General features: G+C 40.5%; 1 protein-coding gene across 1 annotated transcript; it reads left to right on the top strand.

The window, feature by feature from the left end:
- The first annotated feature begins 31,050 nt into the window (after positions 1-31,050).
- On the top strand, positions 31,051-46,381 carry LOC132768380 (keratin, type II cytoskeletal 4-like). Its single transcript, XM_060764197.2, has 9 exons — positions 31,051-31,897; positions 35,671-35,882; positions 36,639-36,699; positions 38,130-38,225; positions 40,846-41,010; positions 41,724-41,849; positions 43,287-43,507; positions 44,491-44,519; positions 44,652-46,381. The coding sequence occupies exons 1-9, from the start codon at positions 31,169-31,171 to the stop codon at positions 45,206-45,208; spliced, it is 2,196 nt and encodes a 731-aa protein (XP_060620180.2). The 5' UTR covers positions 31,051-31,168; the 3' UTR covers positions 45,209-46,381.
- The last annotated feature ends 13,073 nt before the right edge of the window (positions 46,382-59,454 follow it).

Raw genomic sequence — 59,454 nt, 5'->3', positions numbered from 1 at the left:
CTCCTGCTTTTTAAATGTCCTGGCTTTTGTCTCCTCTAACTTTTTCTCCTTGCTGTCAGCTTCCTTTGATTGGTACAAATTATTTCCAAAATGAAAACATCATGCATACTCAATTGATCCAGCATAGGGAACAGAGGGAATTGAATCTTGTCCTTTTCAATACGCCCAGGCCAAAGCAAACTGCTGCAGCCAGTCCTAGCTTATGTGTACTTTTTATAACTTTCCCCAATTTGACCTACTGTGATGTTGTTTGACCAGGTGTCCATGATTTTTGAACAACAAGACTCTACTCACTGGAAAAGTCTAGAAAATGGGTTCTTAAAAATTGCTTCTTTAAAACAGGAGATATTAATAGCTACATTATTATCTTACCAGATAGACACCTGAAATACTTGACAGTTTTTGTCTACAATTTTAGATGTCCCAGCTCTACTTAGAAATACTGTGGATTGAAACTGACATTCGAAACACGTATCGCATGTGTGCTCCTATGGAGGTACAATTCATCCCCAATCATAGGGCTGGGTTCTGTTTCTGTCATGCTTACAGAAAAACCCATTGAAAATAGTTTTTTCTATGGATCTGAGATACATGCAAGTTTGGATTCTATCTATTTTTTGTAAAAACAAAAACCCAAAACATCCAGGGATATGTGCCTTATTCTCAAAAACTCAATGCAGGAATATTTTCTCTAACAGAAACCAGCACAGAGTAGGCCAGGCCAGGAATAAGAAAGCAAGGAAATCTGCAGAAGGTTCTCATTTCCCTTCTACATATTCCAGTCAGCCATGGATCTGAGTTGAAAGTGCTGCCTAGCAGTTTGAAATGATATTAGAGGGTGGAATTTCCCCTTCTCAAGCCCCAACAGTCGACACCTAAGAGAAATTCTGAATACAAAAAATGTGAATTTGAAAATGACATGAGTGTGCTTCATTCACACTTGAACTTTGCTCTAGTTGTGGGTTTCAAAGTAGGTCCCAGATTGAAGCCTGCTCTATATTTTTGTATATATGTTGATTTAATGGTTAAGTCAAGGGCACATTTGTGGATCAAAATTATGGATTTTGATATGATCCATGGATAAGTTGGGGCTCATTCCAAGGAGAGGAGAAAGCACCAGTTTCACTTCAGAGGGCCAGCTGCCTCTGGCCACTATCACCACTGTCATTTGTCTACTCAGGCATTCAAAAAGGGAAGAAATAGCACCACCATGGAGAGAGTAGAGTACTTCATTTAGGTTCTCCTGGGATTGACTAATTTCTTGTCCTTTGCAGTTCTACTCAGAGAAGGAGTGGTTTCTTTTTATTTATAAGAGTTACAGTACTCAAATTGACCCATAGATAAGTTGACCAAGTTTATTTTGGTTATGTATTTGACTATTTCTTCTGACTTATTCATAAGTATGGGCAGTAATTATTTTTATAGAAAGAAACTGTATTGATGAGCATACTTTGGAAACTACAGTGGTGCAGCACAAAACAGTTTGCGGTTCACTTCCCAGGATCAGCAGTTGAAAGGAGTGAAATACTCAGGTGAACAGAAGTGTAGTTTGTCTTTCAGCCACTTTCACTAGCTTTCCCAACAGTCTTTAGACAGTCTTTCTGCCACTATCAGTTGTAAAATGGGAGACATATTAAAATGCACATTTCATGAATATCAACTAAGCCTGTTCCAAGACATCTTGATACTGAAAATCTGACAAATATTCTCCACTGCATCTTATGATTCCAAGCTAGCTTAGGATGCAGCAAGATATACCACTGTGGAAGATACACCACAGTTTTCAAACAGTACCACAGGCTATGCCCCATTTCTCCCCATACTTTTTGAAAGTGGTAGCCACCTTACTGCCTGATGGTAGGGTTGCCCCAATGACAACAACAGTATTAACCAAGCACACCCAACTTGAAAATTTAGGGTCCCTTTCACATTTCATAGTTATAATGCTATGGCTCTACTTTAACTGCCATGGCAACATCTCAAGGAATCATGGGATTGGCAGTTGAGGGAGGAGCACTAGTGTCTCTGAGCAAACTACCAATCCTATGTGATAACAGAATCCTGCAGTTAACACGGAATCATGACACTATGACTAGGTACTGGGAAAGGGTTAGGGTTAGGTGCCTACAGGTAGGCCCGTAGCCAGGATTTCAATTCGGGGGGGGGGGGGGGGGCTGAGTTTTTTTCAGGGGAGTTTTGGGGGGGGGGTTGAGTTTCGGAGGGGGGGTTGAGTCTGAGTGAAAGAGGGTCTATCCTAGGGAACCTTTTGTATCATTACCCCAATACCCCCATGCATATGGGATATATTGAGCATGGTGATCAGATCATGATATGAATAAACATAACAGTTTAAATAATGCACCAGTAAGCCCTTTTCGTGAACCACCAAGAGAATTTTTTGGGGGGGGGGGGCTGAAGCCCCTCAAGCCCCCCCCCCCCCCCCAGCTACATGCCTGCCTACAGGTAAGGAAGATGGGAGCTGATCAAGAAAACTGGCACCAGTTCAACATGGACTAGTTATCCCGTAACCAGTCTCCCCTCCTCTTCTCCCATGGCAACTTTTGACACTAACATCAGCATAACAGTGAGTCTGCTCCAGGGTTTAGTCTGATGTTATACAAGGTGGTAATTTTATTTTGGGGAAAAGATTCACCACTTTAGATAATAACATTACATTCTGAATGAAAACACTGAGAGGATTCACTGTTCCATTTTCCTTGCAGCAATGTTACTATTTAGGAAAGACAGCTGGAAACTGGGATCATCCTCTTCTTGGAGTGAGTCATACAAAAGAGGTCATACAATTTTTAAGTAAGCCTCTAATAATAACAAAAGCCTGCTGGCAAGATGAAGCAGTTATTATGCATAAGGATGCTCAATGATTGGGTCCATCCCAGAAGCAACACTGTTGCAGGACGAGCACATCACGGTCTAGGTTGGAAAATAACATGCTTCCACACTGTTCAGTTGCTCAGGGCAGAAAGCAGGAAGAGCTGGATTTATCTGGACCATAAACTACTAATCTGCAGTACTTGCTGACTGGTAGGTTGGAGGTTCAAATCTGTGGGATGAGGCGAGCTCCTGTTGCTAGCCCCAGCTTCTCACAAACTAGCAGTTCAAAATCATGCAAATGCAAGTAGATCAATAGGTACCACTTCGCTGGGAAGGGAATGGCACTCCATGCAGTCATATTGGCTACATGACGTAGGAGGTGTCTAAGGACAACGGTGGCTTTTCGACTTAGAAATGGAAATGCGCACCACCCCCAGAGTCAGACTCGACTAGACTTAGTTTCAAAGGGAAACCTTTACCTTTACCATTTCAATTGGTAGGTACATTTCTAATGGTTCACATGGTTTTTTTCTTCCAAAAATGGAACTGAAGCATGCTGCCCTCTCAACTTTCATAGGATGTATGAAAGAGGTATGGAAGTAAACAACTCTATCTCTGACTGCTCAATGCTATCCAAGCTTGCTAATTGCAACATTCACACTTGCTATAAACAGACAAAGTTTCTTCCTCCCACTCTGGACATTGTACATACAGATATACACTCCACTAACCTCACTGCCAACAGAACTTCTGAATTTGCCAACCACAGACACAGGTGAAAGATTAGGAGAGACTGCTGCTGGGACATGGCCATACAGCTTGAAAAGCTCACAGCAACCCAACTCTACCTCTCTTTTTCACTTGCTGAAAAGTAAACAACTGTGAAATTAGCCAGTCTACGTTTATGAGGTGGATTGAAATTACTGTTTCCCCAAACTATCTATGAAGTTCCACCTTTTCTGCATTAATAAGGTGTGTATACTGCTCATTGGATAGCTGTAAGGGCATGGCTTTACTGGTTTAATCACAGCTTTGGGCTAGATGAGCATCCTTGATGAGCACCCTGGGGCATCACAATGGTAAAAGAATATTTACCAAAATCACTCTTTCACACTTCAAAGTAAATAGGGACTGGAATACTGCCGCCAGGTTTTTTTTTTAAGTAATAAGGAGCAGCCAAACTTAATGGCATGCTCTTCTATCTAAATGCCATATAAAAGTATGTATTTCTCTCTCCACATTCATAATGTATACATTCCTGTCTTAATGGAGTGCCTATAATATGGGATATTTTGGTATCCTGTTCAGACTCTATGTAAATACAAAATTAGAGACAGTTGCAAGTGCTATAAAGGACAAGCTAACTGGGCCTCCAATAAGTACAGATGTGCCTTCAAGTCATCTGTCAACATATGACAACTCCATTATTTAATAGAGTTGTCTTAGAAAATAGTTACTTAGAGGTGGTTTTGCCAGTTCCTTTCTCTGGAATGACTGTCTACAGCACCTGGTATTCATTGGCAGTACCATCCAAGTACTAACCAGGGCTGAAGCTGCTTAACTTCCAAGAGAGGGTCTTGTGCTTTTAGAGTGTTTATGCACTAATGTTCAAATATGGAAGATCTCATAATAAGGGACACTTGTCAACCGTAGACAGGAGAAAGGGGTGGCCCAGAGGCTTCCATTTCTGGGATATGCTGAATCTGTTCAGCATATCTATAGACCTGTCCACAGCATGAACCTAAATGGGAGCCATCAATTGCACTGTTGAGGTAGATGTAGATGCCCACATTGAGTTGACTTTCAAAGCCCCTACTGATTTCATGGGTCTAAGAGAGCCAACATATTGTAGTTGCTTGAGGGCTGGGTTATGACTTTGGAGATCAGAGAGCAATGTGAATTCCATTGGTGCTGTATCTAGACCAACACTGACACACATACCCATCATGACCAACTTACAATTCAGACAAGGTTTTTGAGGATGATAGAGAATGATGAGAATTGCTGCCCACCCACATCAATAGATACATGTTAACCCTACTGATGATGGATCTCGGCCAAATATGACACACGTACTCATCATGGCTAAATGAAAATACTGGTTGGGTGAGGAGTGGATTGAAATAGGATGATGGCAGTGTAATGCCCTCACTACCCACAACCAAAGGAGTCCCTATCTTCCTAACCAATCAAATGGCTCAACCTGCGTCTTCCGACATCCTTACTCCTTCACTACACAGTCTGGGGAGGGTGCACTCCAGCAAAAGGGCTGACCCATCTCACCAGTTAAGAGATGGGCTGACCTAACTTCCACCCAGAAAGATCTAGTGCTAATAGAGCTGGATACTGGACAGTTCTGGGATGATGGGAATTGCAGCCCACCAGATCTGGGGGTAATGGGAGTTACAGCTGGCTAGACCTGGTCCTGATGAGAGATGCAACCTGATCAGGTCTTGGAATGATGAGAGTTGCACCCCATACAAGTTTATAAATGGCCCAATGATATGGTTATGTATTTTCTAATGGGACTATTCATAAAATCAAAAGTGAAAAAGTGACTGTTTGTAATAAATAGCATTACAAAATACCTAATCCAGGCAATGCTGGGTACATAAGCTAGTTAATTTATAAAGCAAAGATTCTAAGATTATACCAAGAACTCCCAAGTAAGTGGAAATGGCGTTCTGTCTGTCCCATATCTTCTCACTATGGCTTACACAAGGAAGTCATTTACATGGGTAGTTGTAGCACAAACAAGCTGCTCACCGATGGGGACATTTCTGCAGCCACTACATAAAAATTGACATGAGCAGTCAGCTGTGGTTTCTCAACTGAAAGAGAAATGCCATAAACTTGTGTACAGAAACTCCTGATATTGTTACTCATGTGTTCTTAAGCTGAGCACAGCCAAACAAAACAGATGGAAGGCACTCTCCCATGAATCAAAAGTCGGGTTTCAGGTGGCCTGCTTTTGAATGAAAACGTATGAAGTAAGAATCCACTGGTTAAACTTCCACCTCATGGGCTAGCAGCAATTGATGAGCATGTCTGCCATATTCACCCACAAAAAATGAACTCAGGGTCTGCTGGAGGGAAAGGAAATTCCTTGAGTATGCCTTACTTTACCTTCCTGCAGTATATTGCCCTCCTATCCAACTAATGTCCAATATCAGAATTGGACTGAGGAAAAAGTGTTGTCAACAAATAAGTGTTGCCAACAACAAAGATGTAAAAGTGGCCCAAAAGATTTTGCTGCGTAGAGAGCCTGGCATAATGGTGATACACCTTCTCATTCAACAATCAAGATGGGTTGACACTTAGGCGCCCGCCTCGATGCCAGACTGCACCAGCACTTACGCCCCCTTCCCCCGACCCTCTATGCCGCACTTTACTATCATTAGGAGAGCACTTTAGACCTAGCACCTTGCTGAGATCTGCACTTTATTAATGCGACTTTAGACCTTGCACTTTATTAAGATGACTCTGTGAATGTGTGCGGCTGCTAGCTAATTACGATCATTACGCTAACTGACGAACTGCTCCCAATTCTAAGCACTTTATTGAACTGTTCTATTGTAGCAATCCGAACATCAATTACCATCAATTACCATCTGTATTGCTGCTACCCATGTGGTCCCCTGCCCCCATTTGTGTATTGTTCTTGCTGCTTTTTTGTAACGGAGGGGGCAGAAGAGGTGGTGTGTGGGAGCCTATGAGTGAAGATGTGGTGGGGAGGGGGGAGAAGGGAGAGAGAGGATGTTGGCAAGAACCTCTAAGCCTAACAACAAGTGTAGAAGAACGGGATCGTATGGCTCGGAACTGCGGCATGGAGGGGGGGAGGTGTTCCACTAGCCGTGGGGCCCCCATAGAGGTCGTGGTGGGAAGGAGGAGATGCGGGAGACGGAGACCTCGAATTCGGCTTAATTCGGACCGCTTATCCAAATTAACTATTCCCAATCGGTCTCCGAAGGTAAATTGGTGTAACCAGGTGAGCGGGCCCTCTGGCTTGAAGGTGGTGTTGTTGAACGCCAGGTCTGTCAACGGAAAGACATCTTGGATCCAGGATTTAATCCTGGAGGAGCGGGCAGACCTGGCGTGCATCACGGAGACCTGGTTGGATGAAGCGGGGGGCGTAAACCTCTCCCAGCTCTGTCCCCCAGGTTTCTCCGTGCAACACCAACCAAGAGCCGGAGGACGGGGAGGCGGTGTCGCAGTGGTCTATAGAGATTCCATCCATCTAATCAGGACCCCCATCCCGCAGACCACAAATTTCGAATGCGTCCACCTGAGGGTGGGTGACCGGGACAGAATAGGGATTCTGCTAGTGTACCGTCCACCTCGCTGCACTACAGTCTCCCTACCTGAGCTAGCGGGGGTGGTCTCGAGCCTGGCGGTGGAGTCCCAACGGCTCCTTGTGCTGGGGGACTTCAACATCCACACCGAGGCAACCCTCACAGGTGCGGCTCAGGACTTCATGTCCGCCATGGCAACCATGGGGCTGTCCCAACAAATAACTGGCCCCACCCACTGTGCTGGACACACATTGGACTTGGTTTTCTGTCAGGGATGGGAGCAAGGTGGCGGGGTGGAGGAGTTGTCTAGCTCTCCGTTGCCATGGTCCGACCACTTCCTGATTAGATTTAGACTCACTGCGCCCCCTAACCTCCGCAAGGGTGGAGGACCCATTAGGATGGTCCGCCCCAGGAGGCTAATGGATCCAAATGGATTCCTGACGGCTCTTGGGGAGTTTCCCGCCGCCGCGGTAGGTGATCATGTCGAGGCCTTGGTCGCTCTCTGGAATGGGGAGATGACCAGGGCTATTGACAAGATCGCTCCGGAACGTCCCCTCTCGAGTAACCGAGCTAAACCAGCCCCTTGGTTTACTGAGGAGCTGGCAGCGATGAAGCGAAAGAAGAGGGTTCTAGAGAGCGTGTGGCGCTCAGACCCAAGCGAGCCAAACCGAACACGGTTTGTGTCCTTTTTAAGGGCATATGCCGCGGCAATAAAAGCCGCAAAGAAAACTTTCTTTGCGGCCACTATTGCGTCTGCAAAAAACCGTCCGGCGGAGCTGTTTCGGGTTGTCAGAGGTCTTTTAACTCCCCCAACTTCAGGTGGGAGCCCTGACAACTCGGCAGCACGCTGTGAAGCATTTGCTCGGTTCTTTGCAGACAAAGTCGCTTTGATCCGCGCTGGGCTGGACGCCGCATTAGATGCAGTCTCTGTGAATGTGACACAAGCACCTGCTTGTCCGGTTTTGTTGGATTCTTTTCAGTTTGTGAAACCCGAGGATGTGGACAAGATACTTGGAGGAATGAGACCCACCACGTCCATCCTAGACCCCTGCCCATCCTGGCTTCTGAAAGAGGCCAGAGGGGGATTGGCCGAGTGGGTAACGGTGGTGGTTAATGCCTCCCTCCGGGAAGGCAAGATTCCAGCGAGCCTAAAACAGGCTATTGTAAAGCCGCTGTTGAAGAAACCATCACTCGACCCCACTAAATTGGACAACTTTCGGCCTGTTTCCAATCTTCCCTTCTTGGGCAAAGTCATGGAAAGCGTGGTGGCCTCACAACTCCAGGTATTCTTGAGAGACACGGATATTCTGGATCCGGCACAGTCTGGTTTCAGACCGGGACATGGTACCGAGACGGTCTTGGTCGCCTTAGTGGATGATCTGCGCCGGGAGCTAGACAGGGGGAGTGTGTCCCTGTTGGTGCTCCTGGACCTCTCAGCGGCCTTCGATACCGTCGACCACGGTATTCTTCTGGGGCGCCTTGCAGGGATGGGTCTTGGGGGCACTGCTCTGCAGTGGCTCCAGTCATTTCTGGAGGGTCGTACTCAGAAGGTGTTGCTGGGGGACTCCTGTTCAGCGCCACAGCCATTGATCTGTGGCGTTCCTCAGGGTTCCATCCTGTCCCCCTTGCTGTTTAACATCTACATGAAGCCGCTGGGTGAGATCATCCGGAGTTTCGGGGTGAGGTGTCACCTGTACGCAGATGATGTCCAACTCTGTCACTCCTTTCCACCTGCTACTAAGGAGGCCGTCAAAGTCCTGAACCGGTGCCTGGCCGCTGTAATGGTCTGGATGAGGGCGAACAAACTGAAATTAAATCCAGACAAGACAGAGGTACTCCTGGTCAGTCGCAAGGCCGAACAGGGTATAGGGTTACAGCCTGTGCTGGATGGGGTCGCACTCCCCTTGAAGGCGCAGGTTCGCAGCTTGGGTGTGACCCTGGACTCATCGTTGAGCCTGGAGCCCCAGGTTTCAGCGGTGACCAGGGGAGCATTTGCACAGCTCCGGCTCGTGCGCCAGCTGCGCCCGTATCTTGGGAAGTCTGACTTGGCCACGGTGGTACACGCTTTGGTCACATCCCGCCTCGACTACTGCAACGCTCTCTACGTGGGGCTGCCCTTGAAGACGGCCCGGAAGCTTCAGCTAGTCCAACGCGCGGCAGCCATGGTGTTAACGGGAGCGGGACGCAGAGAGCATACAACGCCCCTGCTGGCCCAGCTCCACTGGCTGCCGATTCGCTACCGGGCCCAATTTAAGGTGCTGGTATTATCCTACAAAGCCCTAAACGGTTCCGGCCCAAAATACCTTGCAGACCGCATCTCGGCCTATGAGCCCACGAGGGCCTTGAGATCATCCGGGGAGGCCCTTCTCTCGGTCCCGCCTGCCTCACAGGCACGTCTGGCGGGAACGAGAGAGCGGGCCTTCTCGGTGGTGGCCCCCCGGCTGTGGAACGCCCTCCCTGTTGAAGTTAGACAGGCGCCCTCCTTGTTGGCCTTTCGTGGAGGCCTGAAGACATGGCTCTTCGAGCAGGCCTTCAATTGAGACTATCTTGAATGACACTGGAATGGACTAGGATTACGAAATTGGCTATGACCCCAGGACTTGACGAAGCGGATTTTTAGTATAAGTATGTGTTCCGTTGTATTGTCTGGTTTGTACTGTCTAAATCTTTTGTATGCTGTGCTTTTTGTTGCTGTTCACCGCCCCGAGTCGCCCTCGGGCTGAGAGGGGCGGTCAATAAATGCAAAAAATAAATAAATAAATAAATAAATAAATAAATAAATTTATGCACATACATTCCAACACTTTACAGGTGTAAACAAAGGCTCGTCTACCATATCACCCACAATCAGTCCAGATAAGCAATATTCCAGACTGCCTAGAGGTGGCCACACACTCTGTATTTGTCCTGTAGTGGCGGCAGGGGGAAGTCCAGACAGTCCAGCTAGGCCAAGAGTTTATCTTTCCTATTGCCATTGCTGCTGCTGGATAGCCCCAAAGCCCCAGGCGGGCTTGTCCTGGCACTCTGTGGGTAGATAATAATAATAATAATAATAATAATAATAATAATAATAATAATAATCTTTATTTATACCCTGCCTCCATCTCCCTGAAGGGGACTCGGGGTGGCTAACATTAGGCCAAGCCCAAAATTACAACAAAATACAATATAAGTACAACAAAATAAAATGCAAAAAGCAAAAATACCATCAAAATAAATACATAACATAACAAAATAAAATAAACAGTTCCAAAATGACATGATAAAGAAATGGGACACAGTGAGTGGGTCAAATGTACTAGAGGTAAAATTGACAGATCATGTGACCTGAATCAGTCTTTTTTCATCTTTAGAATAAAGTATGTACAGTGTGAGAATCACACTGGAAATACAAAATCCTCCAAAATATAGATTTGTCCACATGGCTGGCTGAAGGTGCATCTACATTGTAGAATTAATGCAATTTGATATCACTGCTATGGAACCATGGGTCATCAAGTATGGTGAGGCACCAGTACTCTTTGGCAGAGAGCCTGAAGAACTTATAGAACTAGAATTCCCATGATTCTGTAGCATTGAGCCATGGCAGTTAAATTAGTTCCAAACTTCATTGATTCTACAGTGTAGATACACACTAAGATTTTACTTTATGATGGTTCAGTGTGCATAAACTTTGTTTCATGAACAAACATATTTAAATATTAAATATAAAATTACCTTCAGGCTATGTGTATAAGGTGTATATGAAATATAAATGGACTTCATGTTTAGGCTTGACTCTTATCTCCAAGGTATATCATTATGTACATAAAAGCAAAATTCAGCATCCAAAACATTTCTCATTCCAGAGAATGTATACTCAATCTGTATTTTCCTTAGTATTTACAGATGTACATGTACATTAAATGTCTATGGCACCATTCCTAGAAACTGTCTTATTTTGGAACCGCTCCAGTACTCAAAACATTTTAATCTAGTCAAGTTCAAGAGTAGTGAAATGACAGGGAAGTAAGGTAGAAAAGAGGAGAGGAAGCAAACTGATTGAATGAAATACATTGAAAACCTGGCTATGGAACCAAGCATTTGGAGAGTAGTACAGGACAACATGCAGCTATGAAGCGAATGGAATATAATGTAATTGGAACGGCTTCTGGATTATAATTTTGGGTCTACGTGCAATGTTTAAAAGCTTATTTAATGTATTTATTTACTATTGTTTTTATGATTTTTAAAATGATTTTAATGCATAATGTATTTGCATGTTTTATGTTTAATGAAGCACTGAATATTGCCAATTTGGAAGCCGCTCTGAGTCACCACTAGAATGAGATTCAGCGGGGTAAAAATCAATCAATCAATAAATAATAAATACATTTAAAAACAATTTATCAGTATCTAAAACACTTTTGGTATAAAATACTTCTTCTTCATAAGGTTGCCAAGTTTGAGGACCACTGGAGCTGAAGTCTCGGATAACTATGCACCTTCAGGTTTGCAGGAAGGGAGAGACTTTTGAAGTAGGATGATAGTTTCATTTCTGTATATTAGCACCTTGGCCTAAAGCATTGTTGACTGTCTGCATCTTGGGCTCATCTCCATCTTGGACCAAGGAGTTATCATGCTTCAATTCATTGGTCTTTTGATTGTACAACAGCAATCTGGGGCCAGGATGAAAAAATAAAATCCCCAGTGGCTATTGAAGAGTCCTGCTTGAGTCTCAGCAACAGTATAAGATGTTACCTATCTCCCTGTGTGTTGTGTGGGCTCTAGGGAAGGCAACTCCTTGTAGGCATACTGGCAACCGCTTTAGAAAACTACATGCATTTTGTGGTCTCCTGGGCTGTCACAACACTCCATCCTCCTAGCCCAATCTTTAATGTTAATCTTTTTCTCTCCTTTCCTCATTGATATTTTTCCTGTTCCTTGTTATTTGATAGACTGCTCATGTTAAATATATATATGCTGTAAATACCCAAATGGACTAGGCCATCTTTGTACAAGTTAACAAAATGCTCAATAAAAAGTAAAGAAAAAAAGAAAAAATGTTTATTTTTTCCTGGCTTTGCATTGTGGTACTACCTTAGTAGCTACACCGCACTCTAATTTGTGGCTCTTTACCCACAATTTAGGCTATTTCTACAATCTATGCACAACAGGAGCTGTTGCATACAACTCTTGTGTAGGGTAGGCCTGTCCTCCAATAGATGGGAAATGATATGAAGCCTCAGAAGGAATGGTTGGGAGAGGTCCAGATTGACCCCCTCCCCTGCCCCATAATGTGCTGATCTACCCAATGTCTGATCTACCCAATGTTTGGCTTTCCCTGTGCCACACTTACCTATACGCTCCTTTTTATGAAAAATTGGGCCACCCTCTGACCCAATTTTCTCTTGTCAGCCCCAAAGAGAGAGCATAAAGATAAAAAACACAACAACACCCCCCCCCTTTTACATCTAGTTTAGCCTTCAATTACCCACAAAAATTCTGAAGGCAAGTTTAAGTAAACCTTTGTTCTGTGTTATCTTGTCATATTGAGCTAATAATCTTGGTCTACCATACAGGGAAGTGGCAAAAATGGCAGCTAATTTATGGGAAGGGCTTTGGATACCAGTTAGTAGGCACAACATTGGTGTTGGTTGTGTTATCAAGCGGCCCTTGAAACATTTTCTGCCCTCCACATTAAGAAGCACAAAGTATCAAAGGATTGCTCTGGGTAGGGAGTCACACTCTTTGTGCACCATGGTTTTTAATTTAAAGTCAGGTTGAAACCACATGAGGTTGTCCCATGAATCTCTTTCCCACAATCTCCCTAATACTCCGGTAGGAATCTGGAAATGTTTGTTAGCTTGGCAAGCAGGAAACAAATGCTGAGCCTGGAGTGAAAAATGCTGACAAAACCTTTGATATTATATGAGATATGTATAACAGTCATCTGAATGAGTCTCTAGCTGGCTGGATTTAAGGAGTGCCTTTCTAAAATTTGAGTGAATATCTGGTACCATGATAAAAAAGATGACTAGACATTATAACCGGAATTGTATATTTTGTCCCTAACAAGGGTAGTTCTGTTTGTTCATCACATTCTTAATTCCATTTTGATTAACACCAGAGGCTCCCAACATTATTTTAAAACCTTTTTGTGCCAAATATCCACTACATGCTCTCTAAAAGCTGGAATATTTGTCAAATATTTGCTGCATATTTTTGTTTCTGATGATGTTGGGCTTTATAACTCAATATTTTAAATGTTTTTTCAATATATTATCTTTTGATTCATTGACTTGTTGTAGTATTTGGTATTTCATGGTGTTTGCAGTAGTGCTTCATATTTTATATTTTGCAGCTAGGGTGCCCCAAGAGACCCCTATCAAAATGAAAATAACCAAATGTGATAACAATTCTAGGACATCAATGCCAGTCCCATCTTTCTAAAAATAGCCACACTGAGATCAGCGGCACTGAAAATCAATGTGCACATGTGTAAGAAGGGGTAGTAAATCTTTCTTGATTTGAAGAATGTATTCAAAAGTTTATACCCAGAGGCCTAGATCTAGACATAAGCTGCAAGAAAGGATTGGAAAGCTGGTGACTTTCCTATTCAACTCTCCTGTTAAATGTCCCTTATATTTGAGAAGCAGAGCCTGGCAACTTTGGCATGCAGGAAATCTATTCAGGATTAACCCATGTTGGCAATGTAGCAAATTTCAAGATTCACAAAGCAGTATGAGTATCCTTATTTAAAATGCTTGGAATCAGGAGTGTTTGGGATTTTGGTTTGTTTCAGATTCTGAAACACCAGTTTTTATCTGCACAATGGGATATCTTGGAGATGGGGCCTAAGTCTAAACATGAAATAAAATGATGATACAGTTACATCGTATAGCTGGAAGTACATTTTATACATAGTATTTTAATAGTATTGTGCATGAAACAAAGTGTGCGTGCTTTCAACAATAAGAAAGAAAAGGTGTTACTATCTCTTTTTTTTAAATAATTTTTATTAAGTTTGCAGTATAAAATAGACAACAGAGACATGGTACAAAACATTACACGTGTGACATACAAACATATGACATATGAACATAGAAACCCGGGTGGATAGATACATATAGTGCCGTATATGCCTAACAAATTAGGCCCTAACTAGTATAATTTATATTTTATATACGCTAGTTTCTACATATCCATCCCCCTCCCCCCCTCTTCTCCTCCCCCCTCCTTTCCCCCTTTTTAAAACCGACTTCCCCTCATTTTCATTCATTTAATATCCTTCCATAGTACAATATTTCCATTACATCTTATTCTTCCTCCCTTCATTGAGCACTAACTTAATAACTTATTTCTGTAATTCTTTTTCCATGTAATTCTTGAACAAGCTCCAGTTTGTCATCGCCGATCCTTTTCCGTTGTTCGGTCTCAGCCAAAAAGTCAACTCATCCATTTCTTGAATGTCTCTAACTTTGTCCCTCCACTGTGCTATCGATGGGGTCAAGTCCTGTTTCCATAGTCTGGCGAAAGTTATTCTAGCTGCAGTTGCAAAGAAATTAAACAGCTTTTCTGAGTTGGTGTCAGGAAAAACAGATTCATTATACATTCCTAATAAGTACAATTCTGGATGCATCGGGAGGTTTAAGTTAAGAATTTTCCTACATTCTTTGTGGATACTCTTCCAGAACCCTCTTGTCTTGTGACATTGCCACCATAAATGGAAAAAGGACCCCTCGGACATTTTACATTTCCAACACCTATTGTCGGCATTCTCGTACATTTTCACTATTTTTTGTGGTGTTAGAAACCAACGGTGTAACATTTTTAACCAGTTCTCCCTTAAGTCTGAGGCGTATGTGTATTTAAGTCTTTTTTTCCAAATGATCTCCCATTCCCTTAGGTGTATTGTACGCCCTATGTTTTTTGCCCAGAGAACCATCGAGTTTGTGATTGTCTCTGTTTCGGTGGCCCATCCCAATAGGATCCGATATAGGGCTGTTATTACTTTTCTTCCCTTTTTTTGAATTTTGTCCCATGGGTCTGTTTCCTCTCCGAAGCCAATTTTTTTATCCTCCTTGTAACACTCTCTAATCTGGGCATACTGCAACCATGAGATGTTATTAAAGTCTTTGGTTATTTCCTGTTGGGTTTTTAATTCCCAGGAGCCATTCTTTTTATGGAGGATATTTTTATAGGTGGGCCATGATCTCCACCCTAATAGTCTTCGGTGTTTTGCCTCAAGAGGGGAAACCCATTGCGGGGTTTTCTGGAAAAAAAATTTTTTGTGCCTCGTCCAGACCTTTAGTAGGGCCGATCTTATAAAATGGTTGCCAAAATTTCCTTCCTTTTTGGCCCCTTCATACCATAGGTATTCATGCCAACCCTTTCTAAGATTGAACCCTTCAATAGTAAGTATCTTAATATTTGTTAAATTGGTCCAATCTCGGATCCACGTTAAGGCACAAGAGTCGTAATATACTTGTAGATCCGGCAGGCCAAATCCGCCCTTATGTGTTGGCATTGTCATAATTGTTTGTTTTATCCTAGGTTTTTTGTTCTTCCAGATAAACTTTGTGAGTTCTTTATTCCAGTCCTTGAAGATTCTAAAATTTCTAACAATGGGGAGATTCTGGAAGATGTATAGGAGCTTAGGGAGGAGATTCATCTTTATAATTGCTACTCTACCTAATAGTGATAGATTTAGCGTCTTCCATACCCCTATCTCTTTCTTAATTTTTTTCCATTGCTCTATATAGTTATTCTCTAATAAATTTAAATTCCTCCGCGTGACCCAGATTCCTAGGTATTTGATCTTATTTACTGTTTTTATTCCTGAGAGATCTTCCAGTTTTTTTTGGTTCATTTTTGAAATATTTTTAGTTAATATCATAGTTTTCTTCTTATTTAGTTTGAAACCTGCAACCTCTCCATATTTTTCGATTTTTTCAATCCAGAGATGTATTTTTTCCCTCGGTTCCTCTATAACGCATATGATGTCATCTGCGAAGGCTCGCGTTTTTAGTTCTTGCTTATCTATTTTTAGGCCTTTTAAAGTTTCGTCCCTTCTTATCTCTTTAAGTAGAACTTCTAGGGCAAAAATAAAGATTAACGGGGATAGGGGGCAGCCCTGTCTTGTGCCTTTTTCGATTTGGAAGTCCTCTGAGGCAATTCCATTTATGATCAACTTTGCTTTCTGATCCTTATATATGGCCTCTATGGCATTTCTAAATTGATACCCAAAATCCATTTCCTGAAATAATGTTTTAAAAAATTCCCAATAGATGTTATCAAACGCCTTTTCGGCGTCAATGGCCAGGAGTCCTACTTCTTTCTGGTGGTGGGTTTCATAGTACTCGATTGAATCGAGAATGGATCTTACGTTGTCTTTGATGTTTCTTTGAGGCAGAAAGCCGTTTTGATCTTCCCCTATCCAACCTGTTAAGAAGGTTTTGAATCTATTAGCCAAAATGGTTGTGAAAATTTTGTAGTCGTTGTTAAGTAAGGATATGGGGCGATAGTTTTTAATATCCTCCTTGTCAGAGCCCTCTTTGTGAATTAAAATAATTTCCGCAGATCTCCACGAGTCGGGGATAACTCCATCCTGCAGTGCTTTGTTCATTACTTCTTTAAGGGGAGTCCCAATTTCTTCCTGTAATGTTTTGTAAAAACTGGCTGAGAAGCCGTCGGGGCCGGGAGCTTTGTTGTTGCGAAGATCTCTAATCGCATTCTTAATTTCCTCTATCGATATTTCACGGTTTAGATCTTTTCTTTGTTCTTCCGTTAGTTTTTCCAATTTTTGCTTACTGATATATTTTACTATTCCTTCCATTTTTACTTCTTTCTTACTATAAAGTTCTCTAAAGTAGGTATAGAATTCTTTTATTATCTCACTATCTTTTATCAATAGGCAGTTTCCTTTCTTTATTCTGGTGATTTGTTGTTGTTGTGTTTTTTTTCTCACTTTCCAGGCTAGCAGTCTTCCAATCTTATTCACATTCTCAAATTCCCTTTGGCGAATATATTTTATTTGCTTTGCCATTCTTTCCAATTCAGTCCTATGTTTTTCTTTTTTTAGTACTTCCAGTTTTTCATTTAGAGTAGGGTTATCTGGGTTGGTTTTCAGACTTTTTTCTATCTCCTCGATCTTCTTCTCCACCTGTACTCTTTGACTATTCTTAATTCTGTTTCTGATTGTCGCATGTTGAATTAGATGACCTCTTAGGACCGCTTTATAGGCATCCCATACGCTTTGGATCTTAGTTTCCTCTTTAATATTCAACTGAAAGTATTCCAGCGTTTTCTCTTTATATCTTTTTATATCTTCTTCTGTCTTGAGAAGATTGTCGTCCAATCTCCATTTTCTTCTTTGACTATGGTTTAGTGTCATGACTATAGGATTATGATCCGAGTGGTCCTGTGGTAAAATTTTAATTTCTGTAACTTTGGGGGTGATTGATGTCGTTGTCCAGATCATATCGATTCTGGTCCATACACGGTGCCTGTTGGAGTAATGTGTGTAGTCCTTCACCCCAATGTTGTGGAACCTCCAAGTATCTTCTAAGCCGTATTCTTCAAGACAGGATAAGAGGGTTTTTGGTAGTGTATTGCTCTTGTCAGTTTTCTTCTTCTTCTGGGCTTTAGTTCTATCTAGTTTTGGGTTTATTATCCCATTGAAGTCACCCAGTATTACCATATGTGGGAAGTTTTCTGCTATGATTTTATCCTTCAGGGTCCTTACAAATTTGCCTTTGGGGCCGTTGGGGGCATATATGTTACAGATAAGGATATTTTCCAAACCTATGGTTATTATTACTGCTAAGATTCTAAGGTCCTTATAGAAGAGTTCTGATGGAATGTTCTCGTCTACGTAGAGGGCAACCCCTCTTTTTTTTTCCGGGGCAGAGGATTGGTACAGTTTACCTAACTTTTTGTTTACCAGGTGGGCCATATGTCGTTGGGATATATGGGTTTCTTGTAGTGCAATTATATTATATTTCCCTCGTTTTAGATGGTTAAACAACATTTTCCTTTTGTTTGGGGAGTTTAACCCGTTAACATTGTTAGAAAAAAAATTTACCTGTTGTGCGATGTCTCCCATATTATTCCTTTGCTTCGTCCTGGTCCATTTCGTCAGAATCCTCTTCATCATCCTGCTCCTCGTTGTTGGTACTCGGGCCTAAGGTCGGTGTTCCGGAATCGGGGGATTTGCTTCTTTTACGCTTGGATTTTTTCCTTTTCTCTTCTGGTCTTTGTGGAGTTCTGATTTTGAGCTCTTTTTCTAGCCTCTTATAAAAGTCTTTGGCTTTGTCCTCCGAGGTGAGCCAGAATCTTTCCCCTTTGTAAGTGGTCATGATTCCCTCCTGCTTTTCCCATCGAAACCTGATGTTTAGTCTTTTAAGCTCATCTGTTAAGAAGAAGTACTTCTTTCTTTTACTTAAGGTGTCTGGTGGGAATTCTTTTAATATTAATATTTTGGACTCCATATGGTGTATTGGATTTAAATGGCCTGCTCTCAATACTTCATCTCTGGTCTTTTTCCGAATAAAGTTTACCAAAACGTCTCTTGGGGTCTTATTCTTTTTCGCATAATTGGTGTTTACCCTGTGAACCCTGTCCAGACCAATATCAATTTCCTGGATTGGTGTATCTAAGAGTTTAGCCAGAAGGGTAGTCATGGTCTCCCTGATATTTTCGTTCTCAGTTTCCATTATATTTCTAAAGCGTAGTTGGTATTCAGTGTCATTTTGTATTATCTTCTCTTGTATTTTTTCTACTTTTAAATTTTGTTTTTCTAGTTTTTCCATTTTTTTTCTAGTTTCGTTTGGGTTTTCTCTATTTTTATATTACAAGCTTTAGTTTCCTTAATCTCTTGTATTGCTTTTGATAGCTCTCCTTTCATTTGTTCCATGTCTACCTTGAGTTCTTTTTTGATTTGTGATACCTCTAGTTGTAAGGCTTTTTGCTGGGCCTCTTGTTTTACTGCCCTATCTTGAAGGTCCACTTGTAATTTATCTTGTTTTTTCGATAGGCTTTGTATTTCGTTTTGAATTCCTACCAGTATTTCTCTTAGCCCTGGTTCTTCTGTTGGTGGGGGGGCTATTGTTGTTGGTGGGCCAGCCATTGAGTGCCTTCTATTTACACCTTTTATGTCTTTTATCTCTTTTGGGTCCTGTTTTGTTTTAGAATTTGCCATCTCCGATTATCAGGTAACTGTTGGTCTATTTCAAACTTTTAATTACAGTTGGGGGGGGGGGTGTTTTGGGTGTGTATCGTTTTTTATATTAGATTAAAGGATACCCCCCTTTTCTAGCTGGTCCCCTTATTTCCTCTCCGTCTCTTTTAAAATTAGGGGATTTTCTTCTTCACCCCCAGTATGGCCTATTTTCTTGTCTTATCTCACCTTCACTATTTTTTATTATTATTATTATTTATTTTCCTGCCTTACCTCTCGCCCCCTCCTTCCTGTTCTTTGTAATTGTCCCGTTATTCTTTCCCCTTAGGTTCCTCTGACCTTGTGTTCTCTATCTTTTTACTCCGTTGTCTCCTCTGTCTCTTCGTCTCTCCTGGTGCCTCTCGTCGGGTTTTCCGATGGGCTCAGGCGCTAAGGCGTCTCAGCCTCTCAGCGGCAACCGTCCTGGTTGCTACCTAGCCCGGATTCCCCTAATCTCTCCACGGACATTGGGGTGTCCCAGCTCGAGTTCCACTTTTGGGCCTCCTACTAAGTCCCAGAAAGGGAGCTCAGGGGGCTCACCGCTGCAGCTTCGTGAGCATTCCCTGCCTGGTTCACTCCTCCGCGTCTTCCGGGGTCCTCCGCTGCTTTCCCGGATCCTTCAGCGTTTGTTGTCCGGCTTCGAGCCTCCGGATCCCTCCCCCGCTGCTTCTCAGGATCCCTCCGCGGCGAAGTCTCACCCTTGTTGCCGCCGCTCTTGCTCTGGGTCTCCTCCCGCAGCTGCTCGGGAAGTCTCCCCCTCACTGCCTCAGCCCTGGGCCTCTCTCTCCGCTCCTCGGAGTTCCTCCCCCGCAGTATCTCACCCTCGCCGCCGCTGCTCCCCCCGGGACGCCGGGCTCTCCTCCCTCGCACCCCGGTCTCTCCGCGGTCGAAGCACGCCGCCTCTTCTATCTCCGCGTGTCTCTCCTCCTCCCTCAGGGGGGGAAGGGAAAGGAGACGCCGCGGCGGAATCCCGGAGGGCCCGGCGGAGGCGCGGAGTGGGGGCCTTGCCTTCTCCTTGACTCCTCCGGAGAAACGACGCGGAGGGCCCAGCAACGCCTGGATCTGCGGCCTCCTCAATCCTTTCCCCTGTTGTCTTCCGCGTCTTCCATGCTGGCCTGGGTAAGTTTCTCGATCTCTCGCTTTCTCTTTATCAAGTTTCTTTTCTTACCAAATATTCCAAAGTAGCGTAGGTTGCTTTATTTTAAACTTCTTAGGTTTTAAAGTTTTCTTACTTTCTTGCTTGCTGTTTACCCTCTCTGCCACATGACCATGCTGTTTACTCTCTCTGCTTACAGCCAGATTGGAAAATGTAAATAGGGGCTTGTAGCTTATAGCGTATAGCGTATAGCTTAGAGTGTTCTTGGAGTAGTCTACTTGGTGCAAGCAGCTCAAGGCTTACTACTCACAAAAGCCGATTGTAACTTGGTTAGGCTGGGGTATCAACCTCCATACCCCCTCAGTTCTTGCCCGCAGTAGTAGGGTTCTGTAGACTTCAGTCCTTTTTTTTATATATATATCTCTTTCTCTTTATCTTTATATCCTCTTGTTAATTCTTATTTAAGGGAGGGTGTGAATGAATGAAAAAGAGTCATAACTTGCTGCTCACACCTCTACGGCGTCTTCATTTCATTCTTCATACTCATTTTGGGTGGTTGCGAAGGCAGTTAGTGCGGAGCACCCCGCTTCCCGATACTTGGCTCGCACACTGCGACTACGACCCTGTTCCCCAGGGGAGTCAAGCAGCTTAGCGACTCTCTGCCCCCTCACTCCAGAGCAGAGAGGGGGGTTACAAACCCCCAAAGCCCAGAAAATCGGTTGATTTGGTGAGAGAGCTCACCAAACCCTGCCTGCCTCCATGAGCGTCCACCGGAGCGTCTTCCGGTGGACTATCTCATTCACTCATGTATACAGGGTTTTTAAAAAACATTTGGAGCACTTTGGATTCCGGATATGGGATGCTCAGCCTGTACTTCTATTCGGTCAAGTTCAAAGTATAAAATACATTGGGTGGCTGTGAGTGTTTCAGGCTGTATGGCCATGTTCCTGTAGATTCCTCTCCTGGCGTTTTGCCTGCATCTGTGGCCGGCATCTTCAGAGGTCTGTTGGAGGTGAGGAGAATGCTATTGGAACATGGTCATACAGCTGAAAAATTCACTGCAACCCAGTGATTCCAGTCATGAAAACCTTCGACAACACATGTAAAATACATTATGCAAGCTTTTGATGCTTCTCTGGCTTCTTCATGAAGCCCACATGTTAAACATCATACAGGAGAAAGAAGGTCACAGGTCTATATATGTCTGTGTTATTCTGCTGTCACCTAAGATGGTCTGGAGGGATTGCAATGCAAACTGCTCTCATTTTTGCCCATTTGGGGACTAGAGGACAAAAGGTAATAAAAGAGAGGTAATGAAATTTCAAATCCATTAACAACATAAATATAACTTCCAGTTAGATTCAGCTGTTGCTGTTGCGTCAAGTGACCTGCTCCTTTCTCAATTAGAAAACACTGAATTTCCTCAAAGAGTCACTGTACTATTATATGTACAAAATGTTTTAGTACTGATGTGAAATTCTGAAAGATTCCTTCATGACTTTGTCAACACCAAACTCCAGAAATACTTTTTTCATGTTTTTGGCTCTATTTGCCTTAAAAAAAAAACGGGTTGTACTTTGCACACTTTCCTAGGAAAAAAGCCACATTGAACACAACTGGATTTATATCACAATAAGCATTTATGGATTTGCAATACTCCAAGTTAACCCCTCTACTAAATTCCTCAAAAGAGGATAGAGAGAATTTGTTTTCTTGCTGACTTTCTCACACAGACACACACCCATCAAGAAGCAGATTTAATAACTAACGTGTTTCTAAAACTTGCTCCTTCTAAATTACAGGCAAGATCTCTGTTTGTTTAGTAATTATTTTGGCCACCCAATGGATGATGGTCCAGATATTTGGGTGGTTCCTTCATGCCAATTAACATTATCTTACAAGACTGGAAAATAACCATCACCGCTTCCTTGCTGCAGAGCATAAGACCCCACCAAATTAATACTTCTGTTCTGGCTTAAGTATCTGAGAGCTGTTTTACCCATTATGTGTTCATGTTTTCTTCAAAGAGCAGGTCTAGTGTACACCCAGAAATCACTGCTGTGGCAAAAAGCTTAAATGTGGAGAGTGTGCTATGAATGTGCCATAGGCTACATTACACTGCAGGAATGAGTATGTATTGCAGAAGAAACTTGTGAGGAACTTTGCATTGCCATAGAAGAACAGTACTGAGAGTTTTTCAGAAATAAAATGGAAATCTGTTATACTTGCTGGGGATGTAAAACTTCGTTAATTTACTTCTTAGAGGAAGAAATGAATAATTTTAGCACTGATCTTCCTATATTGAGAATGTATTTGAAAGTGGACCAGTTTTGAATGCTACAGGAGGGGTTTATTCTATGCAAAATATGGATGCGGCATTGTTGAACAGAAAACAGCATTTTTTGCACAGAAAATAATATTTCTGCCCAGAATTCAATTTTTCTGCACAGAACTCTGCTGTGCTCTATTATAGTTGGTAGAGAGAACAAAAAAAACCCCTGATACATCCACTCAATTAACAAACGTTTGCTGTACAGATCTTATCTCAATATACATTGTTTCAAAAGTCACTTTATCTTAATTAATGCTTTATATATCCCTTGAATGTGTATCACCCGTATCCTATGCCCTCCCCCACCTCCCCCCTCCCTTCTGGAACAACAATTATTTGCATAGATTTAACCATGTGGAAATCCTGGTTCAAAATCCTATATTTATCATCTCCATCTGTTTTGTTGGTTAGACCATTTCCTATACCAGTCTTGTTTTGTATAACTATTCATATACTTGTTTTTCCTTTGATTAATAAAATCATTAATTATGTATTCTGAGAGATAAGACCACCAAGTTTCCACATCCCATCTTGTATTGTCTCTCCATCTTTGGGCCTGTATTACAACTATCAAAATTTTTAGGAATTCTGTTCATTTATTGTTATTTTCCTTAGTGAGAGACATGAAACACTATGATTGGGAACTTAACTTGGTCCCTCTAACTTCCAGATCTGAAATCATTAAACATGGACAGTGAAAGGCAGTCCATCCATAAATCTGTGATATGTAACATACGTAGCACTGAGGAGAAAAATGGATTTAAATTACACAAAGAATCAAAAGACACAAACACTCTTAATGAGATTGGTTTGCTGTTGTATGTAAAAAAATGGCACTTATAGATGGTCACCTGATTCTAAGTAAAATGATTCATTAAATGCCAACCTTTGATATCACCTCTGTATAAAAGCATAATACCAAATGTTTAGTCAAAACTACAGTAGATAATATTAGGTGATTCAATAACTTTTCTTTAGCATAGTAATTTCACCTATGCCTTAGAACCCAGTTCATTCATAGATGCTTGAATTCTGAATAACTGCTGTTTTCTATTATATAATATCTTCCTTTATTGCATAATGGATCTTGCTTATTTGTTGAAGCAAAGCTTGGACTCAGGATCTGCATTAGCTCCTCTCCACATAATCCTATATATCTATCGATATCTATATCTCTACTATTACTGCTGCTGCTGCAATGCGTTCTACGTGGGGTTGCCTTTGAAGACAGCCTGGAAGCTTCAATTAGTCCAATGAGTGGCAGCCAGCTTCCTAACTGGGGCAGTGTATAGGGATCATACTTCTTTGTTACATCAGCTCCACTTGCTTCCAGTCTGCTACCAAGCCCAATTCAATGTGTTAATCTTGGCCTATAAAGCCCTATACTTCCTGGTCCAACTTACCTGTCTGGATACATCTCCCTTTATGAGCCTACAAGAGCGTTAAGATTGACTGGGGAGGCTGTGCTCTCCATCCCAACCTATTCGCAAGCACAACTGATTGGGATGAGAGGCAGCGCCTTCTCAGTCATGGCAGCTGTGGAACTCCCTCCCCAGTGACATCAGATAGGCTTCTGATGGCTTTTTACATAGGCATTTGGTGAATAGGAAACTACAGAATGATACTTCAACATCTGAATAATGAACTATGGATTTGGAAAACAATTTGGACATGAGATTATGGCTCAGTATTTTATATTATTTTAATCTGTTTGATTGATTGATTGATATGTGATTTAATTGTTTTTATATTTAGATTGTTTATATTTTGATAAGATGGGTTTTATTATTTACCAATGCAGCATCGAGTTTTTGCTGGATTTGTAAGCTGCCTTGAGTCCCTTTCAGGGTCAAGAAAGGTGGGGTAGAAATGAAGTAAATAAATATATAAATAAAATCTATATCTATATCTATATACAGGCATTACCCGGGTTACAAACATTTCACTTGCAAATGACTCAAAGTTAAGAATAAGAGTGAGACAACAGGAAGTGCGAGAAATATATCCCTTGGAAGGGAAATTCACTCCTGAAAGAGTTATTGTGTGGGAAAGATGCCTCCACTGAAGCTTTCTCGTCAATTCTTGTTTCCACAATAAGACTTTTTCTTTTCAAAATCCAGTTATCATAGGGCCAGAAAGTGAGGCAAAATCTTCTCACAGGGGCAGAGACAGTAAAACAAACACCACAGGGGTGTTAATCCTTTCCTATGCTATCCAAAGCTAGAGAATATATAGTTTTGTCTGGAGTTTCACTTAAAAATGTATTTGTTTTTATTTACATACAAATGCAACTTAAGAATAAACCCACAGAATCTATCTTGTTCTTAACTTGGGGATTGCCTATATATATATATACACACACACACACCCCTCTCCACCCATGGAGCCTATAAGGGACATTTTCTAACCACATAAAGTGAGCATGAAGTGTTTTTTTTTCTTTTTTTAAAAAAACCCCTTTCCTGCAGCTAAATTGGCCCAAGGATTCAGAAATGTGCAGGAATGCCCTAGATCCTAGAGGGCATTTGAGGTATTTGGAGTAAAAAAAGGTGTTTTTTTAATGACTCCTACCAATCTCTTGGGGTTTCTGGAAGGCACAAAATGGTCTTCATGTGGTCCACAGGCTACACTTTGACCATCTTTTGGTTATGCCGTGAAACAATTGGTCTATCGTTCTTTATTTCTTTCCAAAAAGGGTAAACTTGCTAGAAATCAAAACAAACATATGTGAAAATTAATTTAGAAACCTCTTTGTCCACTTCTGGTGTGCAGTATACAGTGACCTTCTCTTTTTAAATGGTAGAGGTGAACATTCAGCCCTGGTAGCTACTGTTTTGTGTGTTGAGAATGTTTTGCATTTCCTTGCTCCATGTCCATGGGAGTGTGCAGTACCTCTTACCCTCTCCCCCCCACTTTCTTCAGCACAGGCATAGCCTTATCTAGAATAAATTCACAGTTAACTCAAAGTTCCCAAACTTGCTGGTTGACTAGAGAAGTGGCAATGGCTCCAGGATGGTGAGGCTTCCTGAGCTGTGATGAGCTTTCTTGTGGTTGAGTGTAACATTCACAGATGAAAGCTCTTCAGAAAACTGATACATTGCATAAATGGGCGACTTCTGAACAATTAGATGGCAAGAACGGGACAGGTTTCAGTCAAGCGTAAAGCAGTCTATTTACTCAAATAAGGGTGTGTGAACAAGTTTCACTCAAATCCAGGATTATTTTATTTACCACAAAGGCAACTATTTCATGGACACTAAAGTGCACTTGAAAAGAAATGACACATTAAGCTAAAACTTGAGTATCTTGGGAATCTGTCACCTTACACTGATATTCATCACTTTGGAATCTTTTCCCCATCCCAAATGCAAGGCAAGCATACTTTCCTTGAGTTATATCCGTTTCCTGCAAGCATCACTTATGACCTTATCCCACACCAATTCCTCCCAATTTTCTTACCATTTTTGTATGCTGGCCTAACGAGGGCTATCCCATCATGCACAGACAATTCCAGTGGCTATGCATGGAAAAATTGTCTCACCAGCTTGTGAAGGTAGAGAGAGAAGTCCATTTTCAGGAGTCGGGTTTTCCCCTGACTCCTGATTGAAGACAGTGGCAGGAAGAGGAGGAAAGCTCGAAGGGGATGGGGAAACATTGTGGGATGGCTGACCATCCCCTAAGACAGACCTTGCTGGAGTAGGTCATGTCTTCACTGTTAAGGACACTTTCCCCCCTTCCCTCCTATGGATAAGGTCCATAGAATGAGAGAATTGGAAGAGACCCTAAGGGCTCTCCAGTCCAACTCTCTGCAGTGCCAGAACACATACATAAAAGCATTCCTGACAGAGATCTATGCAGTCATTGTTTAAAAACCTCCAAAAACATCCTTGACATGTTTAAGATCTAAAAAGCACAATTGTTTTGTATTAAAAATAAAATATTGAAGTGGTCACCAGTCTTCTCTAAACCAATACAGCAATTTGCCACAGGGAAGTGTTTCTTGTACACACACATTTCTGAACGCCCTTTCCCTAGATATGTGGAATATGCATGAAATATTATCCTGAATTAACAGAAGTGTATTTTATTAGTCTGATTCAAAATTCAGTATCCAAGGCCCATTTACACTGATTATTTAATGCAGTTCGAAGCTACTTTCAAACTCTGGCAGCCAGACAACAAACTCCCATAAAAATGCATAGAAGAAAGCCCATAATGTGTGCATCAGTGCTCCGAGGTTGTATAAGCACCAACCAGGTCTCAAACCAGTCTGCACAGTGAAATCACTTTCTGCATATTGGTTTGAAACTGAATTAAATAGTCAATAAATGTAGTCGGGGTCCAAATTAAAGCTATTTAGACTAGAGTTTGTTTGTAAATCTTTTGGTATAGTGTTCCCTATTTTAATTATGCATATGTGATGGGGGTATTTTGCTGTTCAAAATTGCAGTATTTATTTATTGTCTATATTTATATACCATCCCTCTCAGCCCGCAGGTGACTCGGGGCGGTTTACAGTTGGTGCCAAGACCATAAAATAAAATTTCAATACAATAAAAACGATCGGATAATAAAACCATAACAAAATCAATAAAATACAAGCACCATTAGCTACTTGTATTATGTGACTGAGTTCTGGTCTGGATGAGGGAGGGAAAAAACATTTTCCACTTTTTCCATCTCATCCATTATTTTATAAACTGCTGTAAACACTCTTGCCCATGCACATATGAATTCTTATCACACAATATGGTTGTAGCATTGTGTTTCCACTTTAACTACCATGGCTTCATGCTATGGGTTCTGGGATTTGTAGTTTATGTTGGGACATCTACAATTCCCAGACAGAGAACTCATCTCATTCTTCAGACCAAAATGCCAACTAAGGATAAGAAATATTATTTATTTATTTAAAGTGTTTCTGAACTACTACTACTACTACCCAATTCTCAAGGGTTCCCATTAAAACAATAAAGAGTTAAAATAATTAAAAAACCTATTTAAATACTATGTGTTGTGCCTTGCTTTGACCTGAAAGGAGAAGCAGGTAAATACGTTGTTGTTGTTGTTGTTGTTGTTGTTGTTGTTGTCATTATCTCCTTAAAAGCCATTTAGAAGTAACTGTAGATCTTACAAAATAGATCATTGAAGCATAGAGTGGAAATAGACCATAAAGGCCATCCCATCTAACCCCATGCCACAAAAAGTCAAAGCACTCTTGAGAGATTGTCATCAGCCTCTGTTCAAAAACCTCTACAGAAGAGGACCCAATCACACTTTGAGACAGCATATTCTATTGTTGAATAGTTCATGAAGCAGTTCCTTTTTTGTAGTTTGAATTAATTGCTGCATGTCTTAAATCCTGGAGCAGCAGGGGAAAAAAGGCTTACTCCCTTCTCAATCTAAACATCTTTCAAATATTTAAATGTGGCTATCATGTCCCCTCTCACCTTTTCTCCAAGCTAAACAAACATAGACCCCTCAGCTGCTCCTCATAGTGCTTGCTTTCCAAACATTTGACCATTTGGTCATCCTTCTCTGGACACCTTCCAGCTTGGCACTCTTCTTGAATTGAAATGCTCAGAACCGGATACAATTTTCTTGACCAAAGCAGAATAGAGTGGTGCTGTTACTTCCCTTGATCTCAACACTATACTATTATTTATGCAGCCTACAATTGCATTGCCTTTTTAGGTGCTACATCACGCTATTTACTCATGTCAATTGTGGTTTACTAAGACGTCTAGATCCCTTTAATGTGGACTGTTTTCAAGTCAAGTGTTACCTATTTTCTATATGTGCCTTTCATTTTCTGCCAACATACCTTACATTTCTTCCTGTTGAAATTCATTTTGTTAGTTTTAGTGCAGCTCTCTAGACAAGATCAAGGCAAAGAAGTTGTTGAGTACTTCTGCTTTTTCTCTATCCCCTGTTAGCATTTTGCCATCATATCTACACAGCAGACCTACCACACATTTCTTTGTGCTTCTTTTTGATACAGAAATAATGAAAAAAAATCCATTTAACCTCTCTAGCAAGCCTTAATTATTCCGTGTTTCTTTGACTTTCTTCCTACACATGAGAAAATTTGATTTTCTCTTTGATGATTTCTCCCTTTTTTCAATTTCTTCTTTGTCCCTTTTAAATCTTAGGTAAAGGTAAAGGTAAAGCTTTTCCCGTGACATTAAGTCCAGTCATGTCCAACTCTGGGGGTTCGTCCTCATGTCCATTTCTAAGCTGAAGAGCCAGCATTGTCCATAGACACCTTCAAGGTCATGTGGCCGGCATGACTGCATGGAGCGCCATTACCAAATTCATTACACATCTATGTTAAATCATCTGTGGGCAATTTTAAATGAAATTTCAGAACACGTCTACTGCACCCTGCACCATTAACATCAATATCACCACATGAATGTATGAGAATAGATCAATAAAGAGTATAGGTTGAAGCTGTGTGTGTGTGAAGAACCTGACTATAGAGTTGAAACATTTTTGAAAATTGCTTTTCAACTATCCTTTGTCTGGGCCATTTACTGAATCCTCTAATAAGGGAGTAGTAGTAGTAGTAGTAGTAGTAGTACTAGTAAGGGCCATCCAAACTCTGTTTCAAACTTCCAATGAAGAAAAGTTCACAATCTTTCAAGATAGTTAGTTATAGTGTTGGACAGTATTTATAATAAAATATAACTTGCTTCTCAATTCATTCAATTACTTGGGTTCCAACATGAAACAAACTTACTCCGTCATCCACGTTGCAGTTCTGTGGCCATATTAATGTGGCTATCATCTCCCCTCTCAGGCCCCTTCTACACTGCTATATAATCTTGATTATCAAAACAGATAATCCACATTATCTGTCTTAAACTAAATTATCTGAGTCTACACTGCCATATAATCCAGATAGACAGGACAGAGGATTCCTAATGTTATTGTGTGCCCTTTTTATTTATGGCAACATTCATGGGAATCAAAAGTTTCCTTTGCCTTCTTCTGAGACTCGAGAGAGTATGATTTGCTCAAGGTCACACAGTGGGTTCTTATGGCTGAGTGGAGATTCAAACTCTGGCCTCCAAATGCATAGTACAACACCTACACCATTTCACCACACTGTACTATATGTGTTAATGGGATTATCTAGTGCCATGTTGTTTGCATCACCAGTGACATTTGGTCACTATCAGACCTTTCTGAATTTTAACTTCCCATTTAACTCCAGTTTATAAATGATTCCAGCAATTTCAGTTAATGCCTGTGGTCTCTGACAAAATGCCTGCTATCTATCTGTCTATCTATCTATCTATCTATCTATCTATCTATCTATCTATCTATCTCCTTGCCTCATGCTTACCTGAGTTAGCATCCCCTCTTCAGCTCTGGCAATTTGTAATAGCCAGTGGTATAAGTTTGAGACACATTAACAATTTACTTAATTTTTTAACTATTTAAAGAGACCAGCAATTACAAAAGCTTTCCTCAGCAAGACAGTCCTGCCCTCCCGCTTTTTCCACTTCTGGAATATCCCTTGAGATGGTTGAATGAATGAGTAGACATACAAGTAGATAAGAGAGAGAAGAAGACATATACAAAGCAGTTTTGTGAAATTTTATTATTCTCTTAACAGGGTTTGAGCCCAAAAATTGTTTGCTTTAAGAGAAACTTCAAAATGCATTTAAACATTTCCTCTGGGCAAAGTCTGGCAGCAATTTAGAATTCTGCGGAGTTCCTCTGGCATTATTTTTTGGAGATTTTCCTTTCCATGATGCTTTTTGCTTGTGGAGCTGCTAAAAATGCTAAACTTGCTCCAAAAGGTATTTAGAACAAAAATGTAGTGGCAATGCCAAATGCAGCCTCTCTTATGTCCATGTCCAAATGTCAAGACAGCAAATAAATAAATAAATAAATAAATAAATAAATAAATAAATAAATAAATCCATGCCATCTTGCTCTTCAAAAATAATGGTACCTTCCCTCACATAATTAAAATTAAAAGGGATGAATCTGCAAGTGAAACTCACCCATAACCAAGCCACTTGAAGTATTTGGATGACTGATAATTACATACTGTGAGGAAGCAGATTAATTAAAGTAAAACATAAAAGCTTCTTAGAGGGAAGCTTGCAAGCATAGCAAGTTTTTTTTAATTTCACGCTATCCCATGTATGATAAGTATTTGCTCTGGAGCATAGGTTGTACTAAAGAAACCATTTCTAGCTGCTAGGCAAACCAAACCCAAGCTGCTTGATTTGATGGGTTTTTTTTGCACCCGATGCAGCTCTTGAGCCATATATAAGAGAGATGCTCTTGGTTTCAAATCAAAGGATTTCCCCGCTCTTTTCTTTCTCCTTTGCTGTTCCCTCATTCCCTTGCTTCATTCATATAGCCTGCTTAACTTCCCCACCCCCTAAAAAGCTACCATGAACATATGTGGTGGTCCCCAGTGCTTTCCTGGACGAAGGAACTTCTCCTCTGCTTCTGTCATTGGTGGTCTGGGTGGTAGTCAAGGCAGATACATCCCTGTGTGCCAGCCAGTTGGAGCTGGTGGCTACTCCAGCAGAAGTCTTAATAACATTGGAAGCAGAAGCCAACGGATAGCTTGTGGCCAGGGATATGGAGGGCAAACCTATGGTGGTATGGTTGGTCAAGGTATGGGAGGTATTGGTGGCCAAGGTATGGTCTTGGGTGGTCAATGCATAGGGAATCAAGGTGTAAGTATGGGTGGGCCAGGTAGAAGTCTGCCAGGTCAAACAATGGGTATGGGTGGGCACATTATGGCCATGCCTGGTCAAGGGGGCATAGGTATGGGAGGACAAGGCATGGGGATCAGTGGTCAAGGCAGAGGTGCACATGGTCAAGGGGTGCCTGTTCAAGTTATTAATGTTGGAAGCCAAGGTACTGGTGGCATGAGCTATGGTGGAGGCTTTGTTGGAGGTTATGGTGGGCCTCAGTCCCAGGGGGCTTTTACAGGTCGAATTGGAAGTGTGGCAGGTGGTGGGAGGGGTGAGGGGATACGAGGGGTCTCCATTGATGAGCGCCTCTTGAAGCCACTTTCCGTTGGAGTGGATCCAGAAGAGCAGAAAGCACGGACCCATGAGAAAGAGGAGATGAAGACTTTGAACAACCAGTTTGCTTGCTTCATTGACAAGGTAAGAGCATTGCTATCTATTTTCCTCTCTCTATCCTCAGTTTAAAAATTAAGTGCTGACCAACTTTACTCCTTTCTTTTAGCATCTTTTTTATACCATTCCCTCATTCTGAAGGAAAACTTCCTTTGATCACTTGTGTTTCTTTGCTTAACATCTTCCTTTTGAATTTACTTCTCAAAATACTTTCTTTCAACATAGAAATATTTCCACATCTAAGATGCATACACACAATCTGCATATGCACATACAATCTTCCATTAAGAAGAAACATCATGCATAAAACATGATACTGTTAGTTAGTATGTTTATGTCACACTGCAAACATGACACAGCTTTAGAAAGAGAAAGTCAGTTGGTTTCTTGTTGCTCTTGTTATATTATTACTATTAATTTAACCACCTCAAATAAAACAGCTGCATGTACGGATAAATTACTATATGTAACAAAATGTGTTTTGCATCTGCCTTTTATAAGATTTTTGAGATGGAGAATTACTCGAATCATAAATCTGTACTCCATTTTGTTCCTCCACATGAAAACAAAAAAAGTTCAAAAACTTTTCTCCCTGGATGATATCACTCTCTATGTAACATAATTTTTGTTCCTGGGTTAGAAGTGTCATTTCCTAATTGGTTCTATCATAAAAACATATAAAAGGTGTAAAAAATGTTTTTGAGGGACATCCCTGTAGCATATTTTGCTATAGGTTTTCAGTGGATATCTCATAGAGTCTCAACCAATTCAACATAGTTTGTGACAACCACAAAACAAAGTTTCTGGAATATAACAATTACTTTCAAAGTTAAGTACCACACAATTAAACACTTTCAAACCAGGAACAATCCCCCCCCCAAATTTTGTTACTTAGTGTATTCTAAAGCTGGATCTACAACCTCTTCCATAGTGTCCCTATATGCCAGGATCTGATCCCAGATTATCTACTTTGAACTGGATTATATGAGTCTCTACTGCCATATAATCTGGCATAAGCAGGTAATCTGCGATCAGATCCTGAAATATAAAGTAGTGTAGAAGGGGCCTTAGAGGTTTTGAATATTTCAATTTTTATACACACACAAGCACACGCATTTGACAAGTGTTTTGATTGAATTTTGAAAACTGAAACATAGGCATAGAACCAAGGAATTGTATATTATACTCTTGCTCCTACTGAGGTTAGAAAGTACTTTTAGGGTGATGGAGGGTACGTTTTGTTTCGTTCTTGGGATTCAGTAAACAGTTTGTCTTGAAACTAACAAAACCTCTCACCTTAAAATTTGGACACTTGCAATTATTCATTATATCACTGTTTATGGCCATTTTTAGCGCCAGCTTTTTTTGAGGGGGGAGATGGAATATACTGTACATACAATAGAACAATAAAATACCTTGTATCATTGCAGCTAACTGAAAAATTAAATTAACTCATGGAACAAATTAGAAACAAGGCAACTTCATTTTTTTCTTGGCTGTTCTCTTTAATGATAGTTTGATAAGGAATCATCACTCTTTGGCAGAGAAACCTTGAAAGTGTTGGGAATGTGTATTTTATTTTAATTATATTCACCTTTCTTCTGGCATTGGATGCAGGACATTTTTAAAATGCTGAAACAAGAAAAAAATACTAAAAATGTGATAATAAAAAATAAAAGTTTTAAAAATAATGTTAAAGTATTCTTTATAATATCCACTATAACTGAACAACATTAATATAGGTCATTTTCCATAACTTCTCTTTTGGATCTATGCTTGGATTGTTTATTCATTTCTAGCATGAAATAGACACAAATGCATAACCCTGCACTTAAGTCAATGAGCACGAAAAATGTGCTTGCATTTGGTTTCAGGACATTAAGTGCAATTTGAAGATTATGACTAAATTATACACTGAGGCATTTGTTTTATGAACTTTTTTTTACCCCTAATACAACATGAGATGGTAGATCAAAATGACAGAATGATGACTCGTACCACTTCAGATTGTATGTTATTATGGAGATTCTGGGTGTGTGTCATTTGTTTCATACTTGCCTGATATGCCAAGCTCTTTATATATGAGAAATAACCACAGTAAATAGAAGAAAAACGTGTAGCCCTCTGTATTGTCGAAGGCTTTCATGGCTGGAATCACTAGGTTCTTGTGGGTTTTTTTCGGGCTATATGGCCATGTTCTAGAGGCATTTTCTCCTGACGTTTCGCCTGCATCTGTGGCAAGCATCTTCAGAGGTAGTGACCTCACTACCTCTGAGGATGCTTGCCATAGATGCAGGCGAAACCCACAAGAACCTAATGTAGCCCTCTTCTTGCTGTGATCATTTAGTGCACACTGGAAGTTTTTCATACAAAAGAGCAACATTCATATGTCTGTTCTAACACCTGTATTCTTTGAAGCTATGCAATCCATCATTCTACAGTCTATCTGTTCATTCTCTGCAGAGCATGCAATTGTCCAAAATAGAAGTGGATGCAGTATTTTATATAATGCATTATTTTAATACACACACACACAACAAAGAGATTGAAAGAATTCTTCTTGAAGACTTGCTTTCCTCACTTCTTTTCACAAAAATACCCCCATCCAAAATGCCCGCTTTGCTCTATTTATCTATGGTAGCAACAGCAGAAAAAGAGAGAGAGATACTAAAAATAATGGGTTGGGTTCAGGATATTAGAACTTTATAATTCTTTGTGAGCTCCCTGGAGCTCTACAAGTTAATGGGGAGATCTGTGATCCTCCACCTTTCCAAGTTCATTTGGTGGGGACAAGAGTGCTCTTGGTGGCTGCTCTGAGCTCTGGAATATCCTCCTTAAGGAGGAAAGGATGGCTCCATTTTTCCTTCCATTGGCAAATCAAGTCATTCTTACACCATTATAATTTTAGAAACACATTACGATGGGCTATCAATGGTGTGCTGTGGTTTTTATATAGTCTGTTCATGAATTTTAATGTTTCTAAGTTTATAAAATGTTGAATTATCTTTCAAATAACATTTATATTTATAGAATCCAAAGATGCAGCTGTGCTGGTCTATAATATCAGTATGCAAAGGGTGGTAGCTAGCTAAGCATCTGAGGAAGGAGACTTGGTGCTCATTTACATGGTCCTAATACTGCAGCAACAACTGGCTTTTTCATGACATTCTATGACTTTTGGTTTAGTCCCACCTTAAGAAAAGTTGAGGAATTCTCCAGGCTAAAACACTGAAGCAATTGCATGGCTTTGGCACACTGTAGATATTTATTTACTTTATTTATTTACTTTGCTTAGATAGCAAGACCGAGTCTGGTGTAGACTGCTCTGCTGTCCACACAGGACCTGTTTGTCTCTGGTTATATAGGCACTTCTGCTGGGGCATCCACAGTAGCTGAGAGTTCTCATGGAACTTTTCAGCCATCTGGTACAGTGGGGCTGAAGTGGTCTCAGCATGGCTACAACATCTGGACTCCATAGGTGGGGTCCTCAGGTGGGAATAGAGTGCCCCAGGATGAATGATTGAGAGAGAGACATAAGGAGAAAATTCTACACCTCACAACCAATTGTGCGCTTATTCAGATGGCCAGATGCAAAAAAGAAGAGGACTCTACATCTGTGATAACTAGGTTGGCATCAGCGTCATATCTTGAAACCTTTGGTTTATGCATTTATTAAAGAAACAAAAGCCCTGTACTCTTTTGCACTGGCCCTCATCAGCTATAGTGTATAATAAGACATTAGTCTTTGTAAACATATTCTGCTAATTGAGAAATGTGACTGGGTAATATATTCTTCTCAGGTTCGATCCCTGGAGCAGCAGAACAAGGTGCTTGCCACCAAGTGGGAACTCCTGAACCAGTGTGTCCAACCTGCAAAGAAGAACCTTGAAGCTTATTATGAGAATTTCATTGCCACTTTGAAGAAGCAGCTGGAGTGTCTTTTAAGTGAAAGAGGGAAACTGGAACATGAACAGAAGAATATGCAGGAGCTGGTTGAAGAATACAGGTCTAAGTGAGTAAGCCCAGTTTGGTAGATTGGTACCTGGAAATCTTTCATTTGTATTACCACAACAAGAAAAGCCTACATGGGCAGAGTTCTACAGATAGATTTTTAAAATTAATGCAGATAGTGCAGTGGAATCACTATTTACTCTCTCTGTTAACCTATCTTTTTCTAGAATCTCCCAGCACATTATGCAGTCTGAAAAAAGTTTTGGAGCTTCAATTAATAGTGTGCAAAGTCCCACAATTCACACACACACACACACACACACACACAGAGAGAGAGAGAGAGAGAGAGAGAGAGAGAAAGATCGTATTGTTCATTCTGGGTGTTGTGTAACCATTTTGGGGGCCAGAAAATGAATAATAGTGAATATTCCTTCTATCCCAAGCAGTTTCTAAATACTAGATAATTAGAACAGCATAAGGAAATAGTGAAGGAAAACAGTTTCTGTATTCTGGTACTACATGGTTCTGCTCTGGTACTACATGGTTGATGGAGATAAAGACAGAGCAAGTTTCTGTATCATTATTAGTGAACAATTCTAGCCCACTGGTTCACTGATTACTCTCACTCAACATCTTTAGGATTCTAAAAAATCCCCAAAAAGGAACGGCTTTTTCCAGCTACCAAAAGTACTTATGAAAAAACATGTCTTCTGTGGCCAAAGTCCTAGCATACCAAATCCTGGCTTGATTTTCTCTTGACAACAAGATCAAACCCACATTTTTTCTCTTTCTTTCTCTCTATCTCGCTCTTTAACAGATATGAAGAAGAAGTCAATCGACGTACCTCAGCAGAGAATGAGTTTGTGGTACTCAAAAAGGTAATATATTTTGTTTTGGGAAAGAAGAACTCTGGAGAGCAAGAATATGTGCTGCATTTTATCTTTTCTGTCCAGTCTAGAAGACAGTATCTTTATTTATTTATTTATTTATTTATTTATTTCCTGCATTTATTAACCGCCGCTCTCAGCCCTAGGGCGACTCGTGGCGGTGTACAGCACATAAAAGACACTTTACAATGAGCCAAGACAACAAAACTAACATATTACTAGTACACAACATCTAATTATACTAAAATAATCCGCTCCGTCTTATCATGGAATCGTAATCAATCTCGTAGTCGTAATCCATTCCGGTTGTCATTTCCAGTAACATAGCACTCAGTTGAATGCCATCTCGAAAAGCCATGTCTTCAGGCCCTTACGAAAGGCCATAAGGGAGGGCGCCTGTCTGATGTCAGCAGGGAGGGAGTTCCACAGCCGGGGGGCCACCACCGAGAAGGCCCTCTCTCTCGTCCCCGCCAGACGTGCCTGTGAGGCAGGCGGGATCGAGAGAAGGGCCTCCCCAGATGATCTCAAGGTCCTCGTGGGCTCATAGGCCGAGATGCGGTCCTTAAAAATCTAACACTTACTTGGAGGAAAATGTCATTTCACTCTACTTCTGAATAAATATAAATATACCCACTGCCAGCAGGCACAGCCCTCATCAAATCTGTGTTAATCCAATCAGCTGTTCTGATTTCTCCTGGTGCCTCCCCCCCCCCCCCCTTTGACCTCATCTTACTTCATTTGCTGCAAAGTGAGTTCTAAGTTCAAAAGTAATCTGCATTAAATTTCTTCAGGAGATAGAAAGGAAAAGAAGGGGTGGTCTAAACTTAATACATACATTTCAGAGCTTATCTGATTACAATAGTACAGTGGGTCCTTCACATTTGTTGGAATTAGGGTCACAAAGCTTGTCAAAATTGGAAAAGGGATTTTTAAAAACCCTTTTATTTTATTTTTTTTAACCTGAGAGAGCCCCTCTTTTGAAATACATGACCATAGAATCACATTGGATACTCACAAATGTCTAGAGAAGTATTATTTCTAGGACTCTCTAGGCCCTTCAGTGATTCTATGGTCAACCACTGGTGGTAGGCCTATCTATTCCTCCAGAGAGCATATTAATACAATCTCTAATTAATCTATCAGCAAATGTGGAGTGCAACGTGTAATTTTTCTCATTAATAACTTTAGCCTTCTTTCCTCATACACAATTTTCCTATTTTTCTTTTGCCATTGGAAAAATAAGAAATGTTTGTGTGAAGCCCATGGAAGTTTTCTATGTGAAACCTATGGGTTTTTTTTAAAAGAATGAGAACATGGATTCCAGGACAGGAAAGATAGATTCTGGCCATTTAAACATTTCCTATTTTTACAAGTTTTTCTTCCTCTTTCGCTTTCTTCTCTGGCATCTCCTCCCACCCTAGGATGTCGATTGTGTGTTCCTGACCAAAGAAGAGCTGGAATCTAAAGTGGATGTTCTGGCACAGGAGTTGGAAGTTCTGAGATGTGTCTTTGCAGAGGTAAGATTTCACATCATATGAAACTTGTGAGGAACTTTGCAGAGAAACAGAAAATAGCAAAATTACCTACTACAAATGGGTGGGCAAAACATTTTCAATTGTAAGAACCAAGGGTTTTAACATATGTATATGTACATGCATGCATACTTCCATACTTCTGTGTTCACACACATAGGAAAGCAGCCACCTTGGAAGCCAGGAGGCATTATCCTTCCTCCCTTTCTTTGCAACCCAGTCAATCATCTAGCCTGTGTGTGGCTTCCCACCAGTTTTAGGGCAGTTCACAAGAAACAACTGAGGGCCTTATATCGGATTTTGTATAAAATGGAATTTAACTGTGGGCACTTCTTGGGAAGAACTGGTTTTGCAGCACAGGTCATCAGACTACTATGTCTGGAACTGGTTTGAGATCAGGAAGATAATTACATTTACCATGGAACCTGGCCTCAAACCACTTTGCAGGGTTTTCCCCATTTCCTGCAGAGATGAGCATCAGTGTACTAGAGGCATATGGGATTTTTTAAAAAGGAAAATGACATTTAAGAGAGAAGGTAATTAATTACTGCTTTCAAGGGGCTGATTAGCCTACTGCTAGCCATGCCCTTGATTAGCCTATTGCCAGCTGAAACTAAATCTAGACAAGACAGAGGTACTCCTGGTCAGTCATAAGGCGGATAAGGGTGTGGGATTTCAACCTCTGTTGGATGGGGTTGTACTCTCCCTGAAAACACAGGTTCGCAGTCTGGTGGTGATGCTGGACTCATTGCTGACCCTGGAACCCCAGGTACTGGCGACGCCAGGAGCACCTTTGCACAGTTAAAACTTGTTCACCAGCTGCGCCCATACCTTGAGATGCCAGACTTGTCCATAGTAGTCCATGCCTTAGTCACACCTCATTTGGACTACTACAACACTCTCTACATGGGGCTACCTTTGAAGATAGTTTGGAAACTTCAAATGGCCCAGGGATCGGCAGCCAGGTTACTAATTGGAGTGCCGTTCAGGGAGAGAGCCACCCCCATGGTACAGCAGCTCCACTGGCTTCCAGGCTAAATACAAAGTGCTGGTTCTTACCTTTAAAGCCCTAATGGCTCAGATCCAGACTATTTGATGAACTGCATCTCCCATTATAGACCAACTTGGACACTACAGTCATCAGAAGAGGTCCTGCTCTCGGTCCCACCCCGTCCCAAGTGTGGCTGGTGGGAACAAGTGAATGGGCCTTGTCCATGGCCTCCCCCTACTTCTGGAACTCCCTTCCTAAGGAGTTAAATATGGCCCCCTCCCCTGTCTTCAGGAAACAGCTGAAGGTGTACCTTTGCTCACTGGCTTAGGAGTAGTAGTAGTAGTAGTAGATGGTAACACTACCATTATACCTCTGATTAATAGCTTCCATCCATATCCACCAGCTCAATAGACATCTTGAGCAATGATCAACTATTTGACCCCAAGGAACTGGGAAATTGATGCTTCTGTTTGATGTTTCTTGTTTTGTCACCGTGGCTGCAAGCCAGCTTCAAACTAGTGTAGTTGTACCCCAAAGCTACATATGGGCTTATCTGATGGGATACCATTTCAGTGGCAGTACTTTTCTCTCAACACTGAAATGAAGTAATACTGAACATCTCACTATACATGAGAGCTACATGTTGGTAGATTCAAGAACTATTTTGTAGTTATTTCTCTATCAGTTTAACTAGATTCTGCTGTAGTATCAGACATGTAGTAATGGTTGCAATGCTAGGGACCCTGGAAGACAGGGGACATAAGAGAGATCAGGGATGGGAACTGATTTCCCAATTTTTGTTCAATTTTTCTCCTGCATCTGTAATATTGAAATGTCTCTCGTACAGGGTTCCATTGCTAGCAGAAGAAAGGAAGGGAGGGAGAGAGAGAGGGTTGCATTCTTCAAGTCTATGATTTTACTAATATTATCTATGGGAAGTCTGTCATTGGTATTGCAATCTCTAATTGTGTGATCTAATCAATCAAAAGTTTCCCAGAATTCCCTTGTCAGAATCTAGGTCTCATTTTAATGTGTATTTGAGGTTGTTTTGCAAAAGCCTGTCTTTGGATAGAACACTAAACCTTTGGTGGTTATTTTATATTAGGGCTGCCATTAGCAGAAATCTATTGGATGCAGACCTAGACCAACATATGCAGGAAGGTGTCAAGTGCGATCATCATGCATGCTTTGGTGGGTGGGAGACAATTTTCAGAAAAAAATGCTTCTTTTCTGTAGTCTTTTTCTTGTCACTCTTTCTCCCTGCCCCTCTTCCCCCATGTGGGTAAAAGAGAAAGAGAGCAAGCAGAGAAATGTGGGAAGCGCAAATGAAGTACTCAGAGATATGTGAGGGGTACCACCAGAGGTCAATATACCAAGAGGACCCCCATCCCTGACAGTGCCCTGATTTTTATCCAGCATATTTTCACAGCATTTGTCTTAATAAAGTTTAGAACAATGGTGCACATTGACTTCATCTCCCAGAATTCCTAACCATTGGACAAGTTGGCTATGATATGCAGCCCATCTGACAGAACCATAGCAGGTTGAAAAGGAATGATCACTATCTCTCTTAAGTGGTAAAGTGATGTGTGAACTTTTCTTAATGTTTCTCAGGAGTTGAGTCAACTGGACAGCCAGATCTTAGACACTTCAGTCGTTCTGAAAATGGACAATACGCGAGACCTGCACATGGACCTCATTCTTCAGAATGTAGAAAACTGGTATCAGAATATTGCTCATAACAGCAAACAAGAAGCTGAAGCCTTTTACCACAATAAGGTCAGTATTTATTTGGCAGAATGACAGTGAATAGCTATTTTCAGCAGCTTCTGGAAGAATATGATTCCATTCCAAGTCAGTGGTGCTATTGTAATTTGAATTGCAATCAGCAGTTAGTTAAGCAATCATCTTCCATATGCACATTTGATTTTGTGTGGAATGGCATCTATTCCATATTCATGTCTGTGCTGTGTTTTACCCAAACTCCAGCACTCCACTTCTGACAAAAGGATAACATTATGGTGCAGTTATAAGCAGATTTACTCAGATCTGTATCATTGTGAATTCCGATGGAGATTATTCATTTGAATCTGAACTCTAATGACTGCATATTAATTTTTTCCAATGAAAGCCATCACCATTGTCCTCATCATATATAATTTACAGTCACTATACCAGTCATAACTAGAAAAAGTAAGCCCTACTGATGAGGGCACTACAATCCACAGAGTTCAGATATAGTTTTTTTTTGGAAACAAGGTGCACAGTTAAGTTTCACTTGAATGGTCACATATTCATTCTTTGGAATGATGTATTGGTCATATGTTAAATACATCAGCATATAGTGTGTTTCAGAGTTGCCTTTTTTCATAGAAATGCATTATAGGAAGTAAAATACTGATTGCCAACCTTGCACAAAAAGATAACACCACATGGTCAAATGACGATTATCCTGAGTCATGTTACTAATTCACTGTTGTTCCGTTCACTAGATTGCAGAGATTCAGAATAACCGAAGCAAATTCAATGAAGAACTTAAATGTAATCAACATGAGATTGCAGAGCTCAATAGAGTAACTCAAAGGCTTCGAACTGATCTTGGAAATGCAAAGAAGCAGGTAGGGCACTAAATCTTGCTTTAGTATTTTCTCAGTTACCATGGATAAACTTGGTCACTTGGCAGAGGCAACATTACCAACCATAAGACAAAACTATGTAACACAATTTTTGTTCCTGGGTTATAAATGCCATTTCCTAATTGGTTTTATCATTAAAATATGGGGAAAGTGTATTAAACTGTAAAAAATTGTTGCTGTAGTTTTTCAGTGAATATCTCCTAGAGTCTCAACAAATTCAACATAGTTAGTGGCAGCCACAAAAATAAAGGGTTTTTTGGAGGATAGCAACTACTTTCAAAGTAAATACTGAACAATTAAACAGGAAATAACACTTTCAAAACAGGAACAGGTTTTTTTTTTCAAATGTTGCTCCATAGTGAAATCTAATGCCATCCTTGATCTATTTCAGAAGGTGCCACCAGAAATAGATACACCTAAATAAGAAAAGTTTCCTGGCAGATTTTCTGGTCTTTGTTCTTTATATTTGCCTTTTCTGAGAATAACTCTGAACTTGACTTGGTAAATTTGCACTTTTTGGATGATATTCTCAGGATATTCTGTTTGACATGACCACTTAGTGTGATGGGTGGGTTCTGAGAATTGTACTCCAAGAAGAAACATTTTTGTCCCCTCCTCATTCCACACAGAAATACTGACTGGTCTGTCAGATGTTTTTTGATTAAGTACTGGTGATGGATTTTAGCATCTTCCATTACACTGTGAGAGCAGTAGGCCTGGGTAACAACGGAAAAATTTGTTTCTAAAATCGATTCGTTTTTTGGGGTTTTTTTGCGTTTCGTTATTTAAAATAATTACAACATTTTCCTTTAAAAAAGTTCGATATTTACGAAATTTCGTAAATGTGAAAAAAATTACAAAACATTAACGAATCGATTTCCGAAACAATAACGAATCGATTCGTTAATGGCGGACGCGACCGCGAAATACGCTAAAAAACCTCCAAAAACTTCTGAAGCTTCCCTCTCCCTCTGTTGTTGACTGTTGGTGTGATATTATAATTTTTTTTCACTAATTAAACAAAAAACAACCATAAAACTTGCCCCAGACATGCGGAAATAATAACGAAACGACCTCAAAACAATAACGAAACGAATACAATAACGAAATATGAAGCATTTACAAAACTATTTAAAAAATCGTTTTTTTAAAAAATTGCTCCAGAATGGTTCGTTATTGTTTTGTAATTGAAAAAATTAACGAATTATTAACGAATTACAAATTAACGAAACGAAACCGCCCAGCCCTAGAGAGCAGGTGTGACCAGTTTATGTAACCAGAATAGCGTGTATGAAATTTGTACATATGGAGGTTGACTATACTTCTTCAGGGAGGCACCTAAGTTGCCCTTTTAACCTCTTTTTAAGTTTTGCGTCCTGGCAAATGTTTTGCTAATTTTTGTACTCCCCTCCTTCCCAGGTTTCCAGTCTGCAGTCAGCTATCTGTGATGCTGAGCAGCGTGGTGACATTGCTTTAAAAGATGCCCGGAATAAGCATGCCGAATTGCAGAATGCTTATCAGCAGTCAAAAGATAAATTGGCAAGTTTGCTCCGAGATTACCAGGACCTTCTCAATACGAAGATGGCCCTGGACATTGAGATTGCTACCTACAAAATGATGCTGGAAGGAGAAGAGAGCAGGTGGGGCATACTTTTGGATACATTCCTACTTTCACTGACATGTAAAAGAGGCTAAAAAAAGGAAGCATATATTTAAATAGACATAATACACCCCAAGATTGTAAAGAGATGGCATGAGGTGCCAATGTGGCATAATATTTAAAATATTGAGTTATGCCTTGGGTAAGCTGAGATCTTTGTCACACTACATATGTTTAGTACTATGATTCTACTTTACCTGCCAAGGCAACATCTTACAAGATCTGGGTGTTTGTGCTTGGTGAGGTGCAACCTTTAAAAACTACCAATCCTAAGAATCTTTAGAATGGCATCAAAGTGTTCTAAATGTGTTCTGTAGATGAAATCTGGGCTGCAGACCACTAAGCGTGAAAGACACGGAATACATTGGGTCTATGTCGTACCTATCTCATAGAGTTAGGAATAATGTGGGGAGGAGGGCAACCAGGTAAAGACACTTTCTGCAAAAGGGGAGAGGTGCTGAACTGAGGGTTGGAAAATTGAAATATAATGCAACTGAGCTCACAAATGAATAGGGAAACACAAAGAAGTATGAAGCTCATTACTACAGACAGAATTTAACAACTTTAGAAACTTCTTTTTGACATTTCTAACCTTTTTATCTGTGAAGATAGGCCTGAAGAACATGTGTGGCATCTTATGAAATCTCAGAAGCCATAAGAAAGATTTTCAGTGTTTCCAGAACAGGATTTTGGAATAGCACCTTCTTGCACAAAGTTCCATTGAACCTACCCAATATGGGCAGAATATAGTGTATTGAAAATGCAATTCTTCTTCATGGAACATTTTAGGGGAGTTGCTGGTTGGAATGCAGGATTCCCAATCATGGTGTAAACCTAAGGCCTTCTAAAAATGAAGTAGTAAAGTCAACAACTCTTCAATATCTCATGACTTTAAAAAAAGAATACAAAAAACCCTTGCCCTTGTGAAAAAGTGAATAAATCATGCTTTTGTTTTCCCAACAGGATATGCACGGGAAACCCTGTCAGTGTCAGTGAGTATATGGTACCATGCACCCTTTTCAAAAAAGTTTAAGCACCCTGTATGGGATTTTTGTTTTGTTTCTTCTGGATTTGAGTTTTACCATCAAAGTAACAGAACCTGTCTTTGTCCATCTTTCTTTCAGCAATGGTCAGTGGAGGCTATCCGGTTGGTGAATGTGCTGTTGGCATGGGAGGCGCAATGGCCTACAGTGGTGCTATGGGGAGAGGCCTAGAACATGGCGTTGGCACCTACAGTGGAGTGGGAGAAGGGTTCAGTTCTGGAAGTGCAGGATGTATCCACACACTTGGTTCCAGGGCATCTGCTGGCTCAGTTGGCAGGGCATCGGGAGTCGGATATAGAATTAAACACGCCTCTGGAAGTGGGTCTGGAGGAGTGGGTGGCTTTGGCTCTAGCGTTACCACTAAGCATGTGGTAGGTGCTGGGGGTGGAAGGCACAGCTCAGGTATCTCTGTTGATGGGAGCTGTGCAAGTGGGCACCATGGTGGGATCCACCATGTAGTGGGAGGAGCTGGAGGCAGTGGAGGTCATAGTATTGGAGGCTCTGGAATTGGAACGCACACCTCTGGTGTGTATGCTGTTGGATCTGGTGGAGGTTTCTCAGGGAGCATGCATGGTGGCTCCCGAAGTGAAGTCAGAAATATACATATTGGCTCTTCAGTCAGAAAAACTGCCTTTTGAGGCCCAAACCCTGGGAAGAAAAAAAACTGCACCAAGATTGGGTTGGCTGAATCTACATATTGATGGTTGATCTTGGGGAGAAAATCCTTTTTGTGAGTAAAGGTACCAAAATCTCTCAGCCAGTAGAAATCTTTGGCTGAGGATAATCTCTCAACCAGTAGAGACCCCTGGCTGGGGATTGCAAATTGCAATCCCAAATGCAAGCTTTGACTGACTGGTATCAGCCATGCACTAGAAAAATAATTGCACCAAAAACATTTTAAGGCCAGAAAAAATGCCCAAAATAATGGTATTTTGTAGATCACCGTGGCTTCACTTTAGTGATTGGGTATTTGTCTTTAGGATTTATTTTCACTATTCAAGCACTCTCCCTCCACAAAAGATGATTTCCTCTTCCTTTTCACATCCTAATTTTGTTAGATACACTAAGTTAGGACAAACAATTAAGTTCTCTGTGCTGTATAGTGCCTAGCAAAGCATTTCAGAAAGGGAAGTAATGCATTAACTAGCTATGGTGGAACTGCAAATAAAATATGTCTCTTTGTCTCTCTCTCACTTTGGCCCATAAAGAAAATTTAAATACATATGTATTTCAATATAGATTTTCTTTTGTTGGTCCCTCTGTGTACATGTTCATATTACACTACATCATTTCCCTCAATATACAATATATACTGCTGTTATAACTAGACTTACAACAGATTAAGGGATAGGGGATTGGCATTTATAGCCCCAAATTGTTAGAAGCTTGAATTAAATATCCATGTTTTGGGTTCAGAATGTATTTTGGAGAGGTATTGGTTTGGGCTGGCAGAGAGTGCATGTTTGGGGAGTATATCTGTAACTGTTTTACATCTATAATCTTACTCAAGTTTCTATGGCAAAACATAAGTTTCGGCCATTAAAAAAACCCCCATGAAACTTAAAAACACATTAGGTAGTTTCATTTTTTTCCTGTGAAATCCAACATTGATTCTAGTTACAAATGATTACATATTTGTATGTGCTACCCATAATTCAATGCATGCACTGCTATTCTGTTTAAGGAACACTTGAAAACATCTTGTGCCTTTTGTATCTACATTGCTGAAACATCACTGCTTATACTTTGTCTTTTATCAAGAATTCCTGAACCTCTTCTGTACTTCCAATAAACTGCATGCATGCACTCTGCTTCTGTCTCACATAAGTGTTTCTTATCCTCTCCCATTTCTTGACAATTATCCAAAAATGCCCAATTGTCACAAAACAAATTTGCTGGCATAGTGGCCTATGCTCTATAGAAGAACAAGTTCTGAAATGGTATAGTTATAAAATGGTCAAATGAATGGGCCAATTTAAACTGAGATTGGCACCTTAATTTTCACCACTGCCCGCATGCATTAAAAGAAATCTCTGGCAAATAGGAAACAGTACATAAGGAGGACAAAGGCCTAATCTTGATGATCTAATTTTCTCCTTGTAGCAAAATATTGAGTCTTGTTTATGTTTGTTTAGAATGGAGAGCAGTGAGACTTGTGCTCATTCACTTATCGTCTGCACTTTTAGAAATCCACCACTTCTTGCTAGATTTAATTAGGGCAGAATCCACCATAGCATCATTTCATGATACTGGCATCATTAGCTGTTTGCTTTGAAATTACATTCTGGAGTCAAGCACCACTTCTGCACTCAATTCATCTTGGGGGAACTGCTCTGAAGACTTCCCGATGCAGCTCATGAACATTCCCAGAGCCCAAATATTGTGTGAATCCCCTTTCCCCCACCTGCCAATTCATCTAACTCAGTATCATTGACTGATTTTTTTTTGTATGGTTGGCATGGAGTTCTTTCCCAATAGATTTTTTCCCCCAAGGAGTCACTAGAGACTGAACTTGGAACCTTCTGTTTACAAAACATTGAGATATGTCCCTTCCCATTTATCATTTATATATATTCACTATATATTTGCATTATTTCTTTGAAATATATTTCAACAGGAATGGGCACATTTGTGAATAAATAGGTATAATTGGTGATTTAGGCTTTCCATATATAAAAGAAATATAACAAGTACATACTCTCTTCACATTTCACAGATACAAATGGAACATATGTAACAAGTAAAATCAAAGTGTGGTCAAGATGGCTAAATGTATTGATGAAGAAGATCATACAGTCTGGGAGACATTGGAACAGTTTTCTTTTCTGCTCAGATGGGATGGAAGATGCCACTCCATCTTCTCCTCTCAGATGGGATGGACAATCTCCAGTGTCAGAGGAAGATTCAGCAGTTGGCCTGTTAACTTCTATACACATAATGGGAGATATGTGTGTCAATTTATTATTTGCCATAAGCAGAAAACGGTACTTGGTTTGACCTAGTACAGGCATCATCTACACCAGAGACCTTGTCACATGGCTGGCAGCAGCACTCTTCTTCATGGCGAGGCATGGAGGCATTCATTTTGCCTCACTTCACTGGCTAGCTGATGTTCCCATGGAGCAAAGTGAGGTGCACGCACAGTGCACATGGCTTCCCTCCACTACCCAGGCAACATGGGAGTCTTCCCATGTTGCCAGCTCGAAGGGAGGAAGCCATGTGCACCTTTGCTTCCTCCTATGGGATTACTGGCCGGCCAGTGAAGCACCCAAGACAAAGTGAGGTGAGATGATTGCTTCCATGCCTCACTGTTAAGAAGAGCACCACTGCCGCTGGCTGTGCGATGATATCCTAGGAGTAAAGAAAGTTTGGTCCAGTTTACACCGATCATTCAGTGCAGTTCCAAGCCAGCTTCAAAATGCAGCAGCCAGACAATAATCACCCACAAACGATCATGAAAGAAACCCCTTTATGAGCAACAGTACTCTGTCATTTGTGGACCTCAAACAGGTTGCAAGATTTCCTATGTAATCATCTGCACAGCAAAACCACTTTAATATCAGTTTGAAAATGTATTAAATGATCACTGTAGATAGAGCCTTTGTTTCTTCTAATTTCCATCATCCCAACCTATTAGCCAATTCAGGTTGATGGGAAGTCAACTATATCTGGAGGATACAAGAACCCTTAGTCTTACTCAGTTCAAAAGCACAGGCTGCAGAACCTGCAAAGAGCAGTGATGAATTTAGCAATTTTTCTCTCAACATCAATTGTAGGTCAAAATCAAATGTTTCCAGGTCTTTTGGAGTCTACTATGGCTGAAAGGATGCATAACTAGTAGGCATGTGTGATCTATTAAAATGGTTCAAAAGTACTTACAAAACTAGTGGGCGCTGGCACTTAATTTCTAAAGTGTTTCTAAAGTTTAGGTGGTGAAAATTTTGGAACACTGACAAGACTAATTAAATTTTGTTATTATTTCCTTAATGGCAATTGCGGATGCGCGTTAGCATCACCATCAATGGGGAAAATTCAGGGGCTCCTATATCCCTCATTTTTAAAGCTATCAAGACAAAACTTTCAACAATGGTAGAACACATTTCCCCCTGTTAGCTCACCAAATTTCAGAAAGTTTGACTTATCCACAGATTTTGGTGAATTTTCAAAGCTTTTATTTTTTTAAAAAAACAATTTTTTAATCATAAAGAAAACCTGTTCCTCGTTTGAAAGTGTTATGTCCTGTCTCATTGTGTGGTTTTTACTTTGAAAGTAGTTGATCTACTCCAGAAACTTTGTTCTTTTAGCTTTATATCCAACATTTTAGTAAATATCTACAGTGAAACAGGCAAAGAAAACATAAAAATATGATATTTCCTACTTCAAACTATTGTGAGAACAAAATAAACTACAATCCTTATATATATATCACTATATTCAACAACTCAACATACATCAAACTTTGTTTTTGTGGCAGAAACTGTGTTAAATTGGTGGAGATCCAATAAAGCAAAATGTGCTATAGGGCAATGTCCTTTGTGCAAAGACAGCTTAAGTGTAATAAACTTTCACCATGTTTTTATGACAGAAGCAATTAGGCACTGCCATTTATAACCCAGGAACAGAAATCACATTACAGATACCATCAAAGGACATCTAGACTGATCCCCTTCTTCCAGACAGAAAGGCACCATCCAAACCCTCCTGATGTCCAATTAATATACTTCCTCTATTGAGCTGGAGGGGATCCCATGGCCCATCCAGGCATTTAGTTGAGACAAAAACAATGTATCCCCCCTCCCCCACAAAAAGTGACAACATAAATCCCCTTGAACATCTGTCTTTATTACACACAACCACATAACTACAACTTAGCACAGATTTATACTATTACTTACTTACTTTTGTCCTCTTTGCAGATTCCATTATTTTATTTCTTATTTAGACTGACTCTAAAATGCAGTCGCTGCATTTTAGAGTCTTTTGGGTCCTTCAGCCCTCATTGAGTCCTGAGCAGCATTGCATTCTGGGAAATGTAGTTTAACAGCAGGGCCTTTAGTATTCATGGGAATTGGGGGCTTTGTCTTCCCAAACTACACTTAAGATGGCGATGATAGAACCAAATTTTTTTTAAAGCCCTTTATGTTCTCTTATTTATTTATTTATTTATTTATTTATTTATTTATTTGCAACATTTCTACCCTGCCTTTCTCCACCCTGGGGAGAAACATTTAAATAGAATTATAAAATACATTAAAACATTTTAGACAAATAAAACAATGCCTTCACTGTTAACAATGTTATCCAAAGTCATAGTCTGGGCCTTTTCAAAAGTAATTGCACATAATACCATATTGAACTTAAATTACTTAATTACAAAATTACTTAAACGGGGTTACTGGTTATGCTGAAAATTAAATTGACCTTGGGAGACATCCAAACATTACAGAACATTTACAAAAAAGACTGGTGAGTATTTCAATGTCTAAATTCTCCTCCCCCCATCTTTTCTGCATATTTCAGAAATCACGCCTAATGCATGAATTTAACGAATTTGATACGACTTCCAAGAAGTAACAATTTTTTTCACACCTCTAATAACTAGATGTAGATAAACTCTACCAGTTCCCATCTGGGAATTAACTGAGCATTTTAGATTGTTTTTCTGCTTACCCGGGACCAGTGATTGCGCTCCGGTAGATCTTACATCAACTTGCTCCAACCTGGGATCCTCCTCCTGCAACTGTCCAAAGCACCAGCTAACTTGTTTAGAAGTGAGGGAAGTCGCAGTCTAAAATATCAAGAGAATTTCAGGCTGGGAAGGGATGGGGATTCTGTGTTCAGTTTGGCCTGTTGCGTAGGTCATTGCTAAATAAGCTGATGAGGCACCAGACACAGCAGAAATGCATGAAGCTCCCATAAGATTTATTGCCTCAATGGTTATATACACAATGGAATATACACAACTTATCTCCTGTGCCTGTTGGCTTTTGGTCGTGTGTTATTGTTATTGTTGTTATTATTAGTAGTAGTAGTAGGAGGAGGATAAGTATTTATGTCCCACTGATTCTCTGCAAAGTTTGACTTGAATTGGCTGCTTTCTGAAGTTAGCCTTTTATTCTTTTGTATAGCTAGCTTTCAACATGGAGAACAGAAGCATTATACAAAAAGAGTACCAAATACACTAATGCAAAAGTTGACCTTATGTATAAGTCAAGTACAGGTTTTGGTGCCAAAAGTTTGGATTTTTATATAATCTAGGGATACATCAAGGTCATTCCATGGAGAAGGGGCAGCATTAATGTTGCCACTACTGCCTTCTTCTGTCATTTGCCTACCCAGGAATTTAAAAAGGGAAGAAGTGGCACCATGGCAGAGGAAGCAGAGTGGTCTGGTGCTTCTTTGACATTTTCCTTGAATAGACAAAACTCTTGCCTTTCACCACTCTACTCAGAGGAGGGGATTATTCTTTTTATATATAAGATTTAAGGTATAATAATCATATTGACCATAGATACCTACTTAGGTTTTTTGACTAAAATTTCTACACTAATACAAGAATATATAGGGCAGCTTCCTGTTCCTGGAAATATTCTGTATTCTCCATTATTTGAGTTACGTACCTTATTTCTGTACTGGGAGCACAGGAAAATAACATGTGTGAACATGTAAAAAAATCAGCCTGAAGGAAAATCCATTGAAAACACCTCTTATTTGCAGGTCTGCCATATGATTATCTATACTTGGAAGAAAAGACTTAGCTTGTTTTACCAGATTTGGGTACTTATAATTACCCCATGAAATTACAGAGCTCATTGAATATGACTAACCATAAACAACAACAAACTGATGGCTGAGGTTGAGTGTACAGCATTTCCTTACCCAGCTTTTAGATACATAAGAATAAAAGCTGTGGAATTAATTGTAACATATTAATTTGGTTTTATAGGCATACCAGGACTGCTAACCCTAACCCTGATATGTTTTGAGAGAAAACAGGGTGATGGGAGAGGAGGGTGCTAGTGCCACCTTGTTTCTTCAAGCTACAAGAGATGGAAAAACTGGGATGGCAGTGGGGATTGACCCTTGGAATTGTGGAAGGTGATCCTGAGACTCAATCCCCATAGGGCCCACACCTGCAAAAATCCAGACTTTATTGAATGATCCAGATTTCTGCAGTTGTTTTTATTAACCTGGAGTAACCCTGGAAATCCAGGTTTACTCTGAATTAATCCTTACTAGCCCAAGATGTCATTTGGATGCCTCAGGCTAATCTGGAACCCATTACGGGTTTTGGCCCTGTGTAGAAGGGCCCTTATATAGCAGAGCAACCCTTAAATAGCAAACTGGTTTTAACATGTTTCTCCCATCAAAATGAACCCTCATAGAGTTTACATAGACTTTGCTTGTCTGTCTGAACAGAACCTATAAGCTTAAACATCCTTTTTCCTGTGGCTCTGTGTGATTTTTTTTGTTTTTTCTCAATCTGAAGATAAGTCTGTATCCACTTTTCTGTCCGGTCATGTCTGTATGCACATTCTGCTTATGGGAATATGCTGCCCTGAGTCCCCTTAGGGGTGAGAAAGGTGGTATATAAATATAGTATATAAATAAATAAATTTTCCCATTCCAATTCCTTTGCCTTTGTTGTCTTTATTGTTGTTGTTATTGTACTTTCTTACTTATGAGCTGATAATTCTTGATCAGTTTGATGTACTATATCTTCTCTTCCTTCCCTTTCTTTATCTCATTATTTTCTGTAATTTGTCTTGTGACTGTTTGTTTGGATCCTATTATATCTTTAAAGTCTTGTTTAATTCTGGTTTCAGTTTGAGAAAGTGCTTTCTTAAATTTTATTAACATTTGTAAAACCTGTAATTGTGACATCTTTCAGTGTTCTTCATATGCAATGCAACAAGAGCAGAGATCTGGAAAGGGTTAATTACTTTCCATCAGCAAATAATATAAATTACTTGCTTGTTGAAATAACATAGTTCTTACCTCTGCATCTAAAGATAAAGAGGAAATACTCAGGCCACATCATGAGGAGACAGCAAAGCCTAGAGAAGACAATTATGCTGGGGAAAGTGGAAGGTAAAAGGAAGAGGGGCCGACCAAGGGCAAGATGGATGGATGGCATCCTTGAAGTGACTGGACTGACCTTGAAGGAGCTGGGGGTGGTGACGGCCGACAGGGAGCTCTGGCGTGGCCTGGTCCATGAGGTCCCGAAGAGTCAGAGACGACTGAATGAATGAACAACAACATAATGATTGATTTTAACCCAAACTTATTATTCAGGTTAAATTCTTTACAGTCCTGAATATTTCATCTTTATCATTGAAGTGTTGTCCAAATATTAATAAAAGTATTTTCAAGCTCCTCTGCAAGGAAAAAAGGGGATAGTCTCCTTTTTTGACAACATAGTGAAGCTTGTTAGCTCCGAAGTTTATTCATAAATCTTCTACTCAAAGTTTTAACATGTTTATTTTGAGAGGTAAAAAAAAAAAAGCTGTCCCAAGTCCCTCTGGGGAGATGGGTCAGGATATAAATAAAGTTATTTATTTAATTATTTGAATTGGCAATCTTCACTATTTTTTTAATGTTGATTTATGAAAACAATGGAAAGGAAATTTCTTGGAACTTGTCCAGTTTGAAAGCTGTGGCAAATTTCACAAAGAGACTAAAGATTGCTGAACCAATTGCTTGTCTTTTTGGTGGCTGTTACTCTCTCACAGATTCACAGAACAGTAAAAAAAACCCAAAAAATATTGGGGTTTGTGGTAATCCTTGCTTTACACACAAAAGTTAATTATTGATAAAAGGAGCCTTTGCTAGTTTTGGAGCCTTCAAATGTGCCTTTCTCTGAAAATCACATCAAGCTGAAGTGAGAGGAACTTTTGTTCTGTCCCCTGAAGTGTATTCCATACAAGGTGAATAGGGCACTCTTGGAAGGAGAAGGAAAAGGAGGGTAGAAAAGGATGATACTCCACCTTCAATGGATCCAAAGTTTTTAAAAAAATCAACACTTAACAACGTTAAAAACAAAAATCCAGTCTCTTAAAATGTTCTATAGTTCTTTCATTCTGCTCATTGTCCACTAGATGGTAGAATTGTGTGATAAAAATTCCACATTTTTCTTCCTTCCTATTACTTGAAAATAAAGTTAAAAATTGTATTCCAATGCACTCCCTATATTCCTTAGCTGTTCTTGGTGTTACCTCATGAAAACAAAACAAAACAAAAATCCTGTTCTTGTGTTTCACTGGATTCTTTACTTGGCAAATTTTAACTCCTCTGAAACACATTCATTAATCCCTCATTAAGAAATTCTGAATTATAAAAAAGTTTGTAGTATTCATGTCATTTTCACTGTGCACCTTCATGTAGTTTAGACTTGGATGAGCCTATCATGCGATTTTCTTCCTAGGATGTCAAGTGTGCCATTGCCTTCCCTTCAGGCTGAGGGACGGTGATTTATCAAAGTCATCCGGTGGGATTCCATGGTTGAGTGGGTATTTGAGCCCTGGTGTCTGACTAATAGTCCTGTACTCAAACCACTACTCTACACTAGCTCCCACATTGAATTCATACCACTGCTTAATTGTTGTGCTTCAGGCATGGCCATCAGAACATTTGAAAGGGTGTAGAATCTTGAATGACTGGATCTGCTCTATTCCACTCAAGTTTCTTTTGTTGTTGTGGCAAATTCTGGCAAGCAGTATTGACATTAGAGTTGTTCAGATCTCTCTCTTTCCTTCACCAGACACTAGCCACTTTCTGGGTTTATTAGCTGATTGAAAGTGTTTGTGCTTGACATATTTGAGCTTTCCCCAGTCTCCTCCATTGCACTTGATTGTATTATTTACGCTGTAAGCCACCCTGAGTCCCCTGGGGAGAGGGAGTGGAATAGAAATAAACTATTCATCATCATCATCATCATCATCATCATCATCATCATCATCATTATTGTCAGCATTGTTGTGATTTGTGATTGTAAGATCTCAATTTTTGTGATTCTCCAAGTGGATTGGTGTCTTCTTTAATTCATTTTTCTTTTGGATTTATTCCATATTTTTCCTGTTTGTTCCTGTTGCTTTATTCCTTCAATTCCACATTTTAATAGGTAAAACATCTTCATATAACTGCTTTTCTCACATCCCAAACTGTTTTAATATCTAGGCTTTGTAAAAGTTGTAATCAAAATATTCTTTATGTTTTTTTCTTCACTTTTCCAGTCAAAATCAAATTGCTTAATAAACATCTATTTGATCTCCAATTAAACACTTCCTTTCTTTCTCAACTTCATGGAATCATAGAATTATAGAATCACAGAATTGGAAGAGACCATGTCGGCTATCTAGCCCAGCCCCCTGCCATGCAGGAAAAGCACAATCAAAGCATACCTAACTGATAGCAATCCAGCCTCTGTTTAAAAGTCTCCAAGTAAGGAGCTTCCACCACTGAACAGCTGTTATGGTCAGGAAGTTATTCCTAATGTTCAGGTGGAATCTCCTTTCCTGTAATTTGAATCCAATGCTCTGGGTTCAAGTCTCCAGGGCAGCAGAAGACAATCCTGCTCCCTCTTCCTTATGACACCCTTTCACATATTTAAATATGGTGATCATGTCTCCTGTCAGCCTTCTCTTCTGCAGGCTAAAAATACCAAGCTCTTTAAGCCACACCTCATAGCGCATGGTCCCCAGACTTTTGATCATTTTGATCACCCTCCTCTGGACATGTTCCAGTTTGTCAATATCAGTTTGTCAAAATTGGACACAGTATTCCAAGTGAGGTCTAACCAAAGCACAATAGAGGGGCACCATGATTTTCCTTGATCTAGATCAGGCATGGACAAACTTTGGCCCACCAGGTGTTTTGGATGTCAACATCCAGAAATCCCAACCATCTTACCAGCTGTTAGGAATTGTGGGAGTCGAAGTCCAAAAAAGCCAGAGGGTCAAAGTTTAACAATGCCTTATCTAGACACCATATTCCTTTTGCGGCAGCCCAAAATCCCATTGGTTTTTTAGCTGCTGCTGCATCACAATGGTGTCTCACATTCAACTTGTCCACTAAGACTTCAAGATCTTTTTCACACGGTAGTCCACGCTCTGGTTACATCCCGTTTAGACTACTGCAACGCTCTCTACGTGGGGTTGCCTTTGAAGACGGCCCGGAAGCTTCAACTGGTCCAACGTGCGGCAGCCATGTTACTTACAGGAGCGGGACGCAGGGAGCACACAACCCCCTTGTTGTACCAGCTCCACTGGCTGCCGATTTGCTATCGGGCTCAATTCAAGGTGCTGGCGTTGGCCTATAAAGCCTTGAAGGTTCCGGCCCTAGATACTTATCCGACCGCATCTCGACCTACGAGCCCACCAGGACTTTGAGATCTTCCGGGGAGGCCCTGCTCTCGATCCTGCCTGCTTCACAAGCACGGCTGGCGGGGACGAGAGATAGGGCCTTCTCGGTGGTGGCTCCTCGGCTGTGGAACACCCTTCCCATGGACATTAGACTGGCTCCTTCCCTGATGATATTCTGCAGGAAATTAAAAACTTGGTTGTTCAAGGAGGCGTTCGAACAAGAAGTGCAATGATTGGTAATGACTATAGGAATGGAATAACGGAAAATGATATTGAATTGTGGTTTGGACGATGAGACGACGCTGAATGGTTTTCGTAGTAATGACAATGTTTTGTATAATGCTTTTTGTATAATGTTTTTGCATAATGGATTGAGAATTGTTTTTATACTGTGTTTTGAATTTCGTTTTTCCTATGTTGTACACTGCTGTGAGTCGCCCCTGGGCTGAGAACAGCGGTATATAAGCAAAGTAAATAAATAAATAAATAGATAAATAAATAAATAAATAAATAAACATGTATCTCTGTTGTCGAGCAGGTATCATCCATTCTGTATCTGTTCATTCAGTTTTCACTCATGCCTAAGTGAAAAATCCTACGCTTCTCTTTGTTGAAATTCCTTTTGTTAGTTTGGGCCTTGCTCTCTAATCTGTTGAGGTCATTGTGAATTCTGATCCTTCATTTGGAGGATTAGCTATCCCTCCCAATTTTGTGTAATCTATAAACTTGGTAAACAAGCCCTCTAAATCTTAATCTAAGTCATTAATAAAGATGTTGAACAGAACTGGGTACAGGAACGAACCCTGCGGCACTCCACTAATCACTTCTTTCCAGGATGAATAGGAGCCATTGATGAGAAGCACCCTTTGGATCCAGTTGCTTAACAAATTAAAATCCAGCTAACCATAGTATTATCTAGCCCACATTATACTAGTTTGTTTGCAAGAAAATCTTGGGGGACCTCATCAAGATATGCTATATCCACAGCATTCTTTGCATCTACCAAGCTTCAAACTCTATCAAAAAAGAGATAAGTGGTAAGATTTGTGTTTGAGAATTCTATGTTGACTTTAGTAGAAACTTTCTGCAGCATTCTTTTCTGAGTGGCTACAGATTGCCTCCTTAATGATCTACTCCAGAATGGGTTTTTGTAGGTTTTTCGGGCTATATGTGGTTTTTTCTGCTTTGATAATCTGGATTATATGGCAGTGAAGAAGGGGCCAAAGACAAGTGGAAATGAGCAGCTGACAGTGTCTTGACTTTTTCTATAGGAAAGTATACCATCCATCCATCTTGCCCTTGGTCAGCCCCCAGGCCCGTAGCCAGGATTTCGTTTTGGGGGGAGGGCTAAAAAATTTTCAGGGGGGGGTTTCGAGGGGGGCTGAGTTTCGGGGGGGGGGGGCTGAGTCTGAGTGAAAGAGGGTCTACCCTAGCAAACCTTTTGTATCATTACCCCAATACCCCCATGCATATGGGATATATTGAGTATGGTGATCAGATCATGATATGAATAAACATAACAGTTTAAATAATGCACCAATAAGGCCTTTTCGCGAACCACCATGAGAATTTGGGGGGGGGGTGAAGCCCCTCAAGCCCCCCCCCCCCCGGCTACATGTCTGTCAGCCCCTCTTCCTTTTTCTTTCCATTTTCCCCAGCATCATTATCTACTCTAAGCTTTCCTGTCTTCGCATTAAGTGGCCAGAGTACTTCATCTTTGCCTCTAATATCCTTCCTCCCAGTGAGCAGACGGGCATTATTTCCTGGAGTATGGACTGGTTTGATCTTCTTGTGGTCTAAGGCACTCTCAGAATTCTCCAACACCACAGTACAAAATGTCTATTTTCCTTTGCTCAGCCTTCTTTATGGTTCAGCTCTCACATCCACAGGTTACTATGAAGAATACAATTGCTTTAATTAGGCAGATCTTCATTGCCAGTGTGATGATTCTACTCTTCATTATTTTATTGAGATTGGTCATTGCTCATTTTCTTGATTAAATAGTACCAAAGAAGACCTAGAATTAGACTGAAAAATGAACAGTCCTTGTTACTCCCATCATGAATCAAGGAACCTCGGTCACTTGCAAATGTAAGCTCAAACTCTACAATGGAATTTGTTTAGGAGATCAAATAACATGCCATTTTTCCCAGTATGACTAATACTTTGGTATGCAGCCTCTAACTGCAACTAATGAACAACTGAAGCAATTATTTTCTTTATCCTATATTATATTTACAAGTTCCTGGTATATATTTAATTTGTACCTGATTCCAGAGCCAGTGTCTGGACAAATAGACTGTGCCAGTCTCTGTCCTACTTAAGATTCGAAGCCTGTGTCACAAACTATGGGCAAGTCTGCATAAACAAGACAGTGTGGATTAATTTTGAATCCAGTGTCAGCTGTCTCCATGATATTTCATTACTTCCTATGAATATCTTGGGTTTTCAGGCCTAAACTCAACTTTACTCTGCTTTCCTCAAAAATAGGAGAGTTTTCAGGAAATACCAGATTATCTGCAGGCTTCACAGCTGCCCAGACAGATGGACTGCCCCATCTCCTGTTCAGAGGGACGCCACATCATCACCCTTTTCCTGCACTTATCAGCACAGGGAAAGGGGAAATCTTGTCTTCAGTGGTGTCACTTTTACTTTTGGCTGGCTGCTGTGGTTGCATCTGCTGATGGCAGAACAGGTATTAACATGATCATCAAGGATAGGTCCCTCTATCCCTCATTGATGGCAATGTGAGAGCCCTGGTATGACATCAGCAGACATGCAGATAATAGCCAGTTTCGCTACAGGGTGATCAGATTGATAGTCTAGAACCAGTTTGAGACAAGCAAGGTGATTGCACCTTACCTGTCTTCAAACTGGGTTGCTGTGAGTTTTTTAGGCTGTATGGCCATGTTTCAGAAGCATTCAAACTGCTTTGCAGAATTCCCCCCTTACATCCCAATTTTCAGGAGAGATGCACACCAATGCACCAGAGGCATAGGGGGTGAAAAAGAAGGGAAAGTGACAGGTAGCAGCAGAGGTAATAAATTACTCCTCCCAGGGTGCCCATTAGTCTCCTTCTGTCCAGCCATAACCTTGGGGAGTTTGGGTGAATTTTCACATCGATGAAGAGGTGTGCTCCTCCAATGATTTAAATGCAAAGCAGCAGTGGGAGAGACACAAGGTCATGTGTTAAGTATTGGTTACACATGCTATTATTCTGTTGTAAGTGTGATTCATCAGTTTTGTATTAGAAAGCCCTTAACTCAGCAATATTGCATTCTTTGACAGTTTTCAGAGAGGAGTCTTCCAATCATGTGGTAAATATTGGCTACAGACACTATTATTCTGCTGTAATTTTGATTCATCAGTTTTGTATGAGAAAGCCCTTAACTCAGCAATATTGAATTCTTTGACGCTTTCCAAAGAGGAGTCTTTTCCAGTCCTACCTGTAGATGCTAGGGCTTCAAACAAATTGAACAACCTATGGAATCAATTCTTGAATATAAATCAACACATATGTAAAT

The sequence above is a fragment of the Anolis sagrei genome, chromosome 2 (assembly GCF_037176765.1).
Source record: "Anolis sagrei isolate rAnoSag1 chromosome 2, rAnoSag1.mat, whole genome shotgun sequence".
NCBI lineage: Eukaryota > Metazoa > Chordata > Lepidosauria > Squamata > Dactyloidae > Anolis > Anolis sagrei.
Note: the sequence above shows the minus strand (reverse complement) of the source record. Positions and strands in the feature narration are given on the sequence as shown.

Excerpts from the sequence above, each read along its gene's own strand:
- LOC132768380 (XM_060764197.2), top strand. The coding sequence starts at position 31,169 with ATGAACATATGTGGTGGTCCCCAGTGCTTTCCTGGACGAAGGAACTTC. Across the intron at positions 35,883-36,638 it reads GTTGAAGAATACAGGTCTAA|ATATGAAGAAGAAGTCAATC; the intron begins GTGAGTAAGCCC and ends GCTCTTTAACAG. Across the intron at positions 41,850-43,286 it reads TTGGAAATGCAAAGAAGCAG|GTTTCCAGTCTGCAGTCAGC; the intron begins GTAGGGCACTAA and ends CCTCCTTCCCAG.